The sequence below is a fragment of the Phasianus colchicus genome, chromosome 12 (assembly GCF_987193195.1).
Source record: "Phasianus colchicus chromosome 12, bPhaCol1.hap1.1, whole genome shotgun sequence".
Classification (NCBI taxonomy): Eukaryota; Metazoa; Chordata; class Aves; order Galliformes; family Phasianidae; genus Phasianus; species Phasianus colchicus.
The window spans coordinates 753,370-817,698 of NC_143447.1; the positions used below are offsets into that span (position 1 = coordinate 753,370).

The following is a 64,329-nucleotide window of genomic DNA, read 5'->3' on the forward strand; positions in this document are numbered from 1 at the left end:
AGATGAAACGTGAGGTATTTCTAAGAGTCCTGGTATTTCTGGGAGAAAATGTCTTGTTTTGGAGAGCCAAAGTCCCATTTTGGGGGCAGAAGCTGGTATTTCTGTGACACTGCCATCTTGATGGGGGTAAGTGTGATCTTGAGGAGTGTAAAGCAGCATTTTGGTTAGAAAATGGGAGCTCTTCCTAAGAGCAGTGCTATTTCTGGGAGAAAAGGAGCTCTACTGGGCATAAAAATGGTGTATCTGTGATAAAATGCCACATTTCTGAAAGAAACTGTCCTCTTGCGGAGTGTAATGCTGTATGTTCCGGAGGAAATGGGAAATATTCAGCAGAGTCCTGGTATTTCTGGGAGAAGAGGTCTGATGTGGGGGGGGGGAAGGTGATGTATCTGTGAGAAAGCTGGTGTTTCTGGGAGAAAATGCCAGGTATTGGTGAGGAAACAGATGCTAGAGAGGGAAAAGGCTGGTATTTTGGGGAAAAAAGGCCGTTTTTTAAAGAATAAGCTGGCATTTCTGGGAGAATATGTCCCATCTTTGGGAGAAAACGGGTGTATGTGGGAGAAAATGTCGTGTATTTGGGAGAAAGCTGGTGTATGTGGGAGAAAAGGCCATTGTGATGGGAGTCAGTGTGATCTTGAGGAGTGGAAAGCAGTATTCTTGAGATGAAACGTGAGGTATTTCTAAGAGTCCTGGTATTTCTGGGAGAAAATGTCTTGTTTTGGAGAGCCAAAGTCCCATTTTGGGGGCAGAAGCTGGTATTTCTGTGACACTGCCATCTTGATGGGGGTAAGTGTGATCTTGAGGAGTGTAAAGCAGCATTTTGGTTAGAAAATGGGAGCTCTTCCTAAGAGCAGTGCTATTTCTGGGAGAAAAGGAGCTCTACTGGGCATAAAAATGGTGTATCTGTGATAAAATGCCACATTTCTGAAAGAAACTGTCCTCTTGCGGAGTGTAATGCTGTATGTTCCGGAGGAAATGGGAAATATTCAGCAGAGTCCTGGTATTTCTGGGAGAAGAGGTCTGATGTGGGGGGGGGGAAGGTGATGTATCTGTGAGAAAGCTGGTGTTTCTGGGAGAAAATGCCAGGTATTGGTGAGGAAACAGATGCTAGAGAGGGAAAAGGCTGGTATTTTGGGGAAAAAAGGCCGTTTTTTAAAGAATAAGCTGGCATTTCTGGGAGAATATGTCCCATCTTTGGGAGAAAACGGGTGTATGTGGGAGAAAATGTCGTGTATTTGGGAGAAAGCTGGTGTATGTGGGAGAAAAGGCCATTGTGATGGGAGTCAGTGTGATCTTGAGGAGTGGAAAGCAGTATTCTTGAGATGAAACGTGAGGTATTTCTAAGAGTCCTGGTATTTCTGGGAGAAAATGTCTTGTTTTGGAGAGCCAAAGTCCCATTTTGGGGGCAGAAGCTGGTATTTCTGTGACACTGCCATCTTGATGGGGGTAAGTGTGATCTTGAGGAGTGTAAAGCAGCATTTTGGTTAGAAAATGGGAGCTCTTCCTAAGAGCAGTGCTATTTCTGGGAGAAAAGGAGCTCTACTGGGCATAAAAATGGTGTATCTGTGATAAAATGCCACATTTCTGAAAGAAACTGTCCTCTTGCGGAGTGTAATGCTGTATGTTCCGGAGGAAATGGGAAATATTCAGCAGAGTCCTGGTATTTCTGGGAGAAGAGGTCTGATGTGGGGGGGGGGAAGGTGATGTATCTGTGAGAAAGCTGGTGTTTCTGGGAGAAAATGCCAGGTATTGGTGAGGAAACAGATGCTAGAGAGGGAAAAGGCTGGTATTTTGGGGAAAAAAGGCCGTTTTTTAAAGAATAAGCTGGCATTTCTGGGAGAATATGTCCCATCTTTGGGAGAAAACGGGTGTATGTGGGAGAAAATGTCGTGTATTTGGGAGAAAGCTGGTGTATGTGGGAGAAAAGGCCATTGTGATGGGAGTCAGTGTGATCTTGAGGAGTGGAAAGCAGTATTCTTGAGATGAAACGTGAGGTATTTCTAAGAGTCCTGGTATTTCTGGGAGAAAATGTCTTGTTTTGGAGAGCCAAAGTCCCATTTTGGGGGCAGAAGCTGGTATTTCTGTGACACTGCCATCTTGATGGGGGTAAGTGTGATCTTGAGGAGTGTAAAGCAGCATTTTGGTTAGAAAATGGGAGCTCTTCCTAAGAGCAGTGCTATTTCTGGGAGAAAAGGAGCTCTACTGGGCATAAAAATGGTGTATCTGTGATAAAATGCCACATTTCTGAAAGAAACTGTCCTCTTGCGGAGTGTAATGCTGTATGTTCCGGAGGAAATGGGAAATATTCAGCAGAGTCCTGGTATTTCTGGGAGAAGAGGTCTGATGTGGGGGGGGGGAAGGTGATGTATCTGTGAGAAAGCTGGTGTTTCTGGGAGAAAATGCCAGGTATTGGTGAGGAAACAGATGCTAGAGAGGGAAAAGGCTGGTATTTTGGGGAAAAAAGGCCGTTTTTTAAAGAATAAGCTGGCATTTCTGGGAGAATATGTCCCATCTTTGGGAGAAAACGGGTGTATGTGGGAGAAAATGTCGTGTATTTGGGAGAAAGCTGGTGTATGTGGGAGAAAAGGCCATTGTGATGGGAGTCAGTGTGATCTTGAGGAGTGGAAAGCAGTATTCTTGAGATGAAACGTGAGGTATTTCTAAGAGTCCTGGTATTTCTGGGAGAAAATGTCTTGTTTTGGAGAGCCAAAGTCCCATTTTGGGGGCAGAAGCTGGTATTTCTCTGACACTGCCATCTTGATGGGGGTAAGTGTGATCTTGAGGAGTGTAAAGCAGCATTTTGGTTAGAAAATGGGAGCTCTTCCTAAGAGCAGTGCTATTTCTGGGAGAAAAGGAGCTCTACTGGGCATAAAAATGGTGTATCTGTGATAAAATGCCACATTTCTGAAAGAAACTGTCCTCTTGCGGAGTGTAATGCTGTATGTTCCGGAGGAAATGGGAAATATTCAGCAGAGTCCTGGTATTTCTGGGAGAAGAGGTCTGATGTGGGGGGGGGAAGGTGATGTATCTGTGAGAAAGCTGGTGTTTCTGGGAGAAAATGCCAGGTATTGGTGAGGAAACAGATGCTAGAGAGGGAAAAGGCTGGTATTTTGGGGAAAAAAGGCCGTTTTTTAAAGAATAAGCTGGCATTTCTGGGAGAATATGTCCCATCTTTGGGAGAAAACGGGTGTATGTGGGAGAAAATGTCGTGTATTTGGGAGAAAGCTGGTGTATGTGGGAGAAAAGGCCATTGTGATGGGAGTCAGTGTGATCTTGAGGAGTGGAAAGCAGTATTCTTGAGATGAAACGTGAGGTATTTCTAAGAGTCCTGGTATTTCTGGGAGAAAATGTCTTGTTTTGGAGAGCCAAAGTCCCATTTTGGGGGCAGAAGCTGGTATTTCTCTGACACTGCCGTCTTGATGGGGGTAAGTGTGATCTTGAGGAGTGTAAAGCAGCATTTTGGTTAGAAAATGGGAGCTCTTCCTAAGAGCAGTGCTATTTCTGGGAGAAAAGGAGCTCTACTGGGCATAAAAATGGTGTATCTGTGATAAAATGCCACATTTCTGAAAGAAACTGTCCTCTTGCGGAGTGTAATGCTGTATGTTCCGGAGGAAATGGGAAATATTCAGCAGAGTCCTGGTATTTCTGGGAGAAGAGGTCTGATGTGGGGGGGGGAAGGTGATGTATCTGTGAGAAAGCTGGTGTTTCTGGGAGAAAATGCCAGGTATTGGTGAGGAAACAGATGCTAGAGAGGGAAAAGGCTGGTATTTTGGGGAAAAAAGGCCGTTTTTTAAAGAATAAGCTGGCATTTCTGGGAGAATATGTCCCATCTTTGGGAGAAAACGGGTGTATGTGGGAGAAAATGTCGTGTATTTGGGAGAAAGCTGGTGTATGTGGGAGAAAAGGCCATTGTGATGGGAGTCAGTGTGATCTTGAGGAGTGGAAAGCAGTATTCTTGAGATGAAACGTGAGGTATTTCTAAGAGTCCTGGTATTTCTGGGAGAAAATGTCTTGTTTTGGAGAGCCAAAGTCCCATTTTGGGGGCAGAAGCTGGTATTTCTGTGACACTGCCATCTTGATGGGGGTAAGTGTGATCTTGAGGAGTGTAAAGCAGCATTTTGGTTAGAAAATGGGAGCTCTTCCTAAGAGCAGTGCTATTTCTGGGAGAAAAGGAGCTCTACTGGGCATAAAAATGGTGTATCTGTGATAAAATGCCACATTTCTGAAAGAAACTGTCCTCTTGCGGAGTGTAATGCTGTATGTTCCGGAGGAAATGGGAAATATTCAGCAGAGTCCTGGTATTTCTGGGAGAAGAGGTCTGATGTGGGGGGGGGGAAGGTGATGTATCTGTGAGAAAGCTGGTGTTTCTGGGAGAAAATGCCAGGTATTGGTGAGGAAACAGATGCTAGAGAGGGAAAAGGCTGGTATTTTGGGGAAAAAAGGCCGTTTTTTAAAGAATAAGCTGGCATTTCTGGGAGAATATGTCCCATCTTTGGGAGAAAACGGGTGTATGTGGGAGAAAATGTCGTGTATTTGGGAGAAAGCTGGTGTATGTGGGAGAAAAGGCCATTGTGATGGGAGTCAGTGTGATCTTGAGGAGTGGAAAGCAGTATTCTTGAGATGAAACGTGAGGTATTTCTAAGAGTCCTGGTATTTCTGGGAGAAAATGTCTTGTTTTGGAGAGCCAAAGTCCCATTTTGGGGGCAGAAGCTGGTATTTCTGTGACACTGCCGTCTTGATGGGGGTAAGTGTGATCTTGAGGAGTGTAAAGCAGCATTTTGGTTAGAAAATGGGAGCTCTTCCTAAGAGCAGTGCTATTTCTGGGAGAAAAGGAGCTCTACTGGGCATAAAAATGGTGTATCTGTGATAAAATGCCACATTTCTGAAAGAAACTGTCCTCTTGCGGAGTGTAATGCTGTATGTTCCGGAGGAAATGGGAAATATTCAGCAGAGTCCTGGTATTTCTGGGAGAAGAGGTCTGATGTGGGGGGGGGGAAGGTGATGTATCTGTGAGAAAGCTGGTGTTTCTGGGAGAAAATGCCAGGTATTGGTGAGGAAACAGATGCTAGAGAGGGAAAAGGCTGGTATTTTGGGGAAAAAAGGCCGTTTTTTAAAGAATAAGCTGGCATTTCTGGGAGAATATGTCCCATCTTTGGGAGAAAACGGGTGTATGTGGGAGAAAATGTCGTGTATTTGGGAGAAAGCTGGTGTATGTGGGAGAAAAGGCCATTGTGATGGGAGTCAGTGTGATCTTGAGGAGTGGAAAGCAGTATTCTTGAGATGAAACGTGAGGTATTTCTAAGAGTCCTGGTATTTCTGGGAGAAAATGTCTTGTTTTGGAGAGCCAAAGTCCCATTTTGGGGGCAGAAGCTGGTATTTCTGTGACACTGCCATCTTGATGGGGGTAAGTGTGATCTTGAGGAGTGTAAAGCAGCATTTTGGTTAGAAAATGGGAGCTCTTCCTAAGAGCAGTGCTATTTCTGGGAGAAAAGGAGCTCTACTGGGCATAAAAATGGTGTATCTGTGATAAAATGCCACATTTCTGAAAGAAACTGTCCTCTTGCGGAGTGTAATGCTGTATGTTCCGGAGGAAATGGGAAATATTCAGCAGAGTCCTGGTATTTCTGGGAGAAGAGGTCTGATGTGGGGGGGGGAAGGTGATGTATCTGTGAGAAAGCTGGTGTTTCTGGGAGAAAATGCCAGGTATTGGTGAGGAAACAGATGCTAGAGAGGGAAAAGGCTGGTATTTTGGGGAAAAAAGGCCGTTTTTTAAAGAATAAGCTGGCATTTCTGGGAGAATATGTCCCATCTTTGGGAGAAAACGGGTGTATGTGGGAGAAAATGTCGTGTATTTGGGAGAAAGCTGGTGTATGTGGGAGAAAAGGCCATTGTGATGGGAGTCAGTGTGATCTTGAGGAGTGGAAAGCAGTATTCTTGAGATGAAACGTGAGGTATTTCTAAGAGTCCTGGTATTTCTGGGAGAAAATGTCTTGTTTTGGAGAGCCAAAGTCCCATTTTGGGGGCAGAAGCTGGTATTTCTGTGACACTGCCATCTTGATGGGGGTAAGTGTGATCTTGAGGAGTGTAAAGCAGCATTTTGGTTAGAAAATGGGAGCTCTTCCTAAGAGCAGTGCTATTTCTGGGAGAAAAGGAGCTCTACTGGGCATAAAAATGGTGTATCTGTGATAAAATGCCACATTTCTGAAAGAAACTGTCCTCTTGCGGAGTGTAATGCTGTATGTTCCGGAGGAAATGGGAAATATTCAGCAGAGTCCTGGTATTTCTGGGAGAAGAGGTCTGATGTGGGGGGGGGAAGGTGATGTATCTGTGAGAAAGCTGGTGTTTCTGGGAGAAAATGCCAGGTATTGGTGAGGAAACAGATGCTAGAGAGGGAAAAGGCTGGTATTTTGGGGAAAAAAGGCCGTTTTTTAAAGAATAAGCTGGCATTTCTGGGAGAATATGTCCCATCTTTGGGAGAAAACGGGTGTATGTGGGAGAAAATGTCGTGTATTTGGGAGAAAGCTGGTGTATGTGGGAGAAAAGGCCATTGTGATGGGAGTCAGTGTGATCTTGAGGAGTGGAAAGCAGTATTCTTGAGATGAAACGTGAGGTATTTCTAAGAGTCCTGGTATTTCTGGGAGAAAATGTCTTGTTTTGGAGAGCCAAAGTCCCATTTTGGGGGCAGAAGCTGGTATTTCTCTGACACTGCCATCTTGATGGGGGTAAGTGTGATCTTGAGGAGTGTAAAGCAGCATTTTGGTTAGAAAATGGGAGCTCTTCCTAAGAGCAGTGCTATTTCTGGGAGAAAAGGAGCTCTACTGGGCATAAAAATGGTGTATCTGTGATAAAATGCCACATTTCTGAAAGAAACTGTCCTCTTGCGGAGTGTAATGCTGTATGTTCCGGAGGAAATGGGAAATATTCAGCAGAGTCCTGGTATTTCTGGGAGAAGAGGTCTGATGTGGGGGGGGGAAGGTGATGTATCTGTGAGAAAGCTGGTGTTTCTGGGAGAAAATGCCAGGTATTGGTGAGGAAACAGATGCTAGAGAGGGAAAAGGCTGGTATTTTGGGGAAAAAAGGCCGTTTTTTAAAGAATAAGCTGGCATTTCTGGGAGAATATGTCCCATCTTTGGGAGAAAACGGGTGTATGTGGGAGAAAATGTCGTGTATTTGGGAGAAAGCTGGTGTATGTGGGAGAAAAGGCCATTGTGATGGGAGTCAGTGTGATCTTGAGGAGTGGAAAGCAGTATTCTTGAGATGAAACGTGAGGTATTTCTAAGAGTCCTGGTATTTCTGGGAGAAAATGTCTTGTTTTGGAGAGCCAAAGTCCCATTTTGGGGGCAGAAGCTGGTATTTCTGTGACACTGCCATCTTGATGGGGGTAAGTGTGATCTTGAGGAGTGTAAAGCAGCATTTTGGTTAGAAAATGGGAGCTCTTCCTAAGAGCAGTGCTATTTCTGGGAGAAAAGGAGCTCTACTGGGCATAAAAATGGTGTATCTGTGATAAAATGCCACATTTCTGAAAGAAACTGTCCTCTTGCGGAGTGTAATGCTGTATGTTCCGGAGGAAATGGGAAATATTCAGCAGAGTCCTGGTATTTCTGGGAGAAGAGGTCTGATGTGGGGGGGAAGGTGATGTATCTGTGAGAAAGCTGGTGTTTCTGGGAGAAAATGCCAGGTATTGGTGAGGAAACAGATGCTAGAGAGGGAAAAGGCTGGTATTTTGGGGAAAAAAGGCCGTTTTTTAAAGAATAAGCTGGCATTTCTGGGAGAATATGTCCCATCTTTGGGAGAAAACGGGTGTATGTGGGAGAAAATGTCGTGTATTTGGGAGAAAGCTGGTGTATGTGGGAGAAAAGGCCATTGTGATGGGAGTCAGTGTGATCTTGAGGAGTGGAAAGCAGTATTCTTGAGATGAAACGTGAGGTATTTCTAAGAGTCCTGGTATTTCTGGGAGAAAATGTCTTGTTTTGGAGAGCCAAAGTCCCATTTTGGGGGCAGAAGCTGGTATTTCTCTGACACTGCCATCTTGATGGGGGTAAGTGTGATCTTGAGGAGTGTAAAGCAGCATTTTGGTTAGAAAATGGGAGCTCTTCCTAAGAGCAGTGCTATTTCTGGGAGAAAAGGAGCTCTACTGGGCATAAAAATGGTGTATCTGTGATAAAATGCCACATTTCTGAAAGAAACTGTCCTCTTGCGAAGTGTAATGCTGTATGTTCCGGAGGAAATGGGAAATATTCAGCAGAGTCCTGGTATTTCTGGGAGAAGAGGTCTGATGTGGGGGGGGGAAGGTGATGTATCTGTGAGAAAGCTGGTGTTTCTGGGAGAAAATGCCAGGTATTGGTGAGGAAACAGATGCTAGAGAGGGAAAAGGCTGGTATTTTGGGGAAAAAAGGCCGTTTTTTAAAGAATAAGCTGGCATTTCTGGGAGAATATGTCCCATCTTTGGGAGAAAACGGGTGTATGTGGGAGAAAATGTCGTGTATTTGGGAGAAAGCTGGTGTATGTGGGAGAAAAGGCCATTGTGATGGGAGTCAGTGTGATCTTGAGGAGTGGAAAGCAGTATTCTTGAGATGAAACGTGAGGTATTTCTAAGAGTCCTGGTATTTCTGGGAGAAAATGTCTTGTTTTGGAGAGCCAAAGTCCCATTTTGGGGGCAGAAGCTGGTATTTCTGTGACACTGCCATCTTGATGGGGGTAAGTGTGATCTTGAGGAGTGTAAAGCAGCATTTTGGTTAGAAAATGGGAGCTCTTCCTAAGAGCAGTGCTATTTCTGGGAGAAAAGGAGCTCTACTGGGCATAAAAATGGTGTATCTGTGATAAAATGCCACATTTCTGAAAGAAACTGTCCTCTTGCGGAGTGTAATGCTGTATGTTCCGGAGGAAATGGGAAATATTCAGCAGAGTCCTGGTATTTCTGGGAGAAGAGGTCTGATGTGGGGGGGGGAAGGTGATGTATCTGTGAGAAAGCTGGTGTTTCTGGGAGAAAATGCCAGGTATTGGTGAGGAAACAGATGCTAGAGAGGGAAAAGGCTGGTATTTTGGGGAAAAAAGGCCGTTTTTTAAAGAATAAGCTGGCATTTCTGGGAGAATATGTCCCATCTTTGGGAGAAAACGGGTGTATGTGGGAGAAAATGTCGTGTATTTGGGAGAAAGCTGGTGTATGTGGGAGAAAAGGCCATTGTGATGGGAGTCAGTGTGATCTTGAGGAGTGGAAAGCAGTATTCTTGAGATGAAACGTGAGGTATTTCTAAGAGTCCTGGTATTTCTGGGAGAAAATGTCTTGTTTTGGAGAGCCAAAGTCCCATTTTGGGGGCAGAAGCTGGTATTTCTCTGACACTGCCATCTTGATGGGGGTAAGTGTGATCTTGAGGAGTGTAAAGCAGCATTTTGGTTAGAAAATGGGAGCTCTTCCTAAGAGCAGTGCTATTTCTGGGAGAAAAGGAGCTCTACTGGGCATAAAAATGGTGTATCTGTGATAAAATGCCACATTTCTGAAAGAAACTGTCCTCTTGCGGAGTGTAATGCTGTATGTTCCGGAGGAAATGGGAAATATTCAGCAGAGTCCTGGTATTTCTGGGAGAAGAGGTCTGATGTGGGGGGGGGAAGGTGATGTATCTGTGAGAAAGCTGGTGTTTCTGGGAGAAAATGCCAGGTATTGGTGAGGAAACAGATGCTAGAGAGGGAAAAGGCTGGTATTTTGGGGAAAAAAGGCCGTTTTTTAAAGAATAAGCTGGCATTTCTGGGAGAATATGTCCCATCTTTGGGAGAAAACGGGTGTATGTGGGAGAAAATGTCGTGTATTTGGGAGAAAGCTGGTGTATGTGGGAGAAAAGGCCATTGTGATGGGAGTCAGTGTGATCTTGAGGAGTGGAAAGCAGTATTCTTGAGATGAAACGTGAGGTATTTCTAAGAGTCCTGGTATTTCTGGGAGAAAATGTCTTGTTTTGGAGAGCCAAAGTCCCATTTTGGGGGCAGAAGCTGGTATTTCTCTGACACTGCCATCTTGATGGGGGTAAGTGTGATCTTGAGGAGTGTAAAGCAGCATTTTGGTTAGAAAATGGGAGCTCTTCCTAAGAGCAGTGCTATTTCTGGGAGAAAAGGAGCTCTACTGGGCATAAAAATGGTGTATCTGTGATAAAATGCCACATTTCTGAAAGAAACTGTCCTCTTGCGGAGTGTAATGCTGTATGTTCCGGAGGAAATGGGAAATATTCAGCAGAGTCCTGGTATTTCTGGGAGAAGAGGTCTGATGTGGGGGGGAAGGTGATGTATCTGTGAGAAAGCTGGTGTTTCTGGGAGAAAATGCCAGGTATTGGTGAGGAAACAGATGCTAGAGAGGGAAAAGGCTGGTATTTTGGGGAAAAAAGGCCGTTTTTTAAAGAATAAGCTGGCATTTCTGGGAGAATATGTCCCATCTTTGGGAGAAAACGGGTGTATGTGGGAGAAAATGTCGTGTATTTGGGAGAAAGCTGGTGTATGTGGGAGAAAAGGCCATTGTGATGGGAGTCAGTGTGATCTTGAGGAGTGGAAAGCAGTATTCTTGAGATGAAACGTGAGGTATTTCTAAGAGTCCTGGTATTTCTGGGAGAAAATGTCTTGTTTTGGAGAGCCAAAGTCCCATTTTGGGGGCAGAAGCTGGTATTTCTGTGACACTGCCATCTTGATGGGGGTAAGTGTGATCTTGAGGAGTGTAAAGCAGCATTTTGGTTAGAAAATGGGAGCTCTTCCTAAGAGCAGTGCTATTTCTGGGAGAAAAGGAGCTCTACTGGGCATAAAAATGGTGTATCTGTGATAAAATGCCACATTTCTGAAAGAAACTGTCCTCTTGCGGAGTGTAATGCTGTATGTTCCGGAGGAAATGGGAAATATTCAGCAGAGTCCTGGTATTTCTGGGAGAAGAGGTCTGATGTGGGGGGGGGAAGGTGATGTATCTGTGAGAAAGCTGGTGTTTCTGGGAGAAAATGCCAGGTATTGGTGAGGAAACAGATGCTAGAGAGGGAAAAGGCTGGTATTTTGGGGAAAAAAGGCCGTTTTTTAAAGAATAAGCTGGCATTTCTGGGAGAATATGTCCCATCTTTGGGAGAAAACGGGTGTATGTGGGAGAAAATGTCGTGTATTTGGGAGAAAGCTGGTGTATGTGGGAGAAAAGGCCATTGTGATGGGAGTCAGTGTGATCTTGAGGAGTGGAAAGCAGTATTCTTGAGATGAAACGTGAGGTATTTCTAAGAGTCCTGGTATTTCTGGGAGAAAATGTCTTGTTTTGGAGAGCCAAAGTCCCATTTTGGGGGCAGAAGCTGGTATTTCTGTGACACTGCCATCTTGATGGGGGTAAGTGTGATCTTGAGGAGTGTAAAGCAGCATTTTGGTTAGAAAATGGGAGCTCTTCCTAAGAGCAGTGCTATTTCTGGGAGAAAAGGAGCTCTACTGGGCATAAAAATGGTGTATCTGTGATAAAATGCCACATTTCTGAAAGAAACTGTCCTCTTGCGGAGTGTAATGCTGTATGTTCCGGAGGAAATGGGAAATATTCAGCAGAGTCCTGGTATTTCTGGGAGAAGAGGTCTGATGTGGGGGGGAAGGTGATGTATCTGTGAGAAAGCTGGTGTTTCTGGGAGAAAATGCCAGGTATTGGTGAGGAAACAGATGCTAGAGAGGGAAAAGGCTGGTATTTTGGGGAAAAAAGGCCGTTTTTTAAAGAATAAGCTGGCATTTCTGGGAGAATATGTCCCATCTTTGGGAGAAAACGGGTGTATGTGGGAGAAAATGTCGTGTATTTGGGAGAAAGCTGGTGTATGTGGGAGAAAAGGCCATTGTGATGGGAGTCAGTGTGATCTTGAGGAGTGGAAAGCAGTATTCTTGAGATGAAACGTGAGGTATTTCTAAGAGTCCTGGTATTTCTGGGAGAAAATGTCTTGTTTTGGAGAGCCAAAGTCCCATTTTGGGGGCAGAAGCTGGTATTTCTCTGACACTGCCATCTTGATGGGGGTAAGTGTGATCTTGAGGAGTGTAAAGCAGCATTTTGGTTAGAAAATGGGAGCTCTTCCTAAGAGCAGTGCTATTTCTGGGAGAAAAGGAGCTCTACTGGGCATAAAAATGGTGTATCTGTGATAAAATGCCACATTTCTGAAAGAAACTGTCCTCTTGCGGAGTGTAATGCTGTATGTTCCGGAGGAAATGGGAAATATTCAGCAGAGTCCTGGTATTTCTGGGAGAAGAGGTCTGATGTGGGGGGGAAGGTGATGTATCTGTGAGAAAGCTGGTGTTTCTGGGAGAAAATGCCAGGTATTGGTGAGGAAACAGATGCTAGAGAGGGAAAAGGCTGGTATTTTGGGGAAAAAAGGCCGTTTTTTAAAGAATAAGCTGGCATTTCTGGGAGAATATGTCCCATCTTTGGGAGAAAACGGGTGTATGTGGGAGAAAATGTCGTGTATTTGGGAGAAAGCTGGTGTATGTGGGAGAAAAGGCCATTGTGATGGGAGTCAGTGTGATCTTGAGGAGTGGAAAGCAGTATTCTTGAGATGAAACGTGAGGTATTTCTAAGAGTCCTGGTATTTCTGGGAGAAAATGTCTTGTTTTGGAGAGCCAAAGTCCCATTTTGGGGGCAGAAGCTGGTATTTCTCTGACACTGCCATCTTGATGGGGGTAAGTGTGATCTTGAGGAGTGTAAAGCAGCATTTTGGTTAGAAAATGGGAGCTCTTCCTAAGAGCAGTGCTATTTCTGGGAGAAAAGGAGCTCTACTGGGCATAAAAATGGTGTATCTGTGATAAAATGCCACATTTCTGAAAGAAACTGTCCTCTTGCGGAGTGTAATGCTGTATGTTCCGGAGGAAATGGGAAATATTCAGCAGAGTCCTGGTATTTCTGGGAGAAGAGGTCTGATGTGGGGGGGGGAAGGTGATGTATCTGTGAGAAAGCTGGTGTTTCTGGGAGAAAATGCCAGGTATTGGTGAGGAAACAGATGCTAGAGAGGGAAAAGGCTGGTATTTTGGGGAAAAAAGGCCGTTTTTTAAAGAATAAGCTGGCATTTCTGGGAGAATATGTCCCATCTTTGGGAGAAAACGGGTGTATGTGGGAGAAAATGTCGTGTATTTGGGAGAAAGCTGGTGTATGTGGGAGAAAAGGCCATTGTGATGGGAGTCAGTGTGATCTTGAGGAGTGGAAAGCAGTATTCTTGAGATGAAACGTGAGGTATTTCTAAGAGTCCTGGTATTTCTGGGAGAAAATGTCTTGTTTTGGAGAGCCAAAGTCCCATTTTGGGGGCAGAAGCTGGTATTTCTCTGACACTGCCATCTTGATGGGGGTAAGTGTGATCTTGAGGAGTGTAAAGCAGCATTTTGGTTAGAAAATGGGAGCTCTTCCTAAGAGCAGTGCTATTTCTGGGAGAAAAGGAGCTCTACTGGGCATAAAAATGGTGTATCTGTGATAAAATGCCACATTTCTGAAAGAAACTGTCCTCTTGCGGAGTGTAATGCTGTATGTTCCGGAGGAAATGGGAAATATTCAGCAGAGTCCTGGTATTTCTGGGAGAAGAGGTCTGATGTGGGGGGGAAGGTGATGTATCTGTGAGAAAGCTGGTGTTTCTGGGAGAAAATGCCAGGTATTGGTGAGGAAACAGATGCTAGAGAGGGAAAAGGCTGGTATTTTGGGGAAAAAAGGCCGTTTTTTAAAGAATAAGCTGGCATTTCTGGGAGAATATGTCCCATCTTTGGGAGAAAACGGGTGTATGTGGGAGAAAATGTCGTGTATTTGGGAGAAAGCTGGTGTATGTGGGAGAAAAGGCCATTGTGATGGGAGTCAGTGTGATCTTGAGGAGTGGAAAGCAGTATTCTTGAGATGAAACGTGAGGTATTTCTAAGAGTCCTGGTATTTCTGGGAGAAAATGTCTTGTTTTGGAGAGCCAAAGTCCCATTTTGGGGGCAGAAGCTGGTATTTCTGTGACACTGCCATCTTGATGGGGGTAAGTGTGATCTTGAGGAGTGTAAAGCAGCATTTTGGTTAGAAAATGGGAGCTCTTCCTAAGAGCAGTGCTATTTCTGGGAGAAAAGGAGCTCTACTGGGCATAAAAATGGTGTATCTGTGATAAAATGCCACATTTCTGAAAGAAACTGTCCTCTTGCGAAGTGTAATGCTGTATGTTCCGGAGGAAATGGGAAATATTCAGCAGAGTCCTGGTATTTCTGGGAGAAGAGGTCTGATGTGGGGGGGGGAAGGTGATGTATCTGTGAGAAAGCTGGTGTTTCTGGGAGAAAATGCCAGGTATTGGTGAGGAAACAGATGCTAGAGAGGGAAAAGGCTGGTATTTTGGGGAAAAAAGGCCGTTTTTTAAAGAATAAGCTGGCATTTCTGGGAGAATATGTCCCATCTTTGGGAGAAAACGGGTGTATGTGGGAGAAAATGTCGTGTATTTGGGAGAAAGCTGGTGTATGTGGGAGAAAAGGCCATTGTGATGGGAGTCAGTGTGATCTTGAGGAGTGGAAAGCAGTATTCTTGAGATGAAACGTGAGGTATTTCTAAGAGTCCTGGTATTTCTGGGAGAAAATGTCTTGTTTTGGAGAGCCAAAGTCCCATTTTGGGGGCAGAAGCTGGTATTTCTCTGACACTGCCATCTTGATGGGGGTAAGTGTGATCTTGAGGAGTGTAAAGCAGCATTTTGGTTAGAAAATGGGAGCTCTTCCTAAGAGCAGTGCTATTTCTGGGAGAAAAGGAGCTCTACTGGGCATAAAAATGGTGTATCTGTGATAAAATGCCACATTTCTGAAAGAAACTGTCCTCTTGCGGAGTGTAATGCTGTATGTTCCGGAGGAAATGGGAAATATTCAGCAGAGTCCTGGTATTTCTGGGAGAAGAGGTCTGATGTGGGGGGGGGAAGGTGATGTATCTGTGAGAAAGCTGGTGTTTCTGGGAGAAAATGCCAGGTATTGGTGAGGAAACAGATGCTAGAGAGGGAAAAGGCTGGTATTTTGGGGAAAAAAGGCCGTTTTTTAAAGAATAAGCTGGCATTTCTGGGAGAATATGTCCCATCTTTGGGAGAAAACGGGTGTATGTGGGAGAAAATGTCGTGTATTTGGGAGAAAGCTGGTGTATGTGGGAGAAAAGGCCATTGTGATGGGAGTCAGTGTGATCTTGAGGAGTGGAAAGCAGTATTCTTGAGATGAAACGTGAGGTATTTCTAAGAGTCCTGGTATTTCTGGGAGAAAATGTCTTGTTTTGGAGAGCCAAAGTCCCATTTTGGGGGCAGAAGCTGGTATTTCTCTGACACTGCCATCTTGATGGGGGTAAGTGTGATCTTGAGGAGTGTAAAGCAGCATTTTGGTTAGAAAATGGGAGCTCTTCCTAAGAGCAGTGCTATTTCTGGGAGAAAAGGAGCTCTACTGGGCATAAAAATGGTGTATCTGTGATAAAATGCCACATTTCTGAAAGAAACTGTCCTCTTGCGGAGTGTAATGCTGTATGTTCCGGAGGAAATGGGAAATATTCAGCAGAGTCCTGGTATTTCTGGGAGAAGAGGTCTGATGTGGGGGGGGGAAGGTGATGTATCTGTGAGAAAGCTGGTGTTTCTGGGAGAAAATGCCAGGTATTGGTGAGGAAACAGATGCTAGAGAGGGAAAAGGCTGGTATTTTGGGGAAAAAAGGCCGTTTTTTAAAGAATAAGCTGGCATTTCTGGGAGAATATGTCCCATCTTTGGGAGAAAACGGGTGTATGTGGGAGAAAATGTCGTGTATTTGGGAGAAAGCTGGTGTATGTGGGAGAAAAGGCCATTGTGATGGGAGTCAGTGTGATCTTGAGGAGTGGAAAGCAGTATTCTTGAGATGAAACGTGAGGTATTTCTAAGAGTCCTGGTATTTCTGGGAGAAAATGTCTTGTTTTGGAGAGCCAAAGTCCCATTTTGGGGGCAGAAGCTGGTATTTCTCTGACACTGCCATCTTGATGGGGGTAAGTGTGATCTTGAGGAGTGTAAAGCAGCATTTTGGTTAGAAAATGGGAGCTCTTCCTAAGAGCAGTGCTATTTCTGGGAGAAAAGGAGCTCTACTGGGCATAAAAATGGTGTATCTGTGATAAAATGCCACATTTCTGAAAGAAACTGTCCTCTTGCGGAGTGTAATGCTGTATGTTCCGGAGGAAATGGGAAATATTCAGCAGAGTCCTGGTATTTCTGGGAGAAGAGGTCTGATGTGGGGGGGGGAAGGTGATGTATCTGTGAGAAAGCTGGTGTTTCTGGGAGAAAATGCCAGGTATTGGTGAGGAAACAGATGCTAGAGAGGGAAAAGGCTGGTATTTTGGGGAAAAAAGGCCGTTTTTTAAAGAATAAGCTGGCATTTCTGGGAGAATATGTCCCATCTTTGGGAGAAAACGGGTGTATGTGGGAGAAAATGTCGTGTATTTGGGAGAAAGCTGGTGTATGTGGGAGAAAAGGCCATTGTGATGGGAGTCAGTGTGATCTTGAGGAGTGGAAAGCAGTATTCTTGAGATGAAACGTGAGGTATTTCTAAGAGTCCTGGTATTTCTGGGAGAAAATGTCTTGTTTTGGAGAGCCAAAGTCCCATTTTGGGGGCAGAAGCTGGTATTTCTGTGACACTGCCATCTTGATGGGGGTAAGTGTGATCTTGAGGAGTGTAAAGCAGCATTTTGGTTAGAAAATGGGAGCTCTTCCTAAGAGCAGTGCTATTTCTGGGAGAAAAGGAGCTCTACTGGGCATAAAAATGGTGTATCTGTGATAAAATGCCACATTTCTGAAAGAAACTGTCCTCTTGCGGAGTGTAATGCTGTATGTTCCGGAGGAAATGGGAAATATTCAGCAGAGTCCTGGTATTTCTGGGAGAAGAGGTCTGATGTGGGGGGGGGAAGGTGATGTATCTGTGAGAAAGCTGGTGTTTCTGGGAGAAAATGCCAGGTATTGGTGAGGAAACAGATGCTAGAGAGGGAAAAGGCTGGTATTTTGGGGAAAAAAGGCCGTTTTTTAAAGAATAAGCTGGCATTTCTGGGAGAATATGTCCCATCTTTGGGAGAAAACGGGTGTATGTGGGAGAAAATGTCGTGTATTTGGGAGAAAGCTGGTGTATGTGGGAGAAAAGGCCATTGTGATGGGAGTCAGTGTGATCTTGAGGAGTGGAAAGCAGTATTCTTGAGATGAAACGTGAGGTATTTCTAAGAGTCCTGGTATTTCTGGGAGAAAATGTCTTGTTTTGGAGAGCCAAAGTCCCATTTTGGGGGCAGAAGCTGGTATTTCTGTGACACTGCCATCTTGATGGGGGTAAGTGTGATCTTGAGGAGTGTAAAGCAGCATTTTGGTTAGAAAATGGGAGCTCTTCCTAAGAGCAGTGCTATTTCTGGGAGAAAAGGAGCTCTACTGGGCATAAAAATGGTGTATCTGTGATAAAATGCCACATTTCTGAAAGAAACTGTCCTCTTGCGGAGTGTAATGCTGTATGTTCCGGAGGAAATGGGAAATATTCAGCAGAGTCCTGGTATTTCTGGGAGAAGAGGTCTGATGTGGGGGGGAAGGTGATGTATCTGTGAGAAAGCTGGTGTTTCTGGGAGAAAATGCCAGGTATTGGTGAGGAAACAGATGCTAGAGAGGGAAAAGGCTGGTATTTTGGGGAAAAAAGGCCGTTTTTTAAAGAATAAGCTGGCATTTCTGGGAGAATATGTCCCATCTTTGGGAGAAAACGGGTGTATGTGGGAGAAAATGTCGTGTATTTGGGAGAAAGCTGGTGTATGTGGGAGAAAAGGCCATTGTGATGGGAGTCAGTGTGATCTTGAGGAGTGGAAAGCAGTATTCTTGAGATGAAACGTGAGGTATTTCTAAGAGTCCTGGTATTTCTGGGAGAAAATGTCTTGTTTTGGAGAGCCAAAGTCCCATTTTGGGGGCAGAAGCTGGTATTTCTCTGACACTGCCATCTTGATGGGGGTAAGTGTGATCTTGAGGAGTGTAAAGCAGCATTTTGGTTAGAAAATGGGAGCTCTTCCTAAGAGCAGTGCTATTTCTGGGAGAAAAGGAGCTCTACTGGGCATAAAAATGGTGTATCTGTGATAAAATGCCACATTTCTGAAAGAAACTGTCCTCTTGCGGAGTGTAATGCTGTATGTTCCGGAGGAAATGGGAAATATTCAGCAGAGTCCTGGTATTTCTGGGAGAAGAGGTCTGATGTGGGGGGGGGAAGGTGATGTATCTGTGAGAAAGCTGGTGTTTCTGGGAGAAAATGCCAGGTATTGGTGAGGAAACAGATGCTAGAGAGGGAAAAGGCTGGTATTTTGGGGAAAAAAGGCCGTTTTTTAAAGAATAAGCTGGCATTTCTGGGAGAATATGTCCCATCTTTGGGAGAAAACGGGTGTATGTGGGAGAAAATGTCGTGTATTTGGGAGAAAGCTGGTGTATGTGGGAGAAAAGGCCATTGTGATGGGAGTCAGTGTGATCTTGAGGAGTGGAAAGCAGTATTCTTGAGATGAAACGTGAGGTATTTCTAAGAGTCCTGGTATTTCTGGGAGAAAATGTCTTGTTTTGGAGAGCCAAAGTCCCATTTTGGGGGCAGAAGCTGGTATTTCTCTGACACTGCCATCTTGATGGGGGTAAGTGTGATCTTGAGGAGTGTAAAGCAGCATTTTGGTTAGAAAATGGGAGCTCTTCCTAAGAGCAGTGCTATTTCTGGGAGAAAAGGAGCTCTACTGGGCATAAAAATGGTGTATCTGTGATAAAATGCCACATTTCTGAAAGAAACTGTCCTCTTGCGGAGTGTAATGCTGTATGTTCCGGAGGAAATGGGAAATATTCAGCAGAGTCCTGGTATTTCTGGGAGAAGAGGTCTGATGTGGGGGGGGGAAGGTGATGTATCTGTGAGAAAGCTGGTGTTTCTGGGAGAAAATGCCAGGTATTGGTGAGGAAACAGATGCTAGAGAGGGAAAAGGCTGGTATTTTGGGGAAAAAAGGCCGTTTTTTAAAGAATAAGCTGGCATTTCTGGGAGAATATGTCCCATCTTTGGGAGAAAACGGGTGTATGTGGGAGAAAATGTCGTGTATTTGGGAGAAAGCTGGTGTATGTGGGAGAAAAGGCCATTGTGATGGGAGTCAGTGTGATCTTGAGGAGTGGAAAGCAGTATTCTTGAGATGAAACGTGAGGTATTTCTAAGAGTCCTGGTATTTCTGGGAGAAAATGTCTTGTTTTGGAGAGCCAAAGTCCCATTTTGGGGGCAGAAGCTGGTATTTCTCTGACACTGCCATCTTGATGGGGGTAAGTGTGATCTTGAGGAGTGTAAAGCAGCATTTTGGTTAGAAAATGGGAGCTCTTCCTAAGAGCAGTGCTATTTCTGGGAGAAAAGGAGCTCTACTGGGCATAAAAATGGTGTATCTGTGATAAAATGCCACATTTCTGAAAGAAACTGTCCTCTTGCGGAGTGTAATGCTGTATGTTCCGGAGGAAATGGGAAATATTCAGCAGAGTCCTGGTATTTCTGGGAGAAGAGGTCTGATGTGGGGGGGGGAAGGTGATGTATCTGTGAGAAAGCTGGTGTTTCTGGGAGAAAATGCCAGGTATTGGTGAGGAAACAGATGCTAGAGAGGGAAAAGGCTGGTATTTTGGGGAAAAAAGGCCGTTTTTTAAAGAATAAGCTGGCATTTCTGGGAGAATATGTCCCATCTTTGGGAGAAAACGGGTGTATGTGGGAGAAAATGTCGTGTATTTGGGAGAAAGCTGGTGTATGTGGGAGAAAAGGCCATTGTGATGGGAGTCAGTGTGATCTTGAGGAGTGGAAAGCAGTATTCTTGAGATGAAACGTGAGGTATTTCTAAGAGTCCTGGTATTTCTGGGAGAAAATGTCTTGTTTTGGAGAGCCAAAGTCCCATTTTGGGGGCAGAAGCTGGTATTTCTGTGACACTGCCATCTTGATGGGGGTAAGTGTGATCTTGAGGAGTGTAAAGCAGCATTTTGGTTAGAAAATGGGAGCTCTTCCTAAGAGCAGTGCTATTTCTGGGAGAAAAGGAGCTCTACTGGGCATAAAAATGGTGTATCTGTGATAAAATGCCACATTTCTGAAAGAAACTGTCCTCTTGCGGAGTGTAATGCTGTATGTTCCGGAGGAAATGGGAAATATTCAGCAGAGTCCTGGTATTTCTGGGAGAAGAGGTCTGATGTGGGGGGGGGAAGGTGATGTATCTGTGAGAAAGCTGGTGTTTCTGGGAGAAAATGCCAGGTATTGGTGAGGAAACAGATGCTAGAGAGGGAAAAGGCTGGTATTTTGGGGAAAAAAGGCCGTTTTTTAAAGAATAAGCTGGCATTTCTGGGAGAATATGTCCCATCTTTGGGAGAAAACGGGTGTATGTGGGAGAAAATGTCGTGTATTTGGGAGAAAGCTGGTGTATGTGGGAGAAAAGGCCATTGTGATGGGAGTCAGTGTGATCTTGAGGAGTGGAAAGCAGTATTCTTGAGATGAAACGTGAGGTATTTCTAAGAGTCCTGGTATTTCTGGGAGAAAATGTCTTGTTTTGGAGAGCCAAAGTCCCATTTTGGGGGCAGAAGCTGGTATTTCTCTGACACTGCCATCTTGATGGGGGTAAGTGTGATCTTGAGGAGTGTAAAGCAGCATTTTGGTTAGAAAATGGGAGCTCTTCCTAAGAGCAGTGCTATTTCTGGGAGAAAAGGAGCTCTACTGGGCATAAAAATGGTGTATCTGTGATAAAATGCCACATTTCTGAAAGAAACTGTCCTCTTGCGGAGTGTAATGCTGTATGTTCCGGAGGAAATGGGAAATATTCAGCAGAGTCCTGGTATTTCTGGGAGAAGAGGTCTGATGTGGGGGGGGGAAGGTGATGTATCTGTGAGAAAGCTGGTGTTTCTGGGAGAAAATGCCAGGTATTGGTGAGGAAACAGATGCTAGAGAGGGAAAAGGCCATCCCTTTGGGAGAGAAGTGGTATTTCTGGGAGAAAATGCCCCAAATCGGGGAGTAAGTGTCATCCTGAGGCGTGTCATGGAGTAGATTTGGGAGGAAATGGAGGTGTTTCACAGAGTAGCGGCACTTCTGGGAGAAAATGTCCTCAGTGGGAAAGACAATGTCCTCTTGAGGGAAGAAAACAGGTCTTTCTTACAGCAAATGTCATCCAATTGGGAGAAAATCTCCTCTCTTGGGGAGAAAAGTGGTCTTTCTGAGAGAAGGTGTCCTCTTCTTGGCTGCAAGTGTCCCATTTGGCATTGTCATGGAGGCTTTTTGGGGAGAAAGCGTGTGGCAGTTGTAAGAGAAGGGGTATTTCTGGGAGCAAATCTCCTCTTTTTGGAAGAGAAGGTGAAATTTCCAAGGGAAAAGTGGCATTTCTGGGAGGAAATGACATAGCTGGGGGAGAAAAGTGGGAACCGGTGGGAAAGAAGATCTTGTACTGGAGAGCAACGGTGGTCTTTTTGGTGTGCCAAGTGGTCTCTTGGGGAGACAACGTGGTAAATAGGGGAGACAATGTCCTCTGGAGGAGTGTCAAGTAGTATTTGGGAGAGCAAACGTCAGGTATTTCTCGGAAACCGGCTGTTTCTGGGAGATAGTAGCAGACTTGGTTGGAAAATGACAGGTGTTTGTGAGAAAGCTGGTATTTTGGGGAAAAAAGGCCGTTTTTTAAAGAATAAGCTGGCATTTCTGGGAGAATATGTCCCATCTTTGGGAGAAAACGGGTGTATGTGGGAGAAAATGTCGTGTATTTGGGAGAAAGCTGGTGTATGTGGGAGAAAAGGCCATTGTGATGGGAGTCAGTGTGATCTTGAGGAGTGGAAAGCAGTATTCTTGAGATGAAACGTGAGGTATTTCTAAGAGTCCTGGTATTTCTGGGAGAAAATGTCTTGTTTTGGAGAGCCAAAGTCCCATTTTGGGGGCAGAAGCTGGTATTTCTCTGACACTGCCATCTTGATGGGGGTAAGTGTGATCTTGAGGAGTGTAAAGCAGCATTTTGGTTAGAAAATGGGAGCTCTTCCTAAGAGCAGTGCTATTTCTGGGAGAAAAGGAGCTCTACTGGGCATAAAAATGGTGTATCTGTGATAAAATGCCACATTTCTGAAAGAAACTGTCCTCTTGCGGAGTGTAATGCTGTATGTTCCGGAGGAAATGGGAAATATTCAGCAGAGTCCTGGTATTTCTGGGAGAAGAGGTCTGATGTGGGGGGGGGAAGGTGATGTATCTGTGAGAAAGCTGGTGTTTCTGGGAGAAAATGCCAGGTATTGGTGAGGAAACAGATGCTAGAGAGGGAAAAGGCTGGTATTTTGGGGAAAAAAGGCCGTTTTTTAAAGAATAAGCTGGCATTTCTGGGAGAATATGTCCCATCTTTGGGAGAAAACGGGTGTATGTGGGAGAAAATGTCGTGTATTTGGGAGAAAGCTGGTGTATGTGGGAGAAAAGGCCATTGTGATGGGAGTCAGTGTGATCTTGAGGAGTGGAAAGCAGTATTCTTGAGATGAAACGTGAGGTATTTCTAAGAGTCCTGGTATTTCTGGGAGAAAATGTCTTGTTTTGGAGAGCCAAAGTCCCATTTTGGGGGCAGAAGCTGGTATTTCTGTGACACTGCCATCTTGATGGGGGTAAGTGTGATCTTGAGGAGTGTAAAGCAGCATTTTGGTTAGAAAATGGGAGCTCTTCCTAAGAGCAGTGCTATTTCTGGGAGAAAAGGAGCTCTACTGGGCATAAAAATGGTGTATCTGTGATAAAATGCCACATTTCTGAAAGAAACTGTCCTCTTGCGGAGTGTAATGCTGTATGTTCCGGAGGAAATGGGAAATATTCAGCAGAGTCCTGGTATTTCTGGGAGAAGAGGTCTGATGTGGGGGGGGAAGGTGATGTATCTGTGAGAAAGCTGGTGTTTCTGGGAGAAAATGCCAGGTATTGGTGAGGAAACAGATGCTAGAGAGGGAAAAGGCTGGTATTTTGGGGAAAAAAGGCCGTTTTTTAAAGAATAAGCTGGCATTTCTGGGAGAATATGTCCCATCTTTGGGAGAAAACGGGTGTATGTGGGAGAAAATGTCGTGTATTTGGGAGAAAGCTGGTGTATGTGGGAGAAAAGGCCATTGTGATGGGAGTCAGTGTGATCTTGAGGAGTGGAAAGCAGTATTCTTGAGATGAAACGTGAGGTATTTCTAAGAGTCCTGGTATTTCTGGGAGAAAATGTCTTGTTTTGGAGAGCCAAAGTCCCATTTTGGGGGCAGAAGCTGGTATTTCTCTGACACTGCCATCTTGATGGGGGTAAGTGTGATCTTGAGGAGTGTAAAGCAGCATTTTGGTTAGAAAATGGGAGCTCTTCCTAAGAGCAGTGCTATTTCTGGGAGAAAAGGAGCTCTACTGGGCATAAAAATGGTGTATCTGTGATAAAATGCCACATTTCTGAAAGAAACTGTCCTCTTGCGGAGTGTAATGCTGTATGTTCCGGAGGAAATGGGAAATATTCAGCAGAGTCCTGGTATTTCTGGGAGAAGAGGTCTGATGTGGGGGGGGGAAGGTGATGTATCTGTGAGAAAGCTGGTGTTTCTGGGAGAAAATGCCAGGTATTGGTGAGGAAACAGATGCTAGAGAGGGAAAAGGCCATCCCTTTGGGAGAGAAGTGGTATTTCTGGGAGAAAATGCCCCAAATCGGGGAGTAAGTGTCATCCTGAGGCGTGTCATGGAGTAGATTTGGGAGGAAATGGAGGTGTTTCACAGAGTAGCGGCACTTCTGGGAGAAAATGTCCTCAGTGGGAAAGACAATGTCCTCTTGAGGGAAGAAAACAGGTCTTTCTTACAGCAAATGTCATCCAATTGGGAGAAAATCTCCTCTCTTGGGGAGAAAAGTGGTCTTTCTGAGAGAAGGTGTCCTCTTCTTGGCTGCAAGTGTCCCATTTGGCATTGTCATGGAGGCTTTTTGGGGAGAAAGCGTGTGGCAGTTGTAAGAGAAGGGGTATTTCTGGGAGCAAATCTCCTCTTTTTGGAAGAGAAGGTGAAATTTCCAAGGGAAAAGTGGCATTTCTGGGAGGAAATGACATAGCTGGGGGAGAAAAGTGGGAACCGGTGGGAAAGAAGATCTTGTACTGGAGAGCAACGGTGGTCTTTTTGGTGTGCCAAGTGGTCTCTTGGGGAGACAACGTGGTAAATAGGGGAGACAATGTCCTCTGGAGGAGTGTCAAGTAGTATTTGGGAGAGCAAACGTCAGGTATTTCTCGGAAACCGGCTGTTTCTGGGAGATAGTAGCAGACTTGGTTGGAAAATGACAGGTGTTTGTGAGAAAGCTGGTATTTTGGGGAAAAAAGGCCGTTTTTTAAAGAATAAGCTGGCATTTCTGGGAGAATATGTCCCATCTTTGGGAGAAAACGGGTGTATGTGGGAGAAAATGTCGTGTATTTGGGAGAAAGCTGGTGTATGTGGGAGAAAAGGCCATTGTGATGGGAGTCAGTGTGATCTTGAGGAGTGGAAAGCAGTATTCTTGAGATGAAACGTGAGGTATTTCTAAGAGTCCTGGTATTTCTGGGAGAAAATGTCTTGTTTTGTTTTATTGTTTTTAATATTTATATATTTTTTATGTTGCAATTTCAAGGAAACACTTCGATAGAAATTGCTTTTAATTCTTTTGGCATACATAGAAGATGTGAAAATGCACATCATATTTTCACATGAATGTAGTAACACAAAAAAAGTTCAAAGCAGTAACTGATACACTCAATTATAAAAGCTGCCCTTCCTGTGCAAGAAATGTAACTCAGCCTTTGGGCTAGATGCCATTCTGTGTCATTGATGTAAACCTGGCGGACGGTACAAATACTCTGAATTTAAAATGGCATGACTAAAATTGGAGTCTTTCCTCTAGCTTTTAAGTTTTAAGAAACATAAAATATGTACGTATGCTTGGCAACTTTTCCTTTCATTATATACAAAAGTGACTCTCTCCAAAATAACTGTCAAACTAAGAGGGACTGTCAGAAACCTATCACAGGAGGTAATCTATTTGCTCAGGTTGCTGAAGAGCAATGAAAAAGTAGATATTGAGTTTCAGTTTTCAGCACATACATTAAAGTCCCATGCCTGTAATTAGGTCTCCTACCTTCCAAATAGAATTTTAAAAAAGTTTGATACATGATTATTTTAAATTATTTTTCTATAATTGGTTAGTGGTATTGTGGAACACATATTTAAGGATTAATGATGAGAAAGATTAGAAATCCAAAAAGTGTAAAATTCCATGCAAACTCAATTAAGTTTCAAGGACATTTCCATCAGAAAGAATGGAAATGAAGAAAGAACGGAGCCCCCAGGCTGGTTGTTGAGTGAGAATTACTGCTTACCCAGCATCCGTTTGCTTCATCAAATGTCCCCCATCTGCTCACAGAAACCTCTCTAAGATGCTTTTCTGAAGAATATTTGGCAGCATGTTTCCCAGGGCTGATGCCTAGAGGAGAGGGTTACATGGAGACTTGCTGTCTATCTTGATGGCAAACCCCTCCTAAGTAGGAATCCAGAGCTGGTGACTCACTTTGTAGTCTTGTATAGGTCTGGGGCAAGACAACATTATGGCAGTGGGGAGATATTCATGGTCAGGCTGGACAGGCCTCTGAGGTCTCTGACCTCTGTGGGTGTCCCTGTTCATTACTGGGGAACTGGACTCAATGGTCTGTAAGAGTCCCTTCCAACTCAAAAAAAAATTCTATGATTCTATGATTCTATGAATATTCCTGGTTTTATTACAAGTACAAATACTGATAAAGCCTACATTCAAATTGTTTATTCCTTGCTTTTGGAGAAGCTAAAACACTAGCACTAAGAGTTTTAATGAACGTAGATAATAGCTTGTCAGTTGTTATGCACAGTGGTACGTGCACCCAGTTTGAAATTTCAGTGCCATTAATGTTTTTAATTTTTTAAGTGATATGACACAGTACATGCAATCAACAATAATGAACATACCATGGTTCAGGACCCCTGATCTCTCAGCTAGTAATTTAAAATATTTTCATGTGTAGAGACAAGACAAGTATTATGTCCTAAATGGAGTCTAGGTCCCCAGCACTATTTCTCTCTCTATTTGATCCCTAAAAACAACTGTTTTCTTGCCAAAGATTTTGCATCGTTAAATCTCCTTTCTGAAACAATGAATATTGTGTAGTTGCAGGCCACTTTTTCAAACCTGTGGACATTCCCTTTGCTTCTACTTCTTTAAGCAACCTGCAGTTGCAATACACTTTTGCAGTACAGTCTTGAACCTCTTTATTCCTTGTTTTTCAGTCACCATGGGCTGTGTCTGTGCTGTCTTTGTAACCAGGACCAGGGAATGACCTCTTTTCTCCCAGTCAGTTTTCTCAACACATCTACTGGTGTGGATGAAGCAAGCAAAGGCAACAAGAAAAGCAAATACAATTATACTAGCAAGCAGGAGTATCATTTATTATAGATGATAATCACATGTTGGTTTGTCACTAGGTGTGTTTAATCAACAACTTTCTTTTTGAAATAAGAGTGAAGATAAAAGAAAAGTTCAAATAGGATTCCTACATGTCTCGTTTTCATTAAAGATTAGATCTGCTACAACACGATGAACTGAGGATAATATAATGTAACGTCCAAACACTTTTTTTCAAGTAATGTTAACACTGAATGAAAGGTATACAGGCTTCAATGAAATTAGGCAGTTGAGGCCTAGTTGAATGCTATTTGTTGTTGAATGGTATTTGTGACAGTGTTAAAAGAAATGGCTGATGTTATTGTAAAGTTACTGTCTGTCATCTATGAAAAACGGTGTTCTGCACAGGTCTGTGAGTGTTAGAAATGGGCTTTCTTGAAGAGCTGTCTTTATGGAAAAGGAGGCATTGCTTGCAAACTGGTAAATTGGGGAAAAAAAAAAAAAAAAAAAAAAGTAACATTTCTGATTTCCAATTTAGTTATTAGAAAATCCCCATCATCTCTCTTTATATTATATGAATACTCCATGGTGTCCTTGGGATGACAAGATGCCTGTACTGCTATTTAGATATGCACAAATACAACAAATCCATGGGCAGATCTTTCCCCTACTGCATTTTTTTAATGTATTTCTTTATTGCTAAACTAAAAGGAAAATAATAGTAGAAAAAATTCAATCACCTTAATCAGCACATGCAAGTCTTAAAAATCTTTTTCTTGCTCTGTAATACTGAAAAGACCTGATGGGAAATGTTACCTTCCAAATTTTGCTCTGTGTATATGCATTTCCTATTTAAACCCTCACTCAGCAAGAGAAGGAAAAACACTTCTCAGTTTCAGTGTAAGTGCCCCATGGAATTTTCTACAGGAAAAATATCACTTTAGATCTGTCAGACAATAACATTTTATTACCTCAAGGATGTTATCTGAACCTGAGGTCTAATATCTAAATGAACTGCAGTTCAGATTATTTGAGATTTAGCAGAAAGACAGAGGGATGGAAAGTTTCATAGAAAGATTCTATGGGGAGAAGTCTCATTCATTTATTGTGGATAAATATGATGAAAAGGTATTCATATACCAAGTTTTAATAACTGTATGGTTAACAGGAGGAACAGTAGACAGCTTTGAGCAGTAGCTGACATACAGAACAGGAGAGTTGGAAGAGTAATATTTCCAAGAAGATTAATTTAATTTAAAGGCAGAATGTTTTTTGGCTATTGGAAAGTTCTCTGTTGTGTTGAGCAAAAGGATAGATATACTGGCTGAAAATAAACCTGTAAAAGTGAGGTAATGCATTTACTAAAACAACAATAATTGCTATATCAGGATGGATCATATATTAAAGGCAATAAAACTCTGATTAATAGCTGTCAGGTTAATGCTTTCTTAATGCTTGTATTCTTAATGCTTGTATTTCTGGGAGAAAATATCATATTTTTGGAACAAATTGTCATATTTCTCATTGAGAAGTGATCTTTCTAGAAGAAAATATCATGCATTTAGGAGAGCACTGCTATTTCGGGGATATGACGTCATTTTTTCGGCACTAGTGACACGAGGGAAGAGGCCAAAGCCCAGCTCACTACAACCTCCCTTCAGGTAGTTAGAGAGAACAAGAAGGTGTTTCTGAGCCTCCTCTTCTCCAGACTGAACAATCCCAGCTCCTTCAGCCGCTCCTCGTAAGGTCTGTGCTCCAGACCCCTCACCAGTTTTGGCACCCTTCTTTGAACCCGCTCCAGGGTTCATACCGTTGATGTATTTGTAAAAGGGCTCCTTGTTCCTTTTAACCCCAGCAGCCAGGCTGAGTTCAAGCTGGGCCTTTCGGACTTTCCCTCTACACATCCCAGCAACTTCTCTTTCTGAGTCACCCGTCCCTTCTTCCACTGGAGGTAGATTCTCTTCTTCTCCCGGAGCCTCAAGAATCGCTCCCTGTTCATGCATCCCCGCCGGTCTTCTTCCCCGCCGGCTCATTTTGCTGCTCAGGGGGACAGCCAGCTCCTGCGCCTTTAAGACTTCCCTCCTGAAGAGCCACCAGCCGTCTTGGACCCCTTTACTCTTTAAGAGGGAAACCCAGGGGATTCCCCTACTAGCCTTCTGAATAATTCCAAGTCCCTTCAAGAACACTGACGTGTCCTGCCACAAGACCCACCTCCCACACCTACTGCTGCAGCCATGGGCAGTGTGGGCTGCGCTCACACTCTGACTTCCCTCCCTGTTATCGGTGGGCAGTAACACCCTTTTCTCACCTCTTCTCACCTCTTCTCACCAGGCACCTTAGCTGGGCTGCTTTGAGCCTCGCAGAAAAGGGTCAAGGTTAATCTCACAGATAAGAGGGAGCAGTGCTGACTACAACCTGCTGCCTCAGCAGTCCTCCCACCACCTGCCAGCTGCTGCCAGCCCCGGCACAGGCATAGAGCTTTTCCTGGCTTAAAAAACCCCTAACAAGAGCACTTTGGTCGGCCTTTTTCGTTTAGGTCCCTTACCCAGTGTGGTCTTACTTATACAAATACAGCATTTTTTACAAAATACCAGACACCTCACAAATAGACATTTTTCAAAACAGATGCTATTATGTCCCAGAAATACCAGTTTCCTTACAAATACCTCACAATTTCTACCAAAAATACTACTTTACACTCCTCAAGATCACGCTTACTCCCATCAATATGGCATTTGATCCCAGAAATACCAGCTTCTGCCCCCAAAATAGACATTTTCTCTCCAAAACAAGACATTTTATTCCAGAAATGCCACTTCTCTTAGAAATACCTCACGTTTCATCTCAAGAATACTACTTGACACTCCTCAAGATCACACTTACTCCCATCACAATGGCCTTTTCTCCCACATACACCACCACAACCAGCAGTTTCTCCCATATAGACCAGTTTTCTCCCACAGACGGGACATATTCCCCCAGAAACACCAGGTTTCTCACAGATACATCACCTTCTCCCCCCCACATCAGACATTTTCTCCCAGAAATACCACGACTCTTTGTAATATTTCCCATTTCCTCCCGAGTATACAAAATTACATTCCTCAGGAGGACAGTTTCTCCCAGAAATGTGGCATTTTATCACACATACGCCATTTTATGCCCAATAGAGCTCATTTTCTCCCAGAAATGGCAGTACTCTTGGAAATAGCTCCCATTTTCTACCAAAAATGCTGCTTTACACTCCTCAAGATCACACTTACTCCCATCAAGATGGCAGTGTCACAGAAATACCAGCTTCTGCCCCCAAAATAGGATATTTTCTCCCCAAAACAAGACATTTTCTCCCAGAAATACCACCTGTCTTAGAAATACCTCCCATTTCATCCCCAGAATACTACTTGACGCTTCTCAAGATCACACTTACTCCCATCTAAATGGCCTTTTCTCCCAGATAGACCAGGTTTCTCCCAAATACATGACATTTTCTCCCACATAGACCAGCTTTCTCATAAAGATGGCATACATTCCCCCAGAAATACCAGCTTATTCTTCAAAAAATGGCCTTTTCTTCCCCAGATACCAGCTTTCTCTCAAACACATGTCATTTTCCAACCAAGTATGGGTTGTATTAGGCACCCACGGGGCTATTGGGATGTGACGCAACAGGACCTCCCCTGCTCAGTGACTGGACAATGCATGCTTAAGGGGTTTAGACGAAGTAGAAGATTGATATATTTAAGCAGATGTCACGCAGTAATAAATAGGCCATTCTCCTTCACCATATTGGTGTGTGCTAGTAGTTCTTAGTAGTTCTTCTTGCTAACTTGGGGGGTTAATCAGTTAAGCAAAGGGTGACACAGCGTGATCGTAACATCCACGGCAATATTTGGTGCCCTGTGTGAGGCATGCTGTGTCTTTTACCCTTTTCAAGAGCGCGGAGACCCAGGGGGACGCCGGGGGTGCTCAGCTTGTAATAGGGCGGGGGCCGGGGTGATGACGGCAGTGCGCAGTTTGCAGTGGCGCGGGAACCTGAGGTGACGGCAGGGCGCCAGCGGGGAATTTTTACAGCAGGTTGTTAAGGTATTTCTCCCAGAAATACCACTTCTCTTAGAAATACCTCCCATTTCATCCCAAGAATACTACTTGATCCTCAGGATCACACTTACTCCCATCAAAATGGCCTTTTCTCCCAGATAGACCAGTTTTCTTCCAAAGATGGGATACATTCCCCCACAAACACCTGCTTATTCTTAAAAGAACAGCCTTTTTTTTCCCAAAATACCAGCTTTATCAGAAAAGTCTGCCATTTTCCAACCGAGTATGCTACTATCTTCCAGAGACAGCCGTTTTCTGCGAACTACCTTTCTTTTTCCATTAAAAATATTCCCCTAAAAATGTGGCATTTTCTTTCAGAAATACCACATTGCAATTGGAAATATGAATTTCTTTTTCTGGAATATGATATTTTCTCCCAAAAAAAGAAATGTTTCATTCAAATGCTCAGGTTTTCCCTAGATATGCTTTTTTATTTTTCCAAAAAAGATTTAAAAAAGTGATATTTTCCCTGAGGTATACCATTTTTAGCTGAAAGATTTGTCATTTTTCTCACAGACAATGTATTTTTCCCCAAAGTATGGCATTTTCTTTCAGAAATTTCTCGATTTTCACAAATTTATGATCCTTTCCTTTCAAAAGAATTCAGAAAATAGTTATTTCCAGGGAAATATTTCATATGTTAGGGAGAGAAGTGATATTCTTTTGGAAAATATCTTTTTGGACAACGCTGGTATTTCTGATGTGAAATGTCACTTATGTGAATAGGTTTTTCTTGGTGAAAAGCTGGAATTCATTGAAAAAGACTGGTATTTGTTGATGACAATGTGATAATTCTGATTTATTTGGTATTTTGGATTGTAAGGTCGTATTCCTTACTAAACGAACTCTCAGTCGAAACAAAGATATATGCACTTCATACGCAGCACAGTGTGGAGGATTCTGCCTGTACACAAGGCGACCATATAGCAGTTTCCAGCAACTCCAACTCTCCGCAGCGGTTCACCGCGAGTGCCGCTTTCTGCCTTCAGCAGCAATCTCGTTTTTCTCAGGTGCCGAGAATGTGCGACATCAGGCTACCGCATTGCCTGCAAGCAGGGGCATTTTTCTCTGCAGTACAGAAACAATGGCACTCGACTTTCTGTATCGATCTCCCTGAAAGCACAACTGTGTCGCTCCTCGAACTTCTAGCTGCCTTATTAGAGGGGGGTTTTCCCTTTTAACCTATTCGTCACAGAATGCTGACGTGTAGTAGCAAGGAAAAACCACTCAAAAGATAGGAATAAAGGGAAAGACAGAAGAATGAGAGAGAAGAAGCGTACTGCATTCTGCATGGACAAAAGGAGAAGTCAGAACCTCTCCTTTGCGATGTGCGCAGAAGAAGCCGCTCGTCGGAGAAAGCATTCGGCCGAAGTTGGCTGTTCTGGGCATCCGAGAGAAGCAAGACCGCTGCTGAAGGCACACAGCGGCATTCGGGGAGAACCGCGATTTCTCGGTCAGCAACTGCAAACTCTCCATAACGGTTAACAGAGAGTGGCACTGTCGACCCACGAGAGCGAAGAAGTGGAATTCCGATGCCGAGAACGTGTGAATTCAGCATTCTGCATTGCCTCCGAACAGGGGGTTTTTCCCCGCAGGCAGGAATCCACCGCACTCAACTTTCTGCAACGTCCTCCCTGAAAGCACAACGTGTGTCGCTCGTCGAACTTCTAGCTGCCTTATTAGACATAATATTTACTTCTACCATTATCGTCACAGAGTGCTGAAGTGTTGTAGCAACGAGAAACCACTCAAAAAATGGGAATAAAGGGAAAGACAGAAGAATGAGAGTGAAACGTAGTGCATTATGCATGGACACATGGAGAAGTCAGAACCGCTCCTTTGCGATGTGCGCAGAAGAAGCCACTCATTGGAGAAAAGCATCTGGCTGAAGTCGCTCTTTCTCTGCATCAGTGAGATACGAGACCGCTGCTGAAGGCTGAAAGCGGCATTCGGGCAGAATCGCGATTTACCGGCCAGCGACTGCAAACTCTCCATAGAGGTTCATCGCGAGTGGCACTGTCGACCCACGAGAGCGAAATAACGGAATTGCGATGCTGTGAATGTGCGAATTCAGCATACTGCATTGCCTCCGACCAGGGTTTTTTTGTCCGCAGTCAAGAATCGATCGCTCTCGACTTTATGTAACGTTCTCCATGAGAGCACCCATCTGCAGGTCCCCGAATATTCAGTTGCCTTTTTAGAAAGTGCTCTCCTTTTTTCTCTTTTTCATCACAGAATGCAAGAAATGTCTTAGTAGAGAAGCTTTTCCCATCTATACATTTTCGTCAAAGGCTATAGTATTGTAGAAACGGAGAACCGCCCAAAACTAAGAAGTATAATTAAGAAAACCTGTATTTCTGTTAGAAAATGTCATCTCTTTGGGAGAATCATGCTTTTTCATGAATTAATGAAATCTCTTTTGGTGTGGAGGACATGTCCTATTTGGTGTGATAAAGCATTTCTTGCAGGAGTAAATGTCATGTATTTGGTGAACTGGGATACTTCTTCTGGAAAACGTCTTAGATTTGGTGAAAGGCTGTATTTCCGGGCGATTATGTCGTTTGATTGGAGAAATGTAGTATTTCTGGGAGATAATGTCCTAATTTGGTGAGAAGGTGCCATTCTATGAGCGAGAAGCATGCATTTCTGAGAGAAAATCTCCTAGTTTTGGGAGAAAGTGTCATCTTGAGGAATATAATAACCAATTTCTTGGAGAATGTCTGAGGTATTTTTAAGAAATGTGGTATTCCCTAGAAACAGTCTCATCTTTCGACTGAGGGAGGGAGAGGTGATGTATTTGTGACAAAGCTAATACTTCGGGAAGGAAACGTCCCACATTTAAGAAAGAACTGGTATTTCTGGCAGAAAATGTCACAAACCTGGGACATATCTAAGAAAAGCTGTATTTCTGGTAGAAAACTTCAGCTGTCTGAGGAGAAGGCTGGTTTTTGAGGGAGCAAGTCTCCTCCTTTGCGGAGGAAATGTCCTCTTTTGGATGGCCAAGTAGTACTTGTAAGAAGAAATACCATGTATTTGGGAGAATTGTGGTATTTCTGGGAGAGAATGGCATAGGTCTGGAAGCAAGGGTCCTCTTTAAGATTCAAATGTGAGAGTTGTGGTGGAAAATGTCATGTGTTTGGGTGAAAAGTAGTCCTTCTGGGAGATAATGTCCTTGGATTGGAGAAAGCTGGTATTTCTGGGAGCTAATGTCTTCTTTTTGGAAGAAAATGCCGTCCTTTGGGTGAGAAACATGCATTTCTGGGAGAAAATGTCATCCAATGGGGGGAAAGCTGGAATTTCTGGGCAAGAATATCGTATGCTTGGGAAAAAGCAGGTATTTCTTGGAGAGAATGTCCTCTTTTTGCAGAAAATGTCATCTTGAGGATTATAATGTTGTATTGTTTGGAGAAAGCATGAGGTATTTCTAAGAAAAGTGGTTGGAGTCAGCACTGCTCCCTCTTATCTGTGAGATTAACCTTGACCCTTTTCTGTGAGGCTCAAAGCAGCCCAGCTAAGGTGCCTGGTGAGAAGAGGTGAGAAGAGGTGAGAAAAGGGTGTTACTGCCCACCGATAACAGGGAGGGAAGTCAGAGTGTGAGCGCAGCCCACACTGCCCATGGCTGCAGCAGTAGGTGTGGGAGGTGGGTCTTGTGGCAGGACACGTCAGTGTTCTTGAAGGGACTTGGAATTATTCAGAAGGCTAGTAGGGGAATCCCCTGGGTTTCCCTCTTAAAGAGTAAAGGGGTCCAAGACGGCTGGTGGCTCTTCAGGAGGGAAGTCTTAAAGGCGCAGGAGCTGGCTGTCCCCCTGAGCAGCAAAATGAGCCGGCGGGGAAGAAGACCGGCGGGGATGCATGAACAGGGAGCGATTCTTGAGGCTCCGGGAGAAGAAGAGAATCTACCTCCAGTGGAAGAAGGGACGGGTGACTCAGAAAGAGAAGTTGCTGGGATGTGTAGAGGGAAAGTCCGAAAGGCCCAGCTTGAACTCAGCCTGGCTGCTGGGGTTAAAAGGAACAAGGAGCCCTTTTACAAATACATCAACGGTATGAACCCTGGAGCGGGTTCAAAGAAGGGTGCCAAAACTGGTGAGGGGTCTGGAGCACAGACCTTACGAGGAGCGGCTGAAGGAGCTGGGATTGTTCAGTCTGGAGAAGAGGAGGCTCAGAAACACCTTCTTGTTCTCTCTAACTACCTGAAGGGAGGTTGTAGTGAGCTGGGCTTTGGCCTCTTCCCTCGTGTCACTAGTGCCGAAAAAATGACGTCATATCCCCGAAATAGCAGTGCTCTCCTAAATGCATGATATTTTCTTCTAGAAAGATCACTTCTCAATGAGAAATATGACAATTTGTTCCAAAAATATGATATTTTCTCCCAGAAATACAAGCACTCTCCAAAATAGATGACATTTTCTCCCAGAAATGACAGTTATATCAAAGATATAAGAACTTTTCTTCCAAATACATGATATTTTCTCCCAGAAATATCAGTTTCCTTAGAAATAATTCACGTTATCTCCAAAAAATACAACATCACAATGTCAAATAAGTCATTTTAGCAAAAAGTATCACATTTTCTGACAGAAATACCAGCTTTCTCCCAAATATATATTAATACAATATATTATATTATATATAATATAATATATAACATTATCTCAAAAAAATACCAACATTCTCCAAAAAAGATTACATTTTCCCCCTGAAATACTACTTCACACTGCTCAGTATGATACTTACGATCTAGAATAAGGAATTGTATCACAGAAATACCATTTGTCTTCCTAACAGATGACATTATCTCACAGAAATACCAGTTTTCTCAGAAATACATGACATTTTCTTCCAGAAACACCATTCTAATCTCCTCAATATATTGTTTTCAGAAATACCACTTTTCTATTCCTCATATGCAAGTTTCCTCCAAAAGTAGATTTCCTTCCAGCCATACCAGCATTCTCTAAAATAGATGACATTTTCCCCCAGAAATATGATCTTTTCTCCCAGAAATACCAGCTTTCTTAGAAATACTTCTAACTTCCTCCCAATTGTACTACTTTACACTCCTAACAGTATGGTTTTTTATCATGAAAATGCCACTTTTCTCCCAAATGTGTGACATTTTCTGCAAGAAATACCAGTTGTCTCTTCAATATAGGATGTTTTCTCCCAGAAATACCAGCTTTCTCACAAATAGATGACCTCTCTCCCTGTTGCAGTAGGCGTTAACGGGGTATCGGGTTGTGACGTATAGGACCCCTGCTGTGTTGTAGTAGGCGTTAACGGGGTATCGGGTTGTGACGTATAGGACCCCTGCTGTGTTGTAGTAGGCGATAATGGGGTATTGGGTTGTGATGCCATAGGACCTCCCTCGCTCTGTGAGTAACATGTGAGTAACATGTGACGCATGCTTATGGGGCTTAGGCGAAATGGGATGTGTATTTAAGGAGTTGTTGTGCCTTAATAAATTTCCATTTGCTTCTCCATCATATTGATGTCAGTGTTGCTATGGCCCTAGCGAATGCAGATCACTAGCCCCCTGGCGGTGCGGCCTTGGACACGGTGGTTGCCGGAGGTAACATCCCCCCTCCCCCAAGAGATGAGACTGTCTCCTGGGAATACCACTTTTCTTAGAAATACCTCATGCTTTCTCCAAACAGTATGACTTTACAATCCTCAAAATGACATTTTCTCAAAAAGAGGACATTTTCTCCCAGAAATACCAGCTCTTTCCCAAGCATATGATATTTTCTCCAGAAATGCCACTATTCTGCTAAATAGATGACATTTTCCACCAGAAGTATCACATTTCAATCCTAAGTAGGACACTTTCTTCCAGATCTATGATGTTTCCTCCCAGAAATATCACCGTTCTACCAAATGCATGACATTTCTTCGCACAAGTACTACTTTTCCATCCGAAATGGGCCTTTTTTTCCCCAAAGAAGGACATTTTCTCTCTAAAAAACCAGGTTTTTTCCTTAATAGATGACATTTTCTTCCAGAAATACAGGTTTTCTTAGATATACTTCATGTTTCATCCACAAAATACTACATGACAATACCAAGGGTAACTTTTTCCAACAAAAATACGATATTTTCTCCCAGAAATGCCACCATTTTCCCAAACGTATAATATTTTCTCCCAGAAATACCAGCGTTCTCCCAAAATGTATGGCATTTTCTATCAGAAATACCACTTTTCAATCCTTAACATTACTATTTTATCCAGAAATACAATATTTTCTCCCTGAAAAACCAGCTTTCTCCCCTAAAAGATGACATTTTCTCCTAGAAATAGGACGTTTTCTCCAAAACCAATATAATCTCCCTGCTATATCGGATTTCTTCGTAATTCCTTTCAATTCCTCATGAAGATACTACTTTGCTATCATCAGTACGAAATGTTCAGTATTTATTCAGTATTTATCAGTATTTATTCACATATACCACATTTTCTCTCCAAAATACCAGTTTCCTATCCCTTATATTGCGGTTTCTGCTAAAAATATTTTTTCTCGCAGACATTCCAGCATTCTCTAAAGTATATACCAGTTTTCTACCATCACTTTGACATTTTCTCCCAAGAATAGTATCTTCCAATCCTAAATTCTTCCAAAAATGTGACATTTTCTCCCAGAATTACCGCTTCCCCTTCTAAAATTGGACATTGAAAATCTGACATTTTTTCCAAGAATTACCAGTTTTCTCTGAAATACATGCTATTTTCTCCATGACACATGACAGTGTTTTTAGAAATGCCTGTTTTCTTCTTTTTTCACTACTTTGTGGTGCACTGGTTGGCTCTGGGACTGAAGGACTGCCGAAAAAATGTGAGCAATGGGTGAGCCTGGAGGAAAATGTGATACGCAGAGGGGGCTGTGAGGGCATTGGGGGTACTGGTGGATTTGATACTCACTGAGGCACAGGATGGCTTTGCAGGGCTCTGAGGAGAACTGGGGGCACTGGGGTGCACCAGGGACACTGAAGGGGTCTGAGGGGGACCAAGACAGACAGGGAGTCACTGGGTTGTACTGTGTGGTAGAGGGACACTGGGCCTTCTTTCTTCCACCATTTCTACACATTTACTTTCTGTGACAAAGTGGAGAAGAAAGGAAGTCTCTCCCAAATTACAGTGATTAGTATGTCGAGTCACGCCAATATGAAGGACAATATTACTTGCAGTCAATATCCCTCCTTACCAGGCTGTGAAAAAGGCTCCCTCCCTCGGAGGAAAGCAGGCGGGTGACATCTCACTTTCCCGGCTACAGAATTGCACTATGTCACTCACCTCGGCAGAATGTCGCAATTCACAGTGAACGACTACGGAGAGTTTGCAGTTGCTGGCTGGTAAATGGTGGTTCTCCCTGAATGCCGCTTTCAGCCTTCAGCAGCAGTGTCGTGTTTCTCGGGTGCCGAGAACGGGCGACTTCAGCCGGACGCTTTTCTCCAAGGAGCAGGCTCTTCTCCACACATCGGAAAGAAGTTTTGAACTTCGCCTTGAGTACATGCAGAAGGCACTACGCCTGGCTCTGAATATTGTGTCTATGCCTATATTTCGAGCGACCACATGTATTGCATTCTGTGACGAAAAAGAGAAAAAGGGAAAAACCTTTCTAATAAAGCAACTGGAAATTTGAGAGGAGACAGATGTTGTGCTCTCAGGGAGAACATTACAGAAAGTCAACATCTTTCATTTCTTTCCTGCGGAGGTAAAACCCCTGTCTCGGAGGAAATGCAGTAGGCTAAATTCGGACCTTCTCGGCAACGGAATTGCACTACTTTGCTCTCATGGGTCGAAAGCTGCATTCAGGTTGAACCGCTACTCAGATTAATCAGTTGCTGGAAACTGGTACATAGTCTTCTTGTGTATAGGCAGAATGCTCCGTGCCGTGCTGCGTACAAAGTGCGTATATATTTATTTAGACTGACAATTCGTTTTAGTGTGCGTTTCCGATGAATACTATCTTACAATTAAAAATATCAAAATAATCAGAAATATCAAATTATCATCCAGAATTACCAGTCTAATTCAAAAAATTAGACCTTTTCACCAAGAAAAACCTGTTCACTCCACAAAAAGTGACATTAAACATCAGAAATACAAGCATTCTCCCTAAAAAAGATATTTTCCCAAGAAATACCAATTTTCTTACAAATATACGAATTTCTTTTCGAGAAATAACACTTATCAGTAATATCTAAAAGGCAAAAGATCATATATTTGTGAAAATGGAATTCTGAAAGAAAATGCCGTATTTAGGGGTTAGAAGTTATTTCTGAGAGAAAATGCCATATATTTCAGATACAAATCTTATACCTGTGAGAAAATGGAAAATTTTGGTTGAATATCACACATATGCTATTCTAAACCAATATACCAAGAGAAAACATGATGTATGTCTATGCTATTTCTGGGTACAAATATCAGATTCTTGAAAAAGAAATCGTATTATCAATTGAAATGAGGTATTTCTGAGAGAAAATACCACATCTGTAAGAAAAAAAAAGGAATATCGGCGATTAAAAGCAATATTTAGGAAGAAAGTATCATATCATATTTAGGAGTGTAATGTAATTTGGGAGGAAATGTGAGGCCTATCTAAGAAAACTGTTCCTCCTGGGAGAAAACCACTTATACTATGGGAAACGGTCACATATCTGTGAGAAACCTGGTGACACACATGAGGGAGAAAAGTGGGAAATTCTGGGAAGGAATGTCTTCTATTTGAGAGCAACTGTCATATTTTTGGTGTAACAACTGGTCCTTTGGGGGAAAATAGGGTATATGTGGGAGAAAATGTCCTCTTGAGGAGTGTAAAGTAGTATTTTTGAGAGAAAATGTCAGGTATTTCTCAGAAAACTGCTATTTGTAGGAGATAATAGCATACTTGGTTGGAAAATGACTGCTTGTTAGAAAACTGGCCCTTTGGGAAAAAGTGCCATATTTTTAAGAGTAAGCTGGGATTTCCAGATGAATGTGTCACATCTTTGGGAGAAAACTGGTGTATCTGGGAGAAAATGCCATTTTGATGGGAGTAAGTGTGATCTTGAAGAATGTGAAGTAGTATTCTTGGGATGAAATGTGATGTATTTCTAAGAGTAGTGGTGTTTCTAGGCAAAATTGTCTTTTTTTGGAGAGAAAAAGTCATGTTTCTGAGGCAGAAGCTGGTATTTCTGAGGTCAGATGCCATATTTATGTGACTAAGTGTGATATTGAGGAGTGTAAAGAATTATTTTTGGTAAAAAATGTGAGGTATTTGTAAGGGAACTGGTATTTCTGGGAGAAAATGTCTTATTTGGGGTGGAAAAGATCATAGATATGCGAGAAAGCCGGTATTTCTGGGAGAAAATGGAAATTTTTTTGAAAAAATGGGTATTTCCGGGATAATCGGCCACGTAGTTAGGAGAAAACTGGTCTATCTGGGAGAAAATATCCTCTATTTGGGATAGAAATGGTCTATCTGTGATAAAATGCCAAAAGACTGGGAATTAGTGTCATCATGAGGAGTGTAATGTAGTATATTAGGGAGGAAATGGGAGGTATTTTTGAGAGTACTGGTATTTTTTGGAGAAAATGTTGTATTTAGGGAAGAAAACTAGTATTTCTTACCCAAAATGTCATCCAATTTGGAGAAAATCTCCCCTACTTGGGAGAAAAGTCGTATTTCTGTGAGAAAATGTCCTCTTCTTGGTCGCAAGTGTCACATCTGGTATTGTCATCTAGTATTTTTGGGAGAAAACGTGTGGTAAGAGAAGGGGTATTTCTGGGAGAAAATATCCTATTTTTGGAAGAGAAGGTGAAATTTACCACTGAACTGTGGTATCTCTGGGAGAAAATGACATACTTGAGGGAGAAAAAATTATCAGGCATATAATAGGAGGACACGAATGCTGAGAATCAATGGGAAGAAGGGGAGTATCCTTCTGTGCCACTGGCAGCCTGGGGACCATACGATGTGGGTGCCGGCACGAAACTCCTCCATCCATCACCACAGAAGCAAAATGGTTAGTTTGACATTATCTTTCGGAGGTTAGGATAAGCAAATCTTTGAAAAATACAGCACCTCCTTGAGAGTGATGAACTGTGCCTTTCTGACCTGAGTCCACCAGACATCGCAGTCACCAGCCTGGATTGTGACCCAGTGTCTTTCCAGTGCACCCCACCCCAAGCAGAGTCCGAATGCTCAGACAGCAGCACCTCCATGAGGAGCAGGTCAGCATCGCTGAGGAGCAGCCGAGCCTCTTGGAGGTGGACTTAGAATCAAGCAGCCGGTCCCAGGCACCGGGGAGCACACACAGGTGTGATGCAGTCACACTTCTCTCTAAATTCTGTGCTTGATTAAATCCGAACAAATCTTTATGCCATGATGAGCAAACCACGCTATCAACCAAATGATGTCAAAATATTCTTTCTCACCCTTCTCTTCCCTTTCCTGCACTTGAAGCAGCAACCCGCTGACCTTCAGGGGCTCAGTTTGCCATCAGAGAGTGTCAGTGGTCATCTGAAGGCTTTGTTGGCTGTCAGAGGGCTCCACTGATCAGAGATCTTCACTGTCAGAAGGCTTCATTAATCAACAGAGGGTGTCACTGATCATCAGAGAGGAGATTTGAGGTGCCTAAGGGAGGGGATCTGGGGACTCCGTGTTGGGTAATGGTGGAGGGGAACTGGGACTGAAGGAGGAGGGCTGAAGCAGATCCAAGTGAGGGGCAACTGGCTGCGATAAGGGAGGGGGTAAAAGGAGAGTAACCTGCAGACATCGTGGCCATGGAGGTGGAACAAAGGGTGAAGGGTTTGGCAGGAACTGGAAAGAGAAATTGGGAGAGAGCAGAGGGAGGGTATTGGGGCTGCTTGGCAGCATGGGGAACTCCATCCTTTAGGATTTTGGAAGAGGAAGCACAGGGGAGATGGAGAAGTCCACGGGTGCAGGATGTGGGGTGCAGGGCACGGAGCTGGGGACCCCTCCCAGCAGTTAGGGGTGGCCTCTGCCAGGCAGGGACAGATGTGAGCGGTTCCTGCTGAGCATGGGGACAAGGATACAGACACGCAGAGCGTGGCTTTGCTGAGGTCTTTATTGATCATTGGAAGATGTCAGTAATCATCAGGGTCTTCATTCTTCTTCAGAGGACCCCATTGGTCAGCAGAGGATGTCAGAAGGTATCACTGACCATGGAGAAGCTTTGTCCCTGCAGGGTTTGTGCCCCAGGACTTTGGGCAGGAGAAGGGCTGGCAGCAGCCCAGGGCAGGATGTGGGTCCCCTGGGGACAGTAGCCATAGTCCCTGTCCCATCTCCACAGTGACCCTGGGCCATCCGTAGGACAGCTCGAGACCCTCCTCTTCTGCACAGCCCCATAAAGCACGAGGGAAGGTCGGGGGGTGGCAGTGGTCCCCTGGAAAGGGGTAGGGATGGTGCCCTCCATCCCAGGCCCTGACACCCAGTGCTCAGGGCTCCAGAGAGCCCCAGGGTCCCTCACTGTCCCTGTTCCAATGCCACTCATATTGTATCAGACTTTGTCCTTATGTCCAATCTATAGACTCAAAAAGCAAGGGGGCTTGCTTTTTGCAGCCCCCCTTGAGATACTGAAGGCCGCCCTTAGGACGTCTCCCTGGAGCCTTTTCTTCTGCAGGCTGCCAAATTCGAAGCATATCATGAAATGCTTCATAAAGACAAAGCAGTGGAATGTTTTTAACCTCAACAAAATAATTTTTAAAAGTCAGATGGACTCTGCTTTGGAAGCAGATGTCAAATGTGGCTTTTCTCCTTTGAAAACTGATGCCTGGCAACTTGGAGGCTAATATATAGAGATTTTTTTTTCCCTTCCAATTTTAATAGTAAACTGAGACTATAATTTGAATTCATGATGAAATGCTACAAATGTGTACTCTTATTTTCTGCCAGTACTTGGCTGACGGACTTTTTGGCCGTTCTGTGGCATGTAACGCAATCAGCATGGAAGCGTTGTTTGTCGTTGTGGATTTTGAGTAAGATTTCTCACCCTCTGCTCATGATGGGTAAGAGTTCAGCTGTCCAAAGAGAATACTTGAGCTCTGCTTTTCCAACATGTATTTTTGCGTAAGTAAAATTGAAACACTGACCCATTTCTAGCAGTGGTGACCAGCTCAGATGTGTTGGATGGTATCATGGACATTGAGGATCTGCTCGCCTGGATCAACAGTGAGTTTGAGAGCTGGCAGGTGGGTGTCTGCACAGAGTGGGTGTACGAAGGCAGCTGTCACCGTTTGGGGGGATGTTCTGGCTTTCTCAGACATGGCAGGTGCTCTTGAGGATCGCCAGGAGAACCAAGATGGTTCCAAAATCAGAGAGAAATATCTGAAGAGTGACCTGCTTCAGGATGAGCTGTTGGGGGAACTAGACAGCCAGGAAAGAGAACAACTCATTGCATGGATCAATGCCATGGAGCCACAAAGCCCTGATGTCTCCAGCAACCCTGCCCCTCCTTGCTTCATCGCCCAGCTCCCTGACTTCCCACAGTACAGCAGGGAGCTCAATGAGGAAGCACGGGCTGCCACCGGGACCCCCACCGACCCATTCTGGGGACTGCCACCATCCCTTGGGCAGCTCTCCAAGCTGTTGCAGGGCAGGCCTTTGCTGCTGCCTGCTGTCGCACCACCAGAACTACCCCTCTGCTGACCCCTCTGGCTGCTCCTGCACCTCCTTTGCTCCACCCTGCACAGCTCATGGATGTGGCCAGTTTCACAGTTGCTTCTTTTTTAAAGCAATCTCTTATGGGGAACCATACAGAAGAACTCAGGTCTGTTTGAGCCCCTATAATTTCCACGATAGCTCGTTCTGATGTTCAGAAGTTCATCCTATTTCCCAAACATTGGCTGGAGATGTGTCAGGGACAAAATGGAGGTCACCACTGGGGGTGTGCTGGCGACGTGCTGAGGACATCCTGGGGTCTGGGGGAGGAGGTGGCGGAGGTGGCCAGTGAAAACGGGAAAAGAGTTTTGTTGTATAAAAATGGTTTTGTTTTATAAAAGATGTTATCACATGACGAGGTTCTGGCTCCGTATCACTTTATCCTTAACATGTCAGCGGGATCCTCATGCACCCCCTCCCATGTCCCCCGCTCACGTCTGTCCCCCCATTCCTGTCTGTGTCCCTACATATCACCTCCTCAGGTGTCCCTTGGAGACCCCCAGACCCTGCAGGGAGGTGACAGGTTTCACCCCCAGCCACAGAACCACCTAGTGTTGTTCTGGAGCGGTCCTGCTGCATCCTGCCGCAGTCCAGGGACTCCTGGAGTCACTGAGGTGACACTGAGGTGTCTCGAGGGGCTGCCAGGGGTGCAAGATGGAAGGGCTGGAGCTGGAGCTCCAGGCTGCAGGTCTCTGGGGGTTATTGCAAACCCTGGGACCCCAACCCCTATGGAGTCCCCTCACATCCCCCCAGGACCCCTCAACCTCCATGGGACCCTCTTAACCCGCCCAAAATCCCCCAGTGCCAGATAGAACTCCAGCCTCAGTGGGACTCCCCATAACCTCCCAAACCCAGTAAGGCCCCTGGAAAAAAGACAGGACCCATAGGAACGCACACTCTCTCCCAACCCTTGTTAGGACTCTCCCCATTAAAACAGGAGCCCAGAGAGCCCCACAATGCAACGGGACCCCCAACCACCCTGGGACTCCCCAGTCCTCCCAAGCCCAGTAAGTCCCCCTCCAACAAATCATATAGGAGCCCCAGAGTCCCCAGTCCCAATGAGAGACCTCCTAACCCTCCCAACACCAAGAACACCACCTCTCCCCAAAATCAGGACCTCTAGGAGCCCCTAACCCCAATGGGATGCCCCCATTATCCCACTGTAATGGGGCCCCACATTCCTCCCGTGTTCTCCTGATGTCCCTTGGGGGTTTTGGTGCACCCAGCATTCCCCCATTGTCCCCTCCCTGGTGGTTCTGTGCTCCCACGTCCCCTCAGTTCCTGTCCAAGTGGCTCTGGGGCCTCAGTGTCACCCTCAGTGTCCCCTTTGTTCCCTCCCCAGTCGCTCTGGGTTCCCAGTGCAGAAGTCATCGCTGAAAAATCACAGTTGTGTGACTGCATCTGCAACTTCAGCTGGAAGTCCTAGGACTTTCTCACACCTCGATTAGAAAGGAAACAAAAGCGGGAAAAATACACTGCAAGTTGATTGGCTGCTGGGGCAGCAATGACTTAAAAAGCAGAGCCCTGTACAGCATCCCCCAGGGAGGGCCGCCTGGCAGGAGATTAAATACCTGTATCTCTCTCTGCATGTCATCAGCTTGGTAACTCATCATGCTAGAAAGGGGTGGGGAAAGGAGGACAAGTTGCTCTCCCCACACGCACAGTAGAAGACAGTAACTCTGGCTAAAATAAAATTTAAAAGTCCTCCGTGTAGACAGAACTTTGTCTCTTTTAATTAGGGATTTGGGACAAATTTGAAAAACAGGAGATGGGGAAAAGGAATGGGGACGTCATCCTCCAAGGGAAAAGCGGGATGACGCAGGGCAGGCAGTGGATTCCTGAGGTGGTTGTGCATAAATAAAAGGCAACTGTCGGTTTCTCAGTTCTCCGCTCACGCACACTCACACAGGGTGAGCTGCACCCCACAGCTGTCAGGGCCGGGCAATTAAGAATAGCACATCACAAATAACTTGGGAGACCAAGGAATCCACCGCGGACGACAAGAGATGTCCAACAGCCGCGACTCGTGCAGCGTGAACTGAGCGGTTCTCATCCACCTCAGCCAGGGCGAGCAGCGCCCGAGCAGCTCTGCGCATCATGTCCACGCTTGTCAGCTCGCAGGGTGCGTTCTGCTTGTGCACCAGGCCAGCCTGACTCTGCTGGCACTGCGTGGCGGCCAGGCTGTCCTCCAAGAAGCCCAGCAAGTCACCAATGCTCCTCTGCTGCAAGGCAATCGCTCTCGCTGCCAGGCTGTCCCCCTGTGCCAAGCCAGCCAGTAGGACTACAGCCATCTCTCGGCACACCGGGCTCTCTCTGTTGCGGAGGAATCGCAGCAGGGTGCCGTACTGCATCTCCAAGCGGCTGATGGGGGGAGCCGCGAGAATCAAATCAACGTTGGTGTCCCGGGTGCTGAGTTTGCTGAGTGTTTCCAAAACCAGGCTCTGAGGGAGAGGATGGCATTCGACCCCAGCACTGGAAAAGGGTCCTGGGCCTCTGCTGATGGACATACTGCCCAGTGGAGGAGTCCGTCCAGGATGCGCAAGCAGAGGCTTTCTGGGAAAGGGGACAGGTCCAGATGGCCAGCAATGTTGGCCAGAGTCACCAGTGTGTTCTCACGCAGTGCCTGCAGGCAGTCCTGCCACCACTCCTCCTGGTTGCAGCTCAGCCCCTCTCTCTCAGAGCTCAGGGCTCCCTGCTTGTGCTCTGGGTGCTCATGGTGTAAGAGCAGCAGTTTCCCCAGAATCAGCAGCAGCCCAGCGTGTTTGCACATCTCAGCGTCATTGCCCAGCACAAATGACAAACTCCTGATGATGTTGGAGACACAGATGCAGCGCTTTGCCAAAGAGTCCTGCTAGTCGCAGGTGAGGCAAAGGGGTGTCTCATTTCTGCTGTGAGGTTCATCTTCCAGAATTCTTGAGGAGAATTCTTGAGTCAGATGGAGGTGCCTGCCCTTCCCGAGCATTTTCATTGCTCTCAGCTGCAGAGCACTCCCTCTTTGCTCTCAAAGTGGGTCAGGATGTGCTCAGTGGTATCTCCGCCACCAATCAGCCACAGCAGGTGGCCACTCTCCAATCCACAGAGTGCTCTTTGCCCTGGGTCTCCCACCTCATATTCCTCCAGGATTCCAAAGATCTCGATCAGGCAGCACTGGAAATACTCCACCAGGACTTCCAGCAGGCCTGGCAGCTATGGGGGAGGAGAAAAAAAGGAGGGGAAGGAAGGAAAGATGGATCAATGTCCATAAAGTAACTGAGGTCGCTATGAGCAATTGGAAAACCTCTGCATAAAGGGCAGAGATCTTAAGGAGCTGTTTATTAATGGAATCTTTTCATTCTGGCAATAAGCTCTTTGCAAAAGAGAGCCTTCTGTCCTCTCAGAACAGAAACAAGGGTCCCTGAATGGCAGGATCCAGCCAGCTCGTACCTGTAACCATGCACGCTCTTGGTGTTTGTCTCCTCTCCGATTAATGCTCAGGAGAGAGGCAATGCTAAGCAGAGCAGCCTCTACAGTATTGTGGAACAGTTTTTATATCAGCCTTGCAGGCACGAGGCAAATCATGGAGACAGGCTGCCCCCTTCTAGAGGCACCCAAGCCACGCTGCACGCTGACTCGTGCAAAAAGACAGAGCTATTGCACCAGGATTGGTGAGCAGCCTTCAGCCCTTCACAGCGCTCTACTGCAAAGCCCCTCTTGGCCTCCCCACCACAGTTCCCTTTCTGTGTTAGAGGCGATACATCCCACCAGAGAGGAGAGACCACACACTTGCACACCAACCACATGGAAATCCACAGGTCAGCAAGCACTCGGTGCTGAGCATCTGCACCCACCTGCCTGAGGTCAAAGGACGCAATGCTGCTGTCATCGTGGAGCAGGACCGTTATGGTATCTAAGGCCCATGTGCTTTCAGCGAGCAGCCCAGACTTCAGAGACATCATCACCCTCCAGGCTTCAGGAGTTCCTGGAACATAAACACATCATACTTCCAGATCCTGGACTTCAAAACCGAAAAGGAGGGACTGGATACTGCTTTTTTGTCTCACAAAGAACACGACCTGTTTAAGACATTGCACAGACTCCATGCAAAAGCGGTCTCCACACAGACAGTGCCCAACACAAACGTTATACCTGACCCTTCTGGGTCCCTTCACCCTTGCATTATCACAGAACGACAGAACGTCCCAACTAACTTGCAAAAGGAGACTTCTTGCAAAGCTGTCAGAGCCCTTCCAACTGGCAGCATGGTAACAAAGGGGGATGGCACCACCCCACCTCTAGATGAGCCCAGGCAGAAAAGCAGGAGTTTCCTCTTACCAACATCTTCTGCTATCAGCCGCCTCCTTTTCTGTAACACTGGCTTGGCAGCTTCTGCCGAACCTGGAGGGAAGGAGACAGTTCTTCACTTCCTGGCAGGCCGTTCCGCTGCTGGTGCCATGTGCGCGGCAGGGATTGGCGGTCCTGCCTTCTTCATTCCCCTCCCTGGCTGCGGGGATGGAGATTTGCTGGGAGCGGTGCGATTCTCCAGAGCTCTGGGTTGCTGCTGTGGCTGCCCCTGCCCGGCGCTGCACGGGATGCTGTGCATCCCCCCTTTGAGCCGCTTGGCAGGTGGGATGCAGCTGCTGTCTGTCAGCCGCCTGGAATTCTAGATGGAAAGTAAAGGCATTGGCAACATGAGGTTATCTAGCCAGAAACGGGCAACACAGACACAGTGGGGAGAAACACTCAGAGCCAGAGGGCATGGCTGAGCTACCCAGATCATCCTCTCGGGCTCACCACCCAGCTCATAGGGTTCAGTGACCTTCTTGCTGGCTGTAGTAGAGGAACTGGACTGATCGAAGGAAACATATCAGGACTGAGCAGCACAAAAACACCTGGATCACATCCCAGATGGCTTCAAACAGCAGTCAGAGTTCAAGGTTCTTTTGTTATATTGAGATCAGCTTTCTGCTAGACCCACACTTGTTCCAGATCAGGTCAAGACAACTATGACTCAACAAAGGTACCAAGGAACCAGCTGCTACATGCATTTCTAAAAAGGAAAAGCTTTCATGAATGCTAGAGAAACCAAGCAAACCTCACGGAGACGTTGCAGAACCACCTCTTTGAGAGACCTCCTGTGGGCTCATTTGCTCGATACGTCAGAAAACACCTCAGCCAGTTGCAAATGGTGTTCCCCAGGGCTGCAGCACGATGTAGATTTTGGCACAGTCTCTACTTTTTTGAGACAATTTCTGATTTGAGCAACAGTCTCATTAGCTATGTACTGCATTTGGAGACTTGGAGAGACCGACCCCACCAGAAGCATCTGATCCGGTCCATTCCTTCCATTTAATAATGGCAAGGCCGGTCCAGGATTGACATGGGGACAAACCGATTTCTGCAGAGGGATGGGAAGGACAGTGCTGCATCCCAGCTGCTCACACCTGGCAGGAGATGCCAGCATATGCCACTCTCCAAAAGAGAAAACATCCCAACAGAGGATATCCCACTCACTCACCACACTGCTGATGTAACACTGTACTCAAATGGAGCAGGAAGATCACATACAGCACAAACAGCCACACTAATGGCAGCTCTGCTCGCAGTAGAAGGCAAATCACAATTGGGTTTCTCTCGGAGCTGCACTCACTACTAGATACACACACTGTGTCATTTACAAACAAACAGTTTTACCTTTGACTGGAGTTCTGCTTTTTGGGTCTCTTCTTCCTTATTTCTTCTTTTCATTGCAGGAGTTAATTTGACATCTGCAAGACCCATCACTTCAGGACTTGTCACCCCTAGGAAGTCACAGGAATCTGTGACATTGCTTTTCAGTCCATCCCGTGAAGTCTCCAAAGCCAAGCACTCAGCCCAGCCTTACCTGCAGAGCTGTTAGCCATATTCCCACCCGTGGGATAAGGTGGGCCCTGGCGGTTGATCATACCAGCCATGCTGTTAGTTTCCTGTCTGTAAGGTGGTCCAGTGCCCAGCGTTCCCCCTTGGTTTATACTGGGGTAACCAGGTGGCCTGGAGAAGGCAAGTTAAAAACAGGCGTTCACTCCAAATAATGATGCTTTGATTGATGTTTGGGCCTCTTCTGTTACACAGTGAAGGGAGAGGAAAAAGCCTTCCAGAAGGCAAATCTCTAAGGAAGTGTACGTTGACTATCACCCCAGCTTTGGGTTACTGCAGCCATGGCTTTCAAAGCCAGCTACGACAGAGGGAATGGACTGAACACACTGAGACCATTTGGAATGTTCATGCCTCACCAGTTCTAGATGGTGTTGGCAGCATCATACATGGCAGCTGCTCCTTGTGCTCTGTGAGCCATGCCACCTGCTGGGGGGCACATCCCTGCCCCCAGCTGAGGAGGAACACTGCCATGCAACTGGCTCCCTGCTGCCGCCGGGTTCATACTTCCTCCCAGCCCTGCGCTGCAGAAGTTGGCACTGGGCAGAGCGCTGTAGTTGGGCTACATGGGATAAGCTCCTAAAGGGGTGGCAAAAGGGGAAGACGGCATTGTTCAACTGGTTCGTTCATGAATCGCCATACAGACCTCCTATCAGCAGATATTTAAAGTTCACTCATGGAGAAGAGGGAGAGACTTAGTACTTGTGCTAAAAGTCAAAGCACTTGGATAGCAGCCACATAATATGTGTTTTGACACAGCTAAGTAACAACACCGATTCTAAAGCTGTCTGGCACTCTCTCAGACTTCAGCCAACCACACTGAGCTATATAGTACAGCACAGGATGTAAAAAAGTCTTGAAACACTTTCCAAAACATATAACGTGTCATTTCCTTTCCCTGCATAGCAAAATGGCTCTTTAACACACTGGAGGTGCTGCCTATATCTTTCTAAGTGAGGAGGAGAGATGCAACGGTTAGAAGTACAGCTAGCCCTGAGAGCAACATCATTCATGACTCCCGGCATAATACACAGAGCACAGGTTGTTCCAGCTCACGAGGAGTGGACTGTTTTGCACTGCCTGTAGGTGAAGAAGAATCAAATCAAAACACTTTCTCCAAATACAAGACGTTGCCTCCGACAGAGGCCTTTCCCATTCGCTGCACGCAGTTCCCCCCTTGAGAAGCTGGCCATGCCTCACCTTGAGGGCTGTGCTGCCCAGCCTGGGGTCTGTGGCTTCCCGTGCAGTTCTGCTGATATGGCCCCACTGCAGTGTGCATCTGTCCTCCAGACGGCAGATGGAGAAATAAGGCTGAGCTGGGCTGGGAAGAGCAGTGCTGGGGCATCTGAGCATTCCTCTGCAGGTAACCTGGTCACCCAGGGAGAGGAGCAGGCAGTGAGTAAAGGACCCAAAGGTGCCACTGGATACGCGTGTCTTTAGTAACAGCAGCCCACAGGGCCCACTAACAGAACCCTTCCAGCACCATCTGAGGCACATTTTGCAGTTGTTGCTAGTAGGGTGCCAGCATTACCCACTCAGATAACAGATTCCATTTCCTCTTTCACCCAAGGAACATACCTTCAGCCACCAAAGCTGAAACTCTGGGCTCATTTTCCCTTACTCTCACACAGGGAAATGCCACCCAATAGTGTCACAACCACCCCTCGTTGGGAAGCTTAAGATCGCAGAGCTTGGAAATCCAGCAGTCATAGGAAAGTCTTGCCAAAGCCAGAGGAAACATCTTACAAGCCCAACTACTGGCCTGCATCGAACACTCAAAGGCTGAAGGACTGGCAACAGTCGAACATGGTGCCAGGCGCCGGAACACTTGCAGCAAACAGTGCTGGCACAGCCTTCAGGTGCTATCTCAGCACAGAATGCATGTCATCAGGCCAGGCACTTCTTAGTTACGCACCTAGCTTTACAAACAGATTTGTACCATGGGGTCCAAACCCAACTCACATACCTGAGTCTTGCACAGAGCCTGACTGGTTGATGGAAGGATGCAGGACACTGTTCCACTGCACACCAGGCACTTGGGGCAGCACCGGATTGCCTGCACCAGATGGGTCCTGCAACACAGATCAGCCACAAAGAAAGAGACTCGCCTTATTGTCAGTAACGTGTTATACAGCAGTGCCATGTTGCTGAGAGGTGTGATTTCTGCGCATGGGAGGAGAGAAGTGGAGAGTGCAATGCTGTTTTCCACCTACTAAGTCATTTTCTCAGGATGCCAAACACCAAGGCACAGAGTGCTTTCCTAACTAAACCCTTCTAAAGGACACCTTCCAACTCTGAGATCTGCATTGATTGTGCTAGAAACGACACAACATGGTACCCAAAGGAAGGGGCATGGGAGTTCGCCCATCTCAGGGAAAGGGCTGGAAGTCCTGGCATGACTGGCTCAACGGAGCCTGTTAGTTCATGCTGGAAACAGCAAGGTTTCTTTTCTGTGACAAGGGGGACCACCACTGCACACTGCGTCCCACCAACACCAGGCTTGGAGCTCTGCACCACATCCTCCAGGTGCACAGAGACAGCACCAAAGCTGCTGAGATGGGCACAGATGTAACGGAGAGCTCCAGGCACCACCGCCTTCCTGCTTAGGGCTCACCTCCCTCACACTGCTTCCCCAAGGGGAACCACAGGGGTTGGACTTGGGGAACAAAGCTTAAGCTGCCAAAAAAAAAAAAAATATAGTTCTAACTCCCTCCAAACACGAAGTGCTTATCTATGATCTCCCTAGTTTGTTCTTGCTGACAAACCACATCAGAGCAGACTTTTGCCGTCTCTGAGCCAATGCAGCTCACCGAAGGCACACTTCCAAGGGCCCACACTCCTGCAGACTTCATCTACCACCCGCTCCACTTCACCTGCCGTGCTCCAAAACCCCAACCAAAAACATCAGCGCTTGACAGCACCAATAGGTGCACTGGGTACCAGATCCAGACAGGGGCAGCCCAAGGGACGAACATCTTTCAGCTCACTCTGTTCTCCCAAAGTCGGGTACTGAGCAGAGGATAACAGGTCCTTCTTTACTGGGGGTCACTCTCCAAGCACCTATCGGCCGGACAAGAGCCAAAGGTGAGCGGGAAGAAGGATGCGTGCAGATCGCCACTGCACTAACACCTCTCCCCACGCCTACATCACTCGGAACTTCGAGTGATGTCACAAGCAGAGGCACCGGATCCTAGACCCCGTGTCATAGAGCAGGGGTGAGGTCCAGACCAAAAAGATGGATTTTTAAGGTGTCACCACCTGTTATTCATTCTCACTTCTTACATGTGCACCAACAGTACTCCTCCCCTTTCTCAAGCTACCCAAGACAACTAAGACCCCAGCCACAAAACCATCTAGTGTGGTTCTGGAGTTGTCCTGTTGCATCCTGCCACAGCCAAGAAGTACAGTGGTGAACGTACCCTCACTCCATCACCAGATTGGTCAGGCACGATCTGCCCTTGGTGAAGCCATGCTGGCTGTCTCCAATCACCTCTTTGTCTCGTATGTGCCTGAACATAGCTTCTAAGAGGATCTGCTCCATGATCTTCCCAGGCACAGAGGTGAGGCTCACCAGCCTGCAGTTCCCTGGGTCTTCCTTTCACCCTTTCTTAAAAATGGGATAACGTTTCCCTTTTTCCAGTCACTGGGGACTTCACCAGACAGCCATGATTTTTCAAATATGATGGAGAGCAGCCCGGCAACCACATCAGCCCTCTCTTTCAGAACCCTGGGATAGATATCATCTGGCCCCATGGACTTAAACACGTTCAATTTCATGAGGAGGACTTGGACTTGTTCCACTGTTACAGTGGGACAGAAACCACTCCCCACACCCTCATCTGGAGGCTCACGGTCTTGGCAGACACGGGAAGCCTGACTACCTGTGAAGACTGAGGCAAAGCACTCATTGAGTACCTCAGCTTTTTCTATGTGTGATGAAGCCAGCTCCCCATTACCTTTCATCACAGGGGGAACACTCTCCTTGGCCTGTCTCCTCCTGCCTATGTATCTGTAGAGCCCCTTCTTGTTATCTTTCACATCCCTCATCAAGTTCAGCTCCATCTGTGCCTTGGCTTTCCTAATCCTATCTCTACACACATGGACAACTGACCTATATTCCTCCCAGAATACACAACCCTGCTCCCACTTTCTGTACATTTCCCTCTTTTCTCTCAGTTTAAGCTGCAGGTCCTTGCACAGCCACCACGGTCGCCTGCCTCCCCTGCTCGACTTCTTCTGCTGGGGATGGAGAGCTGCTGCGCTCTCAGAAGGGTGTCCTTAAAAAGCTGCCAGCTCTGCTCTGTGCCCATGCCCTTAAGAACAGTTTCCCAGGCAATCCCACTCAGCAGCTCCTTGAGCAGCCAGAATTTTGCTCTCCTAAAGCACAGGGTCCAAACTCTGCTTTTTGGCAGGCCCGCATTCCTCAGAATCACAAATTCCACCAAGGCATGGTCACTACAAGGCCCAGGCTGCCTCCAATCTTAACCTCTCTGATGCTCTCCTCTGCATTAGTGAGCACCAGGTCCAGTAAGGCTTCACCTCAGGTTGGTCCATCTACTAGCTGGACCAGGAAGTTGTCCTCAACAGACTCTCCAGGAATCTCCTGGATTGTCTGCCACCTGCCACTCTGCTATTCCAGCTGGTATCCAGGTGGTTGAAAACTTCCATCAGGACAAGAGCCCACAAGCACAACACCTCCTGCAGCTGAAGCAAGAAGGTCTCATCAACAGGCTCCTCCTGATCAGGTGGTCTGTAGCAGACCCCAACCTCTATATGCCCTCGTCTGGACCAATCCTTGTTTTTTATCCACAAGCTCTTGACCTGATCCTGGCTGTTCCTCAGACACAGCCCTTCGCAATCCATCTACTTCCTAACATAGAGGGAACTCCGCCACCCCTCCTACCCTGTCTATCCCTTCTGAAAAGCCTGTAGACCTCAATCAGGGTATTCCAATCATGGGATTCATCCTACCATGTTTCTGTGATAGCAATTAGGTCATACTTTCCCAATTGCACCACAGTTTCTAACTCCTCCTGTTTATTTCCCCATGTGAGCTGCAAGCAGTACACAAGATTCCCAGAGCCCACTGACAATAACTTCCTGGTCCAGGTATTAGACAAACTGACCAGAGGAGAAGGGTTACTGGGCCAGGAGCTCACAGATTCAGAAGAGATCAATAAAGAGATTAAGATTAGAGGCAAGTTGGGCTGCAGCTACCATGCCCTGGTCATATTTGTGATCACAAGGAATATGTGCCTGGCAAAGAGCAGTCAGGACCCTGAACTTCAGAAGAGCAAATTTCAGGCTGCTTAGGGAGTTGTTATATGAGATCCCCTGGGAAGTTGTCCCTAGGGACAAGGGATGGAGCAGAGCTGGCAGCTCTTTAAGGACGCTCTCTTTCTGAGAATACAAGAGCTCTCCATCCTCCAGAATAAGAAATCGAGTAGAGGAGGCAGGAAACTGGCATGCTGGTCAGACTGAGGGAAAGAAGGAAATGTACAGGCAGTGGAAGCAGGGCTGGGTGGAATACCCAAGGGGTAGAATACAGAGACTCTGTCTGGATGTGCATGGATGGGAGCAGGATAGCCAAGCCTGCCCAGAGAAACGGTGGGTACCCATCCCTGGAGGTGTCCAAGACCAGGCTGGAGGGGCCCAGGCAGCATGACCTAGTGGTGGGCAGCCAGCCCACGGCAGGGGTTGGAACTGCAGGGCTTTATGGTCCCTTCCAACCCAAGCCATTCATATCTATGATTTCCATCTCTTAAAAAAAAAAAAAAAAGAAAAGAAAGAAAAAAAAAAGAAAAAGAAAAAAAGCTGCCTCTATTAAAGCACATCTAACCCTTACATTGGTACTCCATTTAAAGAGAGTCAAAGAGGGGTCACTTCAGGACAAAAACATTCTCAAATAACTCTGTAAAACAGAAGAGAGAAAGTACACAGCCTTAAATCACAGAATCACACAGTCAGAACCACAGAATGGTAGGGGTTGGAAGGGACCTCAAGAGATCACTGAACGCAACCTGCTGCTAAAGCAGTACCCTAGAACAGGTCACACAGGTAGGTGTCCAGAGGGTTTGAATATCACCATAGAAGGAGACTGCACAACCTCTCTGGGCAGCCTGTGCCAGCATTCTGTCATACCAACAGTAAAGAAGTTCTTCTCTGCATTAGTATGGAACTCCCCATATTACACTTTCTGGCCACTGCCCCTTGTTCTATTGTTGCTTGCCCTCAAAAAAAAGAGGATGCCCACACTGACTTGACACTCACACTTCAGATATTTATCACCTCTCTCGGTCTTCTCTTCTCCAGACTGAACAGCCCCAGCTCTCTCAATTTCTCCTCATAGGGGAGGTGCTCCAAGCCCTTTATCACCTTTGTGGCCCTCCATTGGACTCTCTCCAGCAGTTCCCTCTCTTTTGTGCACTGAGGAGCCCAGAATTGGACATAGCACTCCAGCTGCAGTCTCACCAGGGCATAGCAGAGGGGAGGATCACCTCCCTCAACCTGCCAGCCACGCTCTTTGCACCCTAGGATCCCACTGGCCTCCTTGGCCACCAGGGCACACTGCTTACTCATGGCCAACCTGTTGTCCACCAGGACCCCCAGGTACTTCTCCACAAGGCTCCAGCCCCTGACTGTACTCTTGCATGCAGTCCCTATTCCCCAGGTGCAAGACTCTACACTTGCTCTTGCTGATCTTCATCAGGTTCAACTTCAATCAGTTTCCAGAAGAAATGGCTTAATATATCGTCATTCAAAATATCATTGTCCTGATGACAAAATACGTGTTTTCACGGTGTCTTTAATTACAGAAAGTCAGTACGGATTTTAGAAAACAGTCTGTCTTGTTAATGATCAAAAGTTAGTTTTTTTAATGGGAGAGTCAAAGATGCTCACATGCCAAAGCAATAGAAATGTTTTCGTAATACTATGCAAATCCCAAGGTTGGTGAATTCTGAGCAGTTTGGCCAACTTAGCACAACTGAACAGACTGCAACCAGGAAAGCTGGATACTCCTTTGACAGAAAAGGTCTTTGGCAAATGTTCTAATTTTATAAAAACACATTTTACCCTAACAAATCTGAATGAACATTCATAGCTGCCTGCAAAAACAATTTTTAGAGCAACTGATATATTTCCAACCAAGACAAAGCTGTCAAGCTCAGCCCACAGATATTTAGCAGTCATAACAGACCAGAATTAAAACACTAAAACATTACATTCCCTTTCCATGGTGATAGCAGAGCATCAACCATCATTTATATGGACTTAGTCTTTACTTATGTAAGAGATCAAAAAAAATCACAGCACAACAAAACTCATAGATTTCACAAAATATGACTGCTAAGAAAAAATGGCTTTCATCACACTTCATAGTAAATTTATCTACAAAGTCATTTGTTTAAAGTGTTGCCTCAGCAAGATCCCTGGGGTCACATCATTATTCAAATATAATGAAGCATTCTGCATAGTTGTGCTGGACTATAAATCACCGCTGTAAAAAAGGCACGTTCAGCATGTTAACAGACTGGAGATCAGATTCTGAAGAGTGCTTTATAACTACACATGCACATACACACCAGATAGCAGTTTGTACACCTTTCACAAACTCCATCATTATCAAATTTGGAAACTGACAGGGGAGAGATTTTAAGGAACCTTTAAACAGCATTTTGCACTTCACATCCAGTGTTACTGTAAATATACTGTCTGTATAAAAGCTCACAGCAAGTCTTACACAGCACGGAGATATGAGGGGAAGCTAGCCAGAAAGGAGAGCTCTCCAGGTTCTTACAAAGCCGATATCTAACACTGTACAAGTTTGGCACCACGCACTTGCAGCCCTGCCAGCTTAGAGTACCTGCAAGAGAGAAGCTGCTCCGCACACCAGCAGTAGCATTTGTTGCAACCTCCTTCATGTTGATGCATGCTTAATTCTTTCTTAACCTGGAGAACTAAACAGTATCTTCAGAAGAAACTGCCATTAGGTCATCTGAGAGGAAAACCCACTGTCAGAGATGAACAAAAGGAATCTAAAGGACGTCTTCCTCCTCCTAAAGCTGCTGGGATTTTCATTTTAATTTATACTCAGCCTTTCAGTTTAGTAAGCATCAATACTTCCCTACAGCTGCAAACTGCAACCCAGCAGGGATCTGTTTCACACCATGGGTTATCCAGGTGTGTCTTGATCTGGATTTACAGGATAATTCTTTGACTTCCACCTCCCAGAAGCTTGGAGGTACAGTTTTACTTTGGGGCCATGTCTGCAAGAGAATTTCAGGGCAGGTCCTGGTAAGGTTTAAAGAACAAACAAATGATATCAGTGCAGTGCAGCTGGCAGTAAACATGGTACTCTGGGTAAGGCCCCCAAATTCTGTATGCTTCCATGTGCAAAAGTTATAACCAGTACGAGTAGATGACGAGAAAGTTTCAAAGGCTGCATTCCAGTCTGTAGGGTTTTGCCCCATAGTTTTTTTGCCTCTTGTCACTTTATCACATAGCCATTCAGATCTTTGAAAGCTGAGCCAGAGAACACAAAGACAACAGAAGGAGACCTAATCTACAATTAATCTAGAATAAAATAAAGTATTTGAGAAATTCATAAATCATTTCCACATTCAGGATGCAAATCTGGAACATATAGCAAGTGAGTGAGCCTGGTGGAATGCTATTTAACCAAGCTGAAAGGAAAATCTTGAAGATGAATGACATTTATAGCGAGAAACACAAAAGGTTGGCACTCTCAGCTTTCTCCAGACTTGCTAAAAAGGTGGGAAAGTGACAAAGAGCAGATCAAGATCAGGAGATGTGCTTAAATCCTAGCAGCAATTGCAGCACTACGTACAGCAAGCACTTCAGGTAACAGGCTGAAGAGCTACACAGAGCAGTGTGAAAGCTGAATCTTGAAGTGCTTTTGTGCTCCCCACTGTACAGCAAAATGTGGAGCCAATAATTTTTGTGAAACTCATCTGAATATGTGTCCCATCTGATGCCACTGGCTTCAGCAGAGCTGACTGCTTCATTGAGCCAAACAAATTCAGTTATTTGATATGGAAGCACTTAAGTTCTGCTTTCTATTTTCAAGTGCTGTACAGATGCCAGCATGGAGAAAAATATACTTATTTCTTGTAATCCCAAGCATGGCAATGCTTTCCCAACAGAACCTTGCAGGTTTCCCACACAATACATCAAAATGTCATTTCTATGCAAATAAGGCAGGTTCCTATCTTAAATCACAGAACTTTAATGTGATACCAGTGTCACTGAGAAGACAGACAAAAATAGGGTGAAATTTTTAGTAGACTGAGAAGACCCTTAACTCTAAGTCACATCAGCTTGTTAAGTATCTCTCAGCTGTTCCTCAAGACTTTAACCCTCAGAAGTCTCTGATCAGAACTTCCAGATATGGTACACTGGAAAGGAAAAGGCATGTCCTAAAGTTGGTGAGTAGAGAAGAAACAGAGAAACAAAAAACCCAACCCAATCCAAATACTGCCATCTCTCGGTTTTAACCCTCATTCAGATAAATCCTTCCAATTTCTTGCTGTTTCTTATAAGCACATTTTAAATTGAACTATTTTAAGGAGTGGACCTGTGACCTGAAGAAAAAGTTTTTCTATAGTTCATAATTTTTTTTTTTATATCGTCTCTGGAACTATGGAATCAACTCTTGACAGACAAAAAAAAGGAAAAAAAAATGCCAGAGATGTTCACCTGGAGTTCTTTCAAGTCAGGTGACTACAGTATGCAGGAAAAGACAATGTTGTTTTCGCTCTCTACAGAGGGCTTATGCTCAAAAACAAAGGGACAGTAACCTCATCAGTGCTTTCAGATCATGCATTTCTAAGCTGCACTCCTGGTCATGTGCTGCTCCTTGTACCTGAGCTCCTCCAGAGCACAGGTTCTCCATTCCATCATTGAAGCAGGGCTGCGGTGCCCAGCAGGTACTAGTTGTGCATTCAAATTCAGGAGTTACTGCTCATTGAAAGTACAGCACACGAGTTCACTATCAAACTTCACACAGCTAAGAAATGCTGGTACTCCATTCTGTCACAGAAATAAGGTTAGTTATAAATTTGGTTAATGCCCTCTATCTATCCTTAGATGTTATTTTAAGAAAATCTGTCTCACCCTATAAGGCATTGTAAGAACAATTAGAAAAGAGAAAAGAGCATGAAGGGCAGTGTGGTGTGCACGTGTCTGCTACTAGAGATGACTAAAACAGATTAACTTCAGGTTTCTTATTCCTACAGTGATCAGTCAAAATCATTCACATTAGTCATTAACCACACCAGCTGTGTTCTAGAACAAGTGGAGATTGATATCCAATGAGAACCACCAAGCAGAGCCTTTGTATAGCAGTGAAATGCCACACGTTTCCAAAGAGCTTAGTCAGCTTTAGAACTGAGTCAGTGATTCAATTTTACTCACACAAAAATACATGTTGGAAAAGCAGAGCTCAAGTATTCTCTTTGGACAGCTGAACTCTTACCCATCATGAGCAGAGGGTGAGAAATCTTACACAAAATCCACAACGACAAACAACGCTTCCATGCTGATTGCATTACATGCCACAGAACAGCCAAAAAGTCCGTCAGCCAAGTACTGGCAGAAAATAAGAGTACACATTTGTAGCATTTCATCATGAATTCAAATTATAGTCTCAGTTTACTATTAAAATTGAAGGGAAAAAAAAATCTCTATACATATATACATTAGCCTCCAAGTTGCCAGGCATCAGTTTTCAATGGAGAAAAGCCACATTTAACATTGGAAACAGCACCAGACAAAATTGTAAGTCAGGCTCAAAGGCAGCTGTGAGCAAGACGGACAAGACTGATGCATGTCAGGATCTTCAACATGAAAACCGTTGGTCATTTCAACCTATTTTTCTTCAGAACGATCGTCATAAAGTCTACTGAGATAGCCCAGAGAGCACAAAAGACAAGAAAGACTATTCTAAGTGTGATGCAAGTTAAAAAGTTTATCACAAAAAGCCAAAGTTGTATAATAAAACGGGACACAGACCTTTGCAAGCTCCTTTCCTCGGATATTCTTTCTCTCATATTCATTTTATATCATATCCATTTCACCCAGTAGAATATGCAGACATAAAGGAGACTGGGATCCCAATTCAAACATCTGCAAACCTGCAGCAAGATGCAGCATTAACAGATAAACCTCCTACTGAAGTCTTGCCTGCCCCTTTCACCAGCTTAGAAATTCTCCCTCTTCCAGTCCTTCTGATAAGGGTGGAATTTGTGGCAACAACCAAGGAAGGTTTCATCCTACTCCACCATTCCTGGACTGTTTAACTGCCCTGTTTCCAGTGGGGCTGAAGGTACAACATCACTGAGGTATACGTGAGTTGAATTTTAAAAGTAATTTGTACAGCACGTCTTTTGACATGCAGAAAGACAAACTTCTATCAGGTCTGTTAAGTTAGCAAAGCTAGCTGAAGTAATCCATGCGATGCCACAAACAGATCCTGAAAGAATGAGCCAAGGGGGGAGGAGAAGAAATCATCTGTGAGGGCTCCCAAAGTATCTTCCCTCTAGCTGTTCTACGATCATTCTGTAGAGTTATATCCTTTCTACTCTCTGCCAAAAGACAGACTGACCAACCCCAGAATTGTCTCTGAGGTTCAGTGCACTCTTCCCATTTGCAAGCTTAGAAGTGTGGGAGGAATCCTTCTCAGGATCCTTTATCATGATATAAAATGGACGGCTTTGTAGAAAACGGATTACAAGAATGAATTCTGGCTATCTAAACATCACAGCTTTATGCAGATCCCTGAGCTGTGATCTTTTAACAAATGAAATGGCTTTTCATGTTCTGCTTTGTACCAGATTTACAACCCTTCAAACTCCCCCGTTCTCACTGAAGTTCTTTGGTATCAGTGGAGTGAGCAAAGTACACAAGTAATGAAATACCGAATAGCACCTTGATACTTACAGAAAGCAGTGTGTGCTAATGCTCTCATCTTTCACCTTCAATTCTTCAGCTGACATGCTCTGAAAGGCAGTTACTGCCTTAAAGCTATCTGTAATTTTACACAAATCTGAAATTAAAAGGATGAGAGAACTTGCAAGAGCTTAGCGCAGGTAATGCTGAAATGGTTCTCCCTGTAAGAAGGCTCAACCGCAGCATCAGGGATAAAAGAACATGCTTTCAGCCCCAAAGGAAACAGACACAGAGGCACGCCATGGAGACAGAGCAGGCTTGGGCCAGGGCACAGAGAAGATGGTACTTTTGACATTAGAAAATACATTCCAGTGCACCCTAAGTTTATTCTAATAGCTGCAACTCATTCCAACACTTCTTCTGCCCAGTCTAAGTTTATTAACAAAAGAATAGCCCCTTGAGACAAGCTCACTGAATTGACTGCTGAGTAGCATCAAAAACATTACAAAATACAGTCCAGACACTAAGCCTCCACTGCTGAGAGTGCTGACTTAATTATTTTCTTGAATGAGGCATTTCTTGACATGGTGAGCAAGAGAATTCACTGTCAAGAAGGCAACATAATTGTGCTCTGAGTGGTCAGCCCCTTTCCCCCAGGCTTGCGATGGTTTGACTTTTCGTGCCCAAACAGCCTTCCCATCCTGGTTGTTTTCTATCCCAGTGATCAGTGACCATCCTGATGCTCTTCCTTCCCAAGGGTCTGCCCATCCCAGTGGGGATTTGCCATCCCTGCAGTGAGTTCTCACCCCAGGGATGGTTTCCCTTCCCAAGAAGGATATCCCGTCCAAGTGATTTCCAGTTGTCACCACCCAAAATTGTGTTTATCCAGCCCATGGCTAAGAACTTAAACTGCCAGAATTAATTACCAGTTCTTGAAAGTGGTAGCAGCCGTGGTAGGCCAGTTAGACCTATGGTAACAATGAAAAGGAGTATTTCTGTGGGACAGCCCTGATTTAGCTGAGAACAGTGCAGGAATGAGTCAACGCCCATGCAGCGTATGCCGAGCTTGTTACTGTGAACTGGTCCTTTGTGCCTCGAAGAACATCAGTAACTTTAAATCATGGACTTTTTTTCCTTGCTTTGGATGTATCTTGGGGCACTGCTAGCGAGGACAGAACAGACAGCATTGTCTTTTCTGCTCTTCCCTCTTCTGTGCTTCCCTTTTCTGTTCTCTTCCTCATCTACTCTTCAGCTCTTCTCTTTTAGTGTTATCCTCTTTTTTTTCTGCTCATCTGCTGTTCTTTCTTCCTTGTATCCTGACTCCTCTCCTGCATCTGTACTCCTCTTCTGCTTTTCTTTCTTACCTATCTCCTCTTTTCTGTTCTCCTCATCTGCTCTTCTGACTTAACTGTATCCTTTTTGCACATCTTATGCTGTGCTGTTCTTCTTCTGTTCTGACCACTCTCTGCTCTTCTACTTTACTGCTCCTTTCCTTCTCTGCTCTTCTGTGCTCTCTTCCTCCCTTCTGTTCTTTTTCGTTTCTGCGATTCTCACTGACCTGTGTCCTCTCTTCCCATCTTCTGTATTTCTGCCATACCTGTATTCTCTCTTCTTCTCTTCAGCTCCTCTCCACTTCTGCTTTTCTGCCTTAGCTGTCTTGGCTCATCTCCCTTTCTGCTCTTCTCCTTGTCTGCACGTCTTTCTTACCTTCATCCTCTCTTTTATTCTTCTGCTCATCTCCTCATTGCTTTGCTGTCTTGCCTGTATCCAACCGTTTTCTCTATTGCGCTTTTCATCTTCTGCACTTCTTTCTTACCTGCATCCTTTCTTCTTCTTCTTCTCTTCTGCTCTTCTTTATTTCTGTCTTGTCTGTATGTGCTCTTCCCCTCTTCTGCTCTTTTAGTGCTCTTGTCAGCAGCCAATCTCTGCACCGCAGCTCTATGTCGGACTTTATTTTGGGGTGGAGGAAGGTACGTAGGGCCTAGATTTGTACAAGAAAAGCTATTGTGCTGTGCCCAGAAGGTGATGAAAAAGAGACCTGAGGAACCAGGAGCACAAAGGCAGCGTGTTTCTCCGAAGCCCACAGTGTAAGCCTATGTTAACTTTGAAGGATCCTTTGTAGCTCTCCAGGAACTGCTTTGGAATGGAGAATTTTCTGGAGTTGTTTCCAGTTGTTGCTCGGATGACCTGAGGCTTTTCTCCTTGTATCTTTACGGGAAAGCAGAGCGGAGGGAACGTCTGTGGAGAGAAGCTCAGGTGAAATTGCACCAACAGCCTGTTTGTGTCCATGTGATGCATGGTGAAGAGAAGCCTGCTGTTCTGTGAGTAAGCCTGGAATAATGGTTCTGGACTTTTTGGCAAGTGCGTGAGGAGATGTCTTTGGACAGGCTGTTCTTTTGTTGTTTTTTGTTTGTTTGTTTGTTTGTTTGCAGGGAAATGCCATTTCAGTTGTTAGTTGCAATGGTTGGTTGGTGCTTGTTTGAAAAATATTTGTCATCTTGTCTAGATGAGCACTCTAGCAGTGCTCTTGCATCAAAGAAGTAAGAAATCTCCTGTACATCCTGTCTTCTAAACGAGCCTTCCATTTAGAGACATTTAGTGTCTCTAGATGCCTGTAGAAATGGTGGGGGGATAAATGGGGAAGAGATGAGGTGCAATTTCTGTGCATGCTGTGTACTCAGACCAGGCGTCACCTACTGAGAGCTAGGAGCCCTTCGCAGCATCCTGGATTTGTTTTCCTTCCTTGTTGGAGCGTGATGCTTTTGTAGGTGCTGTGTGCATTGTAAGTAACTGTGAACTGTGCTGAGACAAAAGGTGTCCTAGAGAGAGCCCTGCTGCAGCCTTTTTATTTGGGCAGTTTTATTCCCTCTGGGGATTAAAAGGGACTTGAAAAATTCACAAGTACAACTTGCTACTGCTTCAGCCTGTCAAGTGGAGGTGATGACTTTCCTGCCATTGGGTCAGGGAGGAAATTAGCTAAGAAATTCATCTGCCAGTGTGAAATAGCAGGTCAAGAAGGTGGTAACAGGCATGGTAGGCCAGTTAGCAAGATCTCAGAATCCTAGAATCCCCAAGGTTGGAAAATACCTACAAGATCATCAGTCCAACCATCCACCTATCAGCAATAGTTCTCACTAATCCATGTCCCTCAACACATCTAAACGTTCCTTGAACACCTCCAGGGTGGGTGACTCCACCACCTCCCTGGGCAGCCCTTTGCAGCGCCCAACCACTCTTATGGAAAAGCAGTATTTCCTACCATCCAGCCTGAATCTCCCCTGGCACAAATTGAGGCCATTCCCTCCAGTCTTATTGCTAGTTAACAATGTTAGTTACAATGAGAGATTGTTAACAGTGAAAGTGACTTATGTGTGGGGGGCATCCCTGACTTGGCTGACAGGAACAGAACAGTGTTCACATAGATGGCGGGGAGCTTGTTCCTGTGAAATGGTC

The 64,329-nt window shown here is 45.1% G+C and overlaps 1 pseudogene across 1 annotated transcript; it reads right to left on the minus strand.

The window, feature by feature from the left end:
- Window positions 1-44,824: 44,824 nt before the first annotated feature.
- LOC116232968 (AT-rich interactive domain-containing protein 1A-like) lies at window positions 44,825-60,683 on the minus strand (annotated as a pseudogene). The gene is made up of 11 exons (XR_016470513.1): window positions 60,597-60,683; window positions 60,001-60,033; window positions 50,936-51,041; window positions 50,170-50,337; window positions 49,329-49,548; window positions 48,941-49,086; window positions 48,735-48,857; window positions 48,152-48,257; window positions 47,392-47,474; window positions 46,908-47,038; window positions 44,825-46,266 (listed from the first exon to the last, which is right to left on the minus strand). The product of XR_016470513.1 is annotated as an AT-rich interactive domain-containing protein 1A-like (transcript).
- Between the last annotated feature and the right edge of the window lie 3,646 nt (window positions 60,684-64,329).